General features: G+C 39.4%; 1 protein-coding gene across 10 annotated transcripts; it reads right to left on the bottom strand.

Moving 5' to 3' along the window:
• Positions 1-3,680: 3,680 nt before the first annotated feature.
• GARNL3 (GTPase activating Rap/RanGAP domain like 3) lies at positions 3,681-59,757 on the bottom strand. Of its 10 annotated transcripts, none has more exons than XM_064468396.1 (29): positions 59,497-59,755; positions 45,099-45,168; positions 42,292-42,366; positions 40,761-40,860; positions 40,177-40,295; positions 39,288-39,352; positions 36,798-36,861; positions 36,507-36,533; positions 36,032-36,107; positions 35,308-35,406; positions 34,657-34,760; positions 33,360-33,468; positions 30,807-30,852; positions 26,343-26,449; positions 25,377-25,492; positions 23,917-24,021; positions 21,390-21,464; positions 20,314-20,425; positions 18,707-18,805; positions 13,202-13,318; positions 12,345-12,517; positions 11,882-12,040; positions 9,906-9,972; positions 7,737-7,844; positions 7,182-7,300; positions 6,622-6,757; positions 5,309-5,518; positions 4,885-4,996; positions 3,681-4,139 (listed from the first exon to the last, which is right to left on the bottom strand). In XM_064468396.1, the coding sequence occupies exons 1-29, from the start codon at positions 59,568-59,570 to the stop codon at positions 3,983-3,985; spliced, it is 3,000 nt and encodes a 999-aa protein (XP_064324466.1). In that variant the 5' UTR covers positions 59,571-59,755; the 3' UTR covers positions 3,681-3,982. The 10 variants fall into 10 exon arrangements, with proteins under 10 accessions (XP_064324466.1, XP_064324469.1, XP_064324465.1 ...); XM_064468399.1 differs by having other exon boundaries at positions 25,371-25,492; positions 59,158-59,754; XM_064468395.1 differs by having other exon boundaries at positions 25,371-25,492; positions 59,497-59,754.
• Positions 59,758-60,948: the final 1,191 nt, after the last annotated feature.

Raw genomic sequence — 60,948 nt, 5'->3', positions numbered from 1 at the left:
GAGTCATTCCCTATGCTGGTGAGGATGCAGGAGTACTTTCTAAGTTAACTGCCTGTACAGTCTAGTGCTTGCACCAAAGTAAACAACATTCCTGTAATTTAGTCAGACTTGGAGGCACAGTGCTGAAGTGACAACACTACCATTAGCCAGCAGGGGTTAAGAGCCCCACCTCCTCCAACAAATCCAGCATGTTGGGATCGAAAACACTTCTTGCAGAAAGATCTACGAGTCCGGAATGGGCCTTCAGTTGAGCTTAGTTTGACAGCAAGTGTTCAACTTGGTAACAATTCTTCCTTCACAGAATTTCTACCATCCATCTGTAGCAAGACTTTTCAGTATTCCTCTCTATTAGAACACCACCCGTCTTACACAGCCGCAGACTCAAAGATTATCTTTTCTCTCATCCATGAGACGGTCAGCCAACACCAAGACTGCAGACTAAAGGCAGCTTTAACGTAACATGTGAAAGTAGGGAGGGTTGTGCTTAGGGTGGAAACGGCTACAATTTGTGGCCAAGACTACTTTCTAAGTTTTAATGAGTAGATGCATGTACATGCCAGAAAAGCAGAAGGGAAAGAGTATGTCTAGAAGGCTGGACTAAATGACAATATAGCTGTGTCTATCCCAATAGCCTTCCAACAAGTCTTATCATCTGACACTGGTCTGAAGTAGGAGAGGTGCATAGATGTATAAAAACCTTGCCCTTTATAAATGATGCACAAGAGCTTATGTATCAATACCACCAGTTGGCTTTTGTTTTGATTTTAATTAGCAGTCTGAATGGTATGGATCTAAGATAATATGTTGAGAGAAACAATGGCTAGAAGCTAGTTCACAGGATGTCAATTCATCACACTAAGAGGCATGTAACTCATGGTGGTCTGATGAGAGTGATAAGAGTCCACAGAAGCTATGTCCTTGTACAGTGGGTGTTTGTCCAGTTGTGCCAGCAATTTCACATTATTGTCTGATACATTCTTTTGATACAATAAATGTGATAAAGACCTTCATATAATTTGGTTCTTGTGGCTTGTGTCAAACAGAATCAGAACATTATTACCACGTTCTCTGCTTTCTACCTATACTCCGGGCTGCTCTCATACAGTAAGTAGGTAGTAAACTACATATACATGACCCTAAAGCCTCAGCTACTACTCTAGGTGTCATATAAACCAAATTAATGTTGCCTGATCCCTCCCAACTTCTTTTGCTAGGTCTAATATCATCCCTACATCCCTGCAAGACATGCTGATTGATTACAGAAGCAAAAACTAAAGACGTGGCAGCCTTGTTAAGGCACTTACTGCATACATTAGGAATGAAGACAGGTAATCTCTTTCAAGGGTTCAGATTCTATCCTATATAGGTCTGGTAGCTCCCATTGCGACCTGTGTACCTGACCCATTAAGTCAAGCTATAGCATAAAATTCAGGTGGGAGGTGGTGGTGGGAAGCAGTTGCTTGCCTTCACTTATCAAACTATACCAACATCTTGTTCCAGATAAGTACCATGAAGCTACTGATCTGTTTTTGTCTAGCTTAAGCAATCAAATTTAATCTGTACTCCTTACAGTCCTTTTGCTCTTTGTTAGTATTTGCTAGATGTCATCAATGCTGCGATTACAGGCAGAACTTCAAAGGTTCTCACACGCACTCACACACTCTCTTACTTTACAGCAATACTTCATAGCCACTTCTGTGGTGCTGGTTAAAGAAGTAACTCTTGCTTTATGGCCCCTCTTTCTATAGTCATGTCTTGGTTATGCCACAAATGCCACATCTATATGTATCCTGACCACCATCATAGCCAGTGGTCAAACTTTCTCTCAAGCTTTCCTCATTCTTCTTGATCTCCCTAGTGCCCCATCTCTAAGGCTTCTCTTTCAGAATACCTAAAGATGTGCTTGTTCAGGTTCTTCAAGACAAGTTTTTAAATCTCCATACATTGCTTCAACTGCTCTTTGAGCTATGGTTCAGTCATATTAAATCATGTTAGAATAGCACAAGTGAACATCCACAATATATTTAAACCTGATATCCTAACAGTGCAAAGCAAAGTTTCCAGTTAAAATACTACACTGAGAATCCATTTATGGAAAAAGGTAGTGCTTTTGCTTCCTAAAAATATCTAAGTGCAAGCAGTACTCCCTAAAGTGGATTCAGTCCACAGAAGTGTCTACAACTTCCGGGAGGATAAGCACCACATGATACTTTCAGACTGATTTTTTTCAAACCTTAGCTGCCCAGATAAATAGGACAGGGTAAATTAACACAATCTCTGGAAATAACATTCTCAAAAAGAACTACAAAGACTTAGAGCTGGCACTTCCTTTTAGATGCTTACTAAGGTTCACCCCACACATCTATGGGTGCAAAACCACTAAAATAATAGTAGCCACTGGTTAATACTGTGTCTGCTCCTAGATTAATTACTGTTGAAAATACTGCTTCTTTCCTTGATCAGCCACTCCAGTTGAGAGTAAGAAATGACCCTTTTTAGATAAGGCCTTGCATATTTTCTTAGGTGGACCAATGAAGCCATTCTATACGATAAACTGGGCAAAAAATACTTTGCAAAAACAGTTTTACATTCAGACAGACCAAAGAAAAAAGGCACATATCTCCAGATGGTCATGCTTGGACAGAAAGTGAAATAATGACACATGAATGGCATTACAAAATAAAAATCAAGGATACAGAAGTATTTCTACATATAGAACAAGAAATACTTGCTAATAAAGCAAAAATCTTCATATATAAAAGCCTGGAAGCATCACATGTTCATTAAAAAAAAAACAAACAAAAAACCAAACAACAAAAACAAACAATACCACAAAAAAACCCAAAACCCTTTCAAAATACTTTTAAAAATTTATTTTTGGCATAGAGGAAAGGGTTAAAAAAATAATCAAGCTTCAAAAATGAAACCCTGCCTTTTAACATAACAAAAGATCTAAGATGACTATTTCATCATAGAAAACTAGGTTCTTAGCAGTGAAATTTCAGTCTGGATCCAGTTAGAAAATACGATTATCTGGAATAATGACTTAGACTCTTGGAGCAAGAGCAGACAACAGCTAATGCTGATGCCTACGTAAGAATCTTTGGGTAGTCAGAAAGAAAATCAGGGGTTGGTTCTTCTGTCTGTAATGGGAAAACCTGTAGGTGCACTACAGTAACAGTTTTCCAGTAGATGGAGAAATACAGTTGGTTTTGGGTTTTAGTGGTGGTTTTTTTTGTTGTTGTTTTTAACTTCCAATTCTTACGGAATATTTTGAAAGTTTGTGTTTTCTATAAAAAGTCTCTCTGCTCAAGGATTCTTAATGCCAAAACAGTTTTCAAGTTTCTTTAAAAAATGTGCATGGACAGGCTGGAGCAAAGAAAGCAGCATCTTCATATCTTACCTGATCTTTATAGAACATCCTTGATTCTTCAGTGAGCACACCACAGCTGCATCATTTCAAGGACAGACTGCACTGTTTGGAAAGACCTTGCCTGCAAGCCTTATTGTTGTTATTGTTTTGTTTTGTTTGGTTTTTTAAAGACTGAAAAACCATAGGAGTCTTATGTTATACGGTTACTCTTCCCACATGACATACACTGTTGTAAAACAACTCATTATAGTAGTAATAGTGATTAACTTAGCCGGATGTCATTCAGGTACTTCAAATTATAAGCAACTCCGAACAAGTAACACTTTATTTACTTCAGTTTCAGCCTAAAGCTCTCATTGATTCACTACAGTTAGAATGCCACAAAAAGTAATGGTTCATTAACTGAGAAAAGAAAACATACCTATGTCAAAGATACAAGCATCACCAAATCAGGCTGAGCTAGCCAGAACGACATGGGTTCTATAAAGATTAATCACCAAATACTTCCAGCCACATTTTACCACTAGAAGCAGTGTTTGTGACACTCCCATAGAGCTCACAGAGTTGTAAGAAAACGTGAAGTAAGGAAGAAAGGTTTTAGGACCGTCTTCACTTCAAATCAATGATGTCTTCATCATATAAAGAAATCAGCTGAAATGGATAGCTAGATGGTAAGCTCTCCTCCCTGTTTGCTAAAGTATCGGGATCTGAACTAGTGGAAAGATGACGTCCTTCAGAATAGCTTTCAAAAGAACTTGATATTATCCTGCAAAGAGGGAGACAAGAGTTACTAAAAAATACACAGATCAGGGCAAGTAGGATCAATGGCTATTTCTAGATTAAATCAAGTTATCCTAAAGACAGAGACAGAACATTAAAACTGAGTTTCTCTCCATTTTACTCTACTGAAAATCATCAAAAGGCAATGTTAATGAAGCCCACACCCAAATAATTTCCAAAGAGTGAAATAAATGAAACACAGTTTTGCATCGCAGCAGATTTTTTTGTTCATCTCAGTCTACTGTATCTTGGCTGAATTCTGCCTCTACTCTATACAAACACGGGTTATGAAAACAGTAAAAACAAGATAAATTGGCAGTGGCATCAGGTAAGCAGAGCCAAACAGACAAATGCTACGGTGTTTCTTCACGGAATTTATTCTGAAAATAGCAACACAAAAGCATATGAAGAAAACAGCAAGTGAGCCTGCACAGTGCAGCTCTAGTAGTCCAAATCCTAATGACAGGCTCAACAATGGCAGGTCTCCACAAAATCCTATTTAGTCTTGTTTTGCACATTAACATGTCTTTAGCAAAAAGTATAATCATTTCAGTACTTACAATATTCAGATACTCTAAAAAAACACATGGTTTTGTGCATGAAATGCACATTGGTATACAAAGGTCTCAGCCCCAGGCCAACTGAGATAAGCATGACCAGGTTGAAAAACAACAAATTCTAAAAACATTTACAGTCTAACTTAGTTTCCTTTCTAAAGCCAGTATATTTACCTGTCGCTACTAGTTGATCTTACTGCTCCTTGCTTGGGGTCTGATTGTCTTCGAGGAACCTTTTTTTTCTTCTGTGCACTTTCTGTCTTGGGTATAGGCTCATCCAAGAGGCCTCAATAAAGGAATAAAAGACTTAATACTCTCAACAGAAAATAAAGCATCTATGAAAACATTAAGGTATCTGTCACTGGTTTCCGTTATTACCTAAATAGTTTCTGCCTGGCTTAGAATACGGTCACTTTAAAAGTGATCAGGCGCTGGCTAGACTATTTGCAAATAATGTTTTTTCACAGTTTCATTTGTTTGTTTATCCTACATATTTATGAATACTGGTTGATGTTACAAATCTGACTGTGATGGTCCAAAGATTAGAAATTATATGCTTGGCAATTGATATGTACACTGAAGAATGAGGATAGTTTACCCAGCAATTCTTTTCGTGTTCTGCTTGCAATTTCTTTAATTTCCATACGAGATAAGGACAGTGAGTGAGTAACTGGAAGAGAGGCAATGCCACTGGATATTGTGGTAGTGATGACCTTGGGAGCCAAAGGTGACTTCAGAGGTCGTTCAATGCTTCGCCCAACCAGATTACTGAGAGGAATTTTGTACAGGTTTTTGCATGGAACGTCACCTGAAACACAGAATGTGGTTTATTTCTTCCTCCTCCTAACCTATTTATATTGAAAGATGCTCTGCGTTAAAATGCAGCCAACATAATGAGTATAACTTTTCTGTAAAACTTTTCATTTGGAAGTATTAAGAACTGATTCTATTGTAAAAGCATAACATCCTTTTTCCTTCTGTATTCCTCTCTCTCTAAGAGAGAAAAAGACTGACTGACTCTTGGAGATACGATGAATCCAGCAGTGAAACTGGGAAGTAAATTTACATGCCCTGAGGCTGGTATTCTGATTATTACACCATGATTGTGCACTCTGTCCAATATTCCCTGTGTATTTTAGTATGTTGCATGTATATTGGAGCCTGGATCCCAAGTGGTTTAAATGATGGCTCCTTTTCTTAGGTGACATAAAATACTATGCGTTCTCCTAATTCCTAGAGGAAAAAAACCCAACAATTTACCATCGAATAGCACTGCCTTTTAAAAACTGAAATTGTGATTCCTTTCTCCCTTCCCCTTCTGCCAGCAGTGCAGCAGCAGATTTGAGTGAGGAAGATAAACATACATCTTGCATTGTCTAGTTGATGTTCCCTTGTTTCTCCATTATTGTTCCCCTATAGACTGATTGTTCACAGATCACGTTACACTACACTGACTGGGCAAGCTCTTTCGAGGCTAAAACTTCTTACTTTCGGTTCACAAAAGCAGCTTTAACCATCCAGTGGTAGTTTAGCTTTTTTTAAATTAAATGAACAGTGTATGTGAAATCTCAAGTTTTCCAACCATTTTATACTTCTTTTTGCATTATTAGTCTTGGCCATATCGCCAAAGATTCGTTAAGCTACTGAAGCTTAATTCCTTCCCTCCTGCAGAAATGCTTTCTTCAAGACAGTGCTACCATGCATTCAGAGGAGACACTATGGGGTAAAAGCTCAGCCAAGTGCTTCAGATCTGTGAATAAATAGAAAATCTCTATCTTCCAGACTCTTAGCTAGGAACTCAATGTCTTTTACCTGATCAATTTCATCTTACTGAAGATCAGCTGCACTGAGATGCGACAGCTGTTGGGATGATTAGAGATCATTATTCGAGCTGCCTGGAAACCATGTTACCTTCTAGAGAAGAAAGAGGACATTCTGGCATTTCATAAGCTGTCGGTGTTTGAGGAGAACTCCTTGAACTCATTTCCTTAGAGCTGCTGTCAGATGATCCACTTACTGCAGCAGTAGCTTTAAAATAAATATCTGACTGAAATGACAAACAACTCATCATTAGTAGAGTGAGACTTTCTTAACCATCCTCAAACATTTGTCCCCTATGTTCTGTTGCCACTATTGCTGTATTGCTGCTAAGTCAACTAGGGTTGGTCATGGAAAAGTTATCCCACTGTAAGTGGAGGGAACATCTGTGATATTGAAGATAGCATTTGCCCCATAAACAGTCAAATATCTCAGATCTGCATTACTGTGAGTGACAAAGTACAGTGAGATCAATTCTGATTCTGTTTGCACTTCATATAAACTAGGAGCACGCAGATGAACAGTAACCACAGATCAAGTAGTACATGTTTCAGTTTTGGTTTGTTTCGCTTTTGGCTGCACAGCAACTTTTTATGTGAATTAGATCCCAACCTATCACAGAAATAGTCAAATGTGATTTTCCTGTGTCTTACCCTTGATGCTACAAGTTGAAGCTCAGGCACAACTGCTGTGTGGACTAAGTTCCCGTTCACCACTAATCGGATCTCAATGGAATCAGTAGTGAAGGCAAGGATATAAGGGAAAGCACAGACTGCAGTGAAACAAAAATTATTTGGCAAGGAAAAACGGTTAATGTAAGTGTTTCTTGGATGCTCCATGAAAACTGTTCTTGAGTATCTGACCTCTTCTGACATCTCCCTTTCCTATGAAAAGGCTTGTCTAACATACTAATGGACATTAAGCTACATCAAGCCTCAAGAAGACTTCACTCTCCATACCTGGCAGAATGTAGACTGAATAAAAAATGAAAAACAGAAAAAGAGGAAAAAAAAGCTCAGCAGAGAAAGAACTTGGCACCAAGGCTCCACTTTTAAAAATTACCTTATGAAGAAACTTAGCTAAAGTGTCAACATGAATGTAAACATGCTTACTCCTAGTACCCATACTGTAATTCCACTAACAGCCAAGCAGAAGCCTAAATAGTAAGGAAAAAACCAGCCATCTAGTAAAAAGAGATATTTTCTCACCAACAGCATAAGGAACTTGATTCCAGCTGAAGTGGAAGTCATACGCTGATGGCTGGATCAGTGGAGAACCTCCATTGAAAGGATATACCTTTCTGTATTGGCAAACATCTGCATCAAAAAAAAAGAAAAGAAAAAGCATCCATCACCTTACAAGTGACAAACACCAACTTTATCGCCAGATTTTGCAGAAGTGTAGGCATAATATACATAATCAAACATATATGTAGAAGCCTCTCTGTATCTAAACAGATAAGGGAAATGTGCTTCCTCTGTGAACACAGCATCTGAAAGATCAAAATAAAAAGGCCTACATTTTAATAAGTTGTCGTATTTCACAAAGTAAGTATTACTCTGTTGAAACAGTTACCAGTTCCTTACCTTGTCTATGGTTAGAGGAATAGGCAAGAAAAATTCAGAAAGCAGCGTCAGCAGAACTGTACCTTTGCCCTTCAAGCAGCCATACTTTAGCATAGTTTATGTTCTTTGAAGACTGTTACACACATGGGATATTACAGACACCAAGATTTCATTAATCACGTAACTTGTGAACCTACTTCTTAGCTGCTCTAGTCTACTGATTCTGAAATTATCAGTCTTTCTAAAGAGTCAGACATAAATGCTGGCTTACACAGCTTCTTACTGGCAATGCAATTCTGAATTTTTCATTTCATAGATCTGGACAATGGGGAACTTAACCTTCCACTACCAACAGATTTTTCTTTAAACACATGCACTAGTGCTGATCAAACATCTATTAAAGCTCAGAACTTGAGAAGTCACATCCGCAAATTATAAGAAAGCTTAAAGATGAGATTCAATTGCAATCATCACCTTTTCTTGACAAGCTCATATGAGTGTACCAGGGGCTCCACGTAAACATCTATGACACTCTCAAATACATGCTGCTTCCAGCTCTTTTCTATTTTTTAGGCAAAATTCTGTTGGTTTTTTCTTCCTGTAATTGATGTCCTTAGACTGAATCCAAGTTTATTTCCAGAAATGTATTACAGGTCTTTTTCTAAATACAAACTTAGGACACTGCCAAATCCTGTGTTTTCATATTTGTTCTATGATGATACTTTCAGAATTATAACACTCTCTAAAGAACAAATGTAGGTTTCCCCTGTGACACTGTACTAGAAATAGCAATTCAAGTTTCTGCACGCCTGTGCAGCACCTTTATTGTAACTTTAAGATCAGCTAAGTTTGTTAGCTTTGGCCCAGTGACAGGTCTACTAGAGGGGAACTGACTCTATGTAGAAATATAGGTGGGAATTTACTATGCTCTGCCAGATGGCTTTTTAGTTGTGACACAGTGCTAAATGAACCAGAACCAGGTAGGATCTGGCAAGCTACCAGAACCAGTAAGGTCTCACAAAGCCTAGAAAGAGATAGTTTAGAGATACTTAAAACTTGCTTAGTGGTACCAATCTCATAGCCAGTGCTGGAACATAGGTGTATTCATCCTGTCTCCATCAATGTTCGCTTTGAAAAGGCAAACAGGACACGCGTTCTGCAACAGAGAAAGCCATGCCTTGACCTTCAGCACTGCCTCATACAGGCTGCTTCATGCTAAGAGCTTCTATTTTCATGAGGATTGGAAGAAAAAAGTAGTTGTGTACTGCAGAGAAGAGCACATGTGTGTTATATCCAAGGCCATTTTATAAAAGCAGATTGAGAAAATTACAATGAAATAATGCAACAGTGCCAAGAAGTAGGCATAAGAAAAAGCACAAAGACAGAATGGGACAGCACACAGAGGAAAAAGGGGTGGAATGCTAAATTGTACATGTCTTGAAAACGGTTAAGTTTTCAAGTTGTGACCTCTCAACGGTAAGTTTTTTTTAAGAAGTGTGCAGCTACCTAAAGAATGAGCTAGATCTGAAGAAATAGGACTTTTGTGAATAAGGTGGTAACATCTATAAATATAGAGATACACATCTATATATCTGAAGTTAAAACCTAACAGCTAGTACGTCTAAATTCAACACACCCAGCGATAAAACAATACTTAAATTTCTAGACTCTCTAATACACATTTAAATTCAAAAGCACGTATATTGAAATACATGTTTCCATGAAACACTGAAATTTATTTAGACTCCAGTGAAAAAGAATTACATATGCAGGTTGAAGTATTACCATTTTTGGTCTTCCCTAAATACTTACAGTTATAACACAACAGTAAACCAGCTTCACCATCTTCATATACATCAATAGCTGCAACAAAATTAACCTGCAATGAAAATGAGAAAGAATAATGAACAGGCAGAGGATACTGAGGTTATTACAACCAGGTTTTGACACAGAAGCAATACAATCAGCTGGGGGAGTGCACAACTACAGATAAAAAAAAAACAAAACACAAAAGTAGTAATTTTTCAAATGCAGCTTCTTTCATGACTAATTTTCAGCATGCTCTCAGGATGGCAATCTTTTGTATTCAGTTCAATACCACACCCGCAGTAAGAAGCAATAAAAACTTACATAGCTTCCTTGGCAATACAAATTGTGGGGAATGGGGTGATTTCAGGACAGCTGCAAATCAACATGATATGCTAAAAATAACTATTCTTTTAAAAAAGTTAAATCCAAAGACTCCATTGCACATCAAGACTAGCAGAAAGATCAGATGCACCAATTACTGGTTCAAAACCACTAACACAATAATAGGGGTGTACTTAAGAATTACTGAACATGCTGAATTTAGAAACTCAGAACCAATGCTGGATAAACCACAGTAATTTTACATAGCATAGGCTACATAGATTCTCATATTTCAACTCTGTATTTGCCTTTTACAGTTAGATTAAAAACTGAAAACAACCATAAAAGGTATGGTATCTGTTCAGGAAATGAGACCTTATTAGCGAAATACATAAGATAACATTAGACAAATGCTTCCCAGACCACAACATTTACTGCTTGGGCAGGGAGAGGGATTGGAGACCGATTCCATGAACAGCAGTTCTTTGACCTTCCTTTGTACAATCAGCTAGATGGTCACCTCTTGATTTAAGATTACTGTAGAGGTCAAGAACTGTTAAACAGACCTGGAAGTTTATATATCTATACCAAACTCATTTTGACCCATCCTTTGTAGTGACTGAAAGCCATTTCTGCTCTGCCCGCTTCACAAAAATCACTGGCTCAGCTAATATTAATTGTCTGCTTTTTTTGTGTTCTCAAAGAATGTAAGTATTCCTGGGGAGAAGAGGAGCAGGGGGTGTACTTCTCCATCCCCGTTCTTTACTTGTAGTTCCTCCTCATCCAGATTAAGACAGATTTCCAGTGCTGTACCACCCACGCTAGGAGTACCAAACCTCTTCATCACCAGATCCGAATAAAAATAGAGATACAAATACCTATCAACAAGAACAAACAAATGAAAAGAGTAGTCCCTTATTTCATTATGAGCAAAACAGTCAGTTAACAACAACAAAAAGATTAGACCAAAAAAAAAAAAGAGGAAGATTTTGCACTGTTAAAGCTTTATGTCCACATTCATATTTAGAAACAACTGAAATTATTTGATTTTCAGAGATGCTGAAGATCTGTACCTTCCCAGCAGCAGGAAATACTGGAGGTCTTTTCTGAAAATCAGGACATTTGCTTAAATCCCAACCCTATGTCCTAGTTAGAAAGATTCAACTAATTTATGAGTTGACTGGGCAGCAGTTTCTTGAATAGAACTAAAAGCTACATGTAAATATTTTAGCCTTAGTACATATAAACAAGCAAATCTGAATGAGATACTGGTTGCCAACAACTGAGGTTATTTTGCTGTCATTTCTGAAACAATAAAACGCTGAGACTACAAAGAAAAAGCAAAATGTAAACTATTGACGAAGAAAAGAGAAAAATGAACTTACACTGACAGAAATATTCCAGAGCCTGAAACACAGGCTCTTTCCCAGTGTGTCATGCCTTACAACTATCTCTTTTAGGAGTGATTATTACCAAGTCTCCCAAAAGGAACAAATATCTCAGTGTCCTAAAGCAGAGGTTATAGAAGTGAAAAGTAAGAGACATGAGGATCTCCATAAATTACACTCCTATGAGGTCAGCACAGGGTGCACTGAGTCTGCAAGGAATTATGTTCAGTGTGGTTCTGCAAAAATCTAGTTTCAATGCTGAAAACTTACCTTGTTTGTGTCAACATGATGCAATCTATAGGACTCCCCAGTACTCTCATTAACCAAATCAAACTGATGCCGATACGCTACACAGATCATATTGTCACTGTCTCCAGTAGGTCCATCCACCAGCGTCATAACCACTGGAGGGTCAGAAAGGCATATTTCCTATAATATAAATAATAGAATTATTCTCTTTTTCAAGGTTCTACCGAGGGTGCTGCAGGTACTCCATGAATTTAAAGGGATGTGCTCTAAGCACAGAAACATGATAAAAACAAGGAGAAACTTAACTAAAAAAAATCTGAAAGATTTCTTTGGCATATACACGATGGAACTCCATCAAACAGCTTCTCACTTTTATTTGTCTGGAGGTTCAGGAAGAAGAAAATGCATGCTCTTTGTCTTACCACCACCACTAGATGAGTGCTGCCCAGTCTATTAAGGTAATTAGTGATTAGATTACACGCACCCGGATGTACTGGAACTCCTCTACTGGAGATTCAGATGACGACAGCAGAGAGCTGCTGGTTAAACTGTCGCGTGGATTATACTTCTTTGTGACGAGAAGTAGTTTGTTCCGAATAGCCACAACGATCCTCAGTTCACTGCCGTGGTGAGTATTAATGGCATACAAATGGCAGCCTGAGGAAATAATACTCTAGATTTTAAGTGTTTCGGGTAGGGTTTGCTTTTTTTGTTCTGTATTTGTACGATGATTAGTATTACAGGGCTCAGCAACACAGAATTACAAACCTCCCAATAGGATAACCTTAACTTCTAGAAAAAGACAAAAGGCTACGACTCTCTTGAATTCTATTTTTCCCCTTACTACTTTTGCAAGTAAAGACTAAATACAGGGATTTTCACTATTCTGCAGTTTCCAGCTTTCCAAAGCAGCCTGCTTCTGAAGACCAGAAGATGTTTATGCCTACTAAAATAATCGGCAACACCCAAACTAATCTAAGCACTACTATTTCACGGAGATTTGCTAGTGTTCCTTCACCTTTAAATGCCCTTTATTTCAGTCTCACATCCCTGCATAATTCTTCCCGTACCCCTCAATCCTGAAAGCAACATATCTATTTTCCTCTTGAGCTTTTCATCAGCAGCGATTGCCAAGTAACATTGTATTTTTACAAAGTTCTAAATTGTCATGCTGGACTATACCAGACTTATTTTCACATATAAGCTTAAAGTTTGAATTGACTGTCCAGAGAAAAAACTAAAGGTGAACACCTACAGCTTCCTCAAGGGAGCTAATAAGCCGCTGGCAACTACAGGCATCATACCACAGTGGATGTTTTTAACACAGGATAATAAAATCACCTTTTGTTCTCTCCAGTTTATTTTCTCTGCAGTCGTATTTGCTCCTTATCATTTGCTTTCTTTCTATATCGTTTTGGACAGCACTGAGTCTGAAGACAAGGAGACGAGAGTCTTTCCCTGAAAGATAGAGACCCAAGAAACAAGAAGTTAAAAAAGACAGTGGTAGTTTGAAATTAATACTTCCAAAGAGAAGCGGCACCTAACAAACAAATTAAAAGATAAACAAAGCATACTGCATCTCTGGGGATGAGTCAAAATGTCATACAAGACTGCTTATGAACTCTCTAGGCTTTACAATTCAAGTAACCAACCTCTTCAGTTCAGTACCTTGAGTTTCCCATCAAGTGGTGCTGCAGCAAAAAATCATGTAAGAGCTCTAAAACAGTGACAGGCATGCTATTTCACAAATATACAAAATTTTGCAAGATAGAGAAAATATAATAGATATAAACTACAGCGCAAGAGTAAAAGGGTTAACTTTAAAAGCTGGAACCATCTAGCTGAGCAGCTGATAACTGCATCCTTAAGAGTTTGAATCCCTTTGGGATGCACACTGGTTTTGCTTATCATTTCTTCAAAGGTAGGCTAGTTAGGTTCAAGGCATATTCCACCTGCAAAAATAATACAGTATCTACTTCCATGGCTAAATCTGTTTCCCACAAAGGTAGATATGAGTGGAATCTACAACCCCTAAATTTAAAACAAATAAATAAATGATGCAACTTGCAGTTAGGAAATACACAACTTAAGAGTAGTTTTTTATCTAAGAAACCAAGTTTCTTAAAATGCAAGCAAGGCAAGATCTTCTGACAAAGGTGGACTCTCTTACTAGATTAGCTGGTATGGCTGGAAAAATTAAGCATGCTTTCTTAATATAGAGTTGATGTGGATCCCGCCGTAAAGGCAAAAGCAGAATCACGGTGCTGGCTTCAATTCTGAGAGAACAACATGAATCATGCCATCTGGCCCCTGCATGACCTCCTTCTCCCATAGCAAGCGTAAGAGAAGAGAAGATGCAATGCTTCCTTAAGTCTGCTGCAATTTTAAACATTGAGTAATCCGACTCAGAGAACAAGTTCTTACTGTCAACACTGACAAAAGAAAATAAAATATATGCAATCCCTCTCTTTCCAAGAATGTATGCACACAAGAATCTGTGTTTCCATGAATGAGTTCGTGGAAGAAGAATGGCAAACAACATTCACACACTTTTGGAGAGAAGGCCATAAAACATGAGGTAAGTCAAATGCCCAAGGACAGTGTTACTGCTCCCATCAACTCAGCCTCTCTTTGGAATTACTCCTGCCTTTGGTGTTCAGTTAGTTATTCCAAACATAACAACCTGAAGAATCTGGCATCAGAATCCAGCAAATTCCTCAAACAAGCAAAGATCATAAATACCGTTTTCTGTGGTGGGGACAAATCTTACTAGTCAGACAAACATCAAGGCATAGAAAACGCGCATCTTATGTTTGTAACACCAAACAAGCTGCCAAAAGATAAACTACGCTGTAGATTTACAGCAAATCAACTAGCCCATGCTTTAAGTCCTGGTAATACTAGGCTGCTCTTTTCTAAAGCCTTTCTCTTTTTGCTGAGTAAGGCTGCCTATAAGGTGTTTCTCACTCTATCCAAGAATCTCCTTGACTTTTCTGAAACTATCCTTGCCCATGGCACCTGACCAGCTAACATCTTCCATGCTAGATGCAATCATTTTGGGCCTGACTAGTGATGATAATCTGATAGTGACATGCCAAAGCACAAGCTAGATAGCTGCAGAGGCAACTGGATGGGCCTCTGTAGCAATCTGTAATCAAAATTTTCTCAGTGAACAAGAGTGACTTTTGATAGCATCCCAAAGGATTAGGGAAATCAACACAAAAACACATAGGAGGCTCTGATTTCACTTCACAAGAGGCATAAGGCAGAGTCAGTATTAGAAATACAACACTTCGTGATCATTGTATTATGAGAGTTTTCTGTTAACTGAGTACTAGCCCTGTCATCAACCTTTGCAATGACTGCTTATCATTATGTGATATCTGCTCAGAAACTCTCACGGCTTGTTGCCAACTCTTTGGAAATGCAAATTATAATCCCACACCCAGAACTGGACGGCTGTGTTTGCTGCCTAGCAACTAATTGGTCGTTTTTTGTCAATCTAAAGTCCCCAACAGGTTTGTGGCACCTTTATTTAGGAAAGGAATCAAGAGTGGCTCTCAAATTCATGGAACCTTTTCGTGCTACGAAACAAGAAATATAATCAAGGACTTCCATGTTCACCCACTGTTCTACAACTACTGCACAATTCTTGGACCTGCCTGTGAGTGTTTTCAAACACCATTACATACATAATACTCTACACCTTAAAAAACTCTTCCATTTGTACCAACTTTGATTTTAAGCTAAAGCAGCTATTGACACAAGCTGGAGAAGGCAATCTTTCCTGATCTAGAATCAGCTGTAATTCTTATGACTGCCATCACTTGCACTGAGATGGGTGATGGTTTCTAGTGCAGCTGTTCAAGACTGAAAAAAGTTTATTCTACATTTACTACCATTTTCTCCCAGATTCTACCTCTGATTAAGTAGTTGCTCCTCCAGTGGTAACTGTAGTGTTCAGTCTTCATACCTGAGCTACTATTTCAGCTAGATACTTTACAGACGTTCTTGGTGATGCAGACAATTCCAAAACCAACTGGCTGGAGAGCAGCTCTGTGGGAAGGGACCTGGGAGTCCTGGTGGGCAGGAAGCTCAACATGAGCGAACAGTGGCTGCTGCGGCCAAAAAGACCAACAGGATGCTGGGTTGCATCAAAAAGGGCATCACCAGCAGAGATACAGAAGTCATTATCCCGCTCTACTCAGTGCTTGTCAGGCCACACCTGGAGTACTGTGTGCAGTTCTGGTCCCCGCTGTACAGAAAAGATGTGGACAGGTTGGAAGGGGTCCAGAGAAGGGCCACCAAGATGATCAGAGGACTGGGAAGCCTGCTGTATGATAGGCTGGGAGGGCTGGGTTTGTTCAGCCTTCAGAAAAGGAGGCTCAGACGGGATCTCATCACCATGTACCAGTACTTAAGGGGTAGCTACAAAGAAGATGGAGACTCCCTTTTTGCAAGGAGTCACATGGAGAGGACATGGGGGGATGGACACAAGTTGCTCTTGGGGAGATTCAGATTGGACATGAGAGGGAAATTTTTCACAGTAAGAACAGTCACCATTGGAATAATCACCCCAGGGAAGTGGTTGATGCTGCCACACTGGACTCTTAAGATTCGGCTGGGCAGGGCGCTGGGCCATCTTGTCTAGACTGTGCCCTTCCTAGAAAGGTTGGACTAGATGATCCCTGAGTTCCCTTCCAATATGTGACTCTGTGAACTGTGTACCCAAAACAAAACTCAAGAACTTTTTCTGGCCATTCTGCCCATCTGTATTCTTCAAATCAAGAATTTGTTATGAACAGGCAGACATAGGGGGTGCAAGTATTACCACCTAAATTAAGCACTGTTATTTTTGGAGGTTATGCCAAACTTTAGAAGATCTTTTATGCTTCCATCAAACATATTTACAGTTGTGAAGATGCTACATGTGTGCAGTAAAGAATAACACACATGATAACTTCTTTCCCAGGCAGGCATTTCACTATGAAGGCAGAACAATGACCACTGCCTTCACTGAAATAGGTTTGATATGCTCTTAAAAAGGAATGGGGGTTTAAATCCCCACAGGCCATGAGATGTGCACCCCACGGGTTGACAGTAAGCCTGCCTTTCAGCAGACTAATCTTCACCTTTCCTTGTTGTTTAAAATAGCTCTGGCTCTTTGACTGGTGTGTCCTCTGGGATGCATCACTCCTCTTTCACAATACTAGTTCTTTTGCAGATGTTCCTAACAACCCCACTGTAGCATTAGATTTATCTGTGGCTACCTATAAGATTATCTAGGTTTTTTTAACCTCTTACAGACTTGATTCTTCCAAGCAAAGCAGCAACTCCTCACCACCCCTCACCCTTGTGTCTAGACATTTCAGAAAATGAAGCTGGAGGAAAAAAATTATTTGTTTGGAGGACAAAACAGATCCATTTCTGTGCCTTGTCTCTCATTACTAGGACAAATTTAACCAGCAGATATCCCAGACAACCCCACTGTAGTGTAAGATTTAACTGTGTCTGCATTAGAACAGAGGCCATTGCTACCAAAGCAATTTGTGCTGCTGTCATTGATACCTGCTCTACTGGCACCTTCTTCAACGCCTTCTCTTGGAAGACCTGAATAAACTCTTGCTGATAGTTAAGCTAATAAAATTAACCTTGTAGCATGTAACATTTTATAATGAAAACCTACAAAGTCTTTGATCCCAGTTTATAAGCCCAGTATGAGCATGCTTTTTAGTATGAGCATTATTTTTCTCATTTTTGCTGCTGAGGTGTAGTCTGAAATGAAAGGCAAGTGTGATTTTTACTCCATCCCAGATCTTAATTTCAATATGATATGCAAAAACAAAATAGAAGGCCAGAATTGTAGTGCGTATGAAAGAATTTTCCACTAAATGCTTCAGAAAGCATCCATATCAAGAGTTAAAAATCCCTGCAATTTTTTACTAAGTCCTTAGATTTTACTAAGACTTTTAGATAAAGTCTTTCACTAAGACTATATCAGACTACGTTTGAAGTATCATGAATTGATGCCAGCAACACCTTGTTCTGTTACCTCAAAATGCCTGCTTACATCTCTCTCTTCAGGTTTAACAAAACAGTACAATGTTTTGACAATTAAATATAACCACCTTTTCTAGAAGCTTCACAAATTAAGCTTCAAATACAACCTCCTTTTCCACCCTCCAGGTGTCTTGAGAGACCTGCAAATGGCTCTCAGGTAGTTTGAGCCAGTCAAACTGGCTCAAAGGTTTGAGGGTCCCAGGGTGTGTTTCATCAGGTGCACCCAAACTGGGCAACTCCCAGTGATACAAAAGGAACCATGTTTTACCCTAAGTTTGGCTAAAACCACTGAAAAAGTGCACATTTTATGCATCTTTAATGTTTCCAAATGAGGCTAAAAAAACCCATTGTCAGACCAAATAATATTTAAGTTCTTTTATACCCAAACCTTCAAGAAAATACATTCTATAGCACTAGGATGTGGTGACAGTTAACAGAATAAATACCAATAAAATACATTTGGTAAAACAGTGACAGTGTAACTTCCCCCACATTTTTACGCAACTGAATAAACATACAATGCAGTCAGGGAGATTTCCAAAGCGTGTCGAGTTCCAACAGTGGCTGAAGAAAGACCATATGACCAGTGTCAGGCTTGCCTTGAAGAAAACATGAATGAGCATTTAGAGATTTCCCACCCCACCCAGCCTTTCAGAAAATAACTGCAGTTGCTGTATGTGCTCCTCTAATATACTTGCCACTGATGGACACAATCGCCTCATGAGATACACATACCCAGCACCAGCCACACTCATATGAGAATCAAAGAACAGGGACCTCTCCCACCTTTGTCTGTTCGGGCAATCAAAAGATCCAGAGCTTCTAACACGTGCATCTGCTTTACTTGGAGAGTTTTATCAAACACTTGCACTGACGGTTGACCATCTGAAAAAGAAACACACATTTTATTCAAAATCCTGCTAGAATTTGCTGGTCACTGGTTTTGACCTATTTCTTTCTTGCAATAAAAGCCTTGGGTTTTCCTTTCAAGAATGAAAAAAACCTGCATAAAGCTGCTACATATACCACAGCATCATAGCCAGTTCTTCCTCACACAGAGTTTTATCATTGCCACGGACCAGATTATGCAACTGAAGCCTAAAAGGGACCTTCCTTTGGAAAGTTTGAGAATTATCACCAAGAAATAATTTAATTCCCTCAGTCCCGCTGGCCTTATGTGGCATACAGAAGATAACGGGTCAAGGTAGCCATACAGTTGCAAGGGGAGAAGCAGGCTTTTGTTGTCATATCACAGAATGGCAGGGGTTAGAAGGGACCTCTGGAAACTACTTTGTCCAACCCCCCTGCTTGAGCAGGCACACCCAGAGCAGGGGGCACAAGACTGCATCCAGGCGGGTTTTGAACATTTCCAGGGAAGGGACTCCACAGCTTCTCTGGGCAGCCTGTGCCCCTGCTCTGGCACCCGCACAGCAAGGGAGTTGTTTCTCATATTTAAGCGGAACTTCCCGTGTTCCAGCTTGTGCCCGTTGCCCCTTGGCCTGTCGTTGGGCACCACTGAAAAGAGTCTGGCCCCATCTTCTTGATACCCACCCTTCAGATATTTATAAGCATTGATGAGATCTCCCCTCAGTCTTCTCTTCTCCAGGCTGAACAGACCCAGGTCTCTCAGCCTTTCCTCATAAGGTTGATGCTCCAGTCCCCTGATCATCTTGGCAGCTCTCCGCTGGACCTGCTCAAGCAGTTCCCTGTCCTCCTTAAACTGAGGCCGGGGACGGGGAACATGGACCCAAACTGGACACAGTACTCCAGATGTGGTCTCACTAGGGTAGAGTAGAGGGAGAGGATAACCTCCCTCGCCCTGCTAGCCACGCTCCTTTCCATGCACCCCAGCACACCGTTGACCTTCTTGGCGCCAAGCGCATGGTGCTGGCTCAGGGTCACCTCGCTGCCCCCCAGCACTCCCAGGTCCTTCTCAACAAAGCCACTTTCCAGTTGTTCAGCCCCCAACCTGTACCAGTGCATGGGGTTGTTCCTCCCCAAGTCCAGGACCTTGCACTTGCTCATGTTGAATTTCATGAGCCTTTGGCTTCATGCTCACTACCGTCAAAGGCTAAGAAATCTAGACAAGCCATTTAAGCACTCCTTGAGCTTGGATGTGACTTAATAAATCTTTTCAGATGGTCAAGTAAACAACATCTGAAATTACAAAACATTCAGATATCTGCATTAACATTGGCTCCCCAGTATGGCTTGATTCTGGCGCAGAGAGAATTTTTGCAACTAGGTTACATAAACATAATAAATTCACTTGGATTGGTAACTATCCCTGTAATGAAGACCTACCAACACCTGAACAGAGTTTATGAACATACATTTGAGAAAATGGTCAGATACATAAAAATTGACACAAAAACACTGGATCATTTACTAACCGTCTATTAACAAGATGCCAGCATCTGTAGAAACCAGCAAGGACTGGCCCCAAGAATCTGCACAGACAACCTCATGAGGAAAATTACTGCAGAAAGATTGAGATTCCCAAGGCTATGAAGTAACATAAGGGATGCATATTAAGTACACTAAGAAATACAGATCACACAGACACAGAATGTGATGTACAATGGCAAGTCAAAACATGTAAATGCTTTTGGCAGGATACATTTGAAACTGTATTTTTTGAAACTGAAATAATCAAGATTTATTTGATTTTCTTGCATAGGAAATACTCTCCATATTAACTGGGTTTGGAGACTCAAGTGTAAGGCACACTCCTGAAGCACTGGAATTAACACACATGCAGCTGATACTCAGTGCAACCCCACAAATACTCAATATGTGTTTAAAAAAAAACAACAAGCAAAACAAAAACCAAAAACTATAGACCTAAAACATATGTAGCACCATGCGTATGCAACTTCCTTACATTTTATGGCTCTGTTTGATGTTTAGTCACTTGCATATGGTACATTTAAAACTGCCTTTCTGCCAAATTGTTCTTTTGTCACGTGTTCTCTGTACTTACTTCCCAGAGTCTGTCCCTCCTCCCCCAATTTAAATACTAGCTGAAGTCTCTGAAATTTCAGAAGTGCTTATGAAGCTTTTGCATATAAGATGCATGCAGAAGAGTGTGGTTTGCATTTTTCACTCCCTAATTCCCTTGAATAAAATCTGGTACTACAGGAAACAGAAACACAATTGAATTTTGTTTTAAACTTGATGAAGTTAAAATAAAAGATGACTGCATATGGAAAATGGCTTTTTCATCAAATATTCTCAGGTATAAAAATATCCACACTTGCTTTAACTTCAGAAGTACTTCTGCCTGCAGGCTCAGCCTTTATTAATTTGATATTAGCTGCAGAATCACTGTGACACTATCCATTTCATTTTTGCTGCTACAGCATATAATTACAAAAGTAAATAAACAGTATGCAAAACTGATATACAATGCCATACTCTATAGCGTTTAACTTTTTTCATAACTCCTCAGACAGATGGGTTCACTCACCTCCTTTTTACAAAAGCTTGTGGTTGCCAAGTTAGCTGTGGCATCCCCTTTCACAGTGGTTTTCAATTTCAATGCCTAATACAAACAGATGTTTTATTTAAATTGAGTTTTTGTCAGCAATACCCAAGCTAAAGACTATAAAGTGAAGACAATTGGAGACTACAAAGTAACTCCAGTTTGGAATTTAAACTGAATAGCAAAGAAGCAGAATTCTGTATATCCTGAACAAAAGTCTGCATGAATCACTAGAGGGCTGTTAGATATCTCCTCAGCCAAAACATATGCTGGTTGGGGTGTTTTGCATTTGTTTGTTTGTTTTTTTTAAAATGGAAACTCAAAAATCAGAAAAGAAGTGTCAAATATAATAAACGGAGAACAGCCTCCATCTCAAATCATACAAGCTAGTCATCTACACAACTCATTCGATAAGCTAGCTGGATAGAGGATCCTTTTATCAGTTATATTAAGCTTGCAAGATATACTTGCAAAACTTCATAAAAAACCACTAAGTCAAACTATATATACACATTGCCAGAGGTGCCAAGGACACACGGTCACAGTATCGCAAATTCTTCACTAGAACTAACTAGATGCAAGCTGATTCTGAAACGGCTAAGGACCCTAGAGAAATACTGTATAAACACAGTTTCAGTGAGGCACACAATAAGTCTGTTTAAGGTATCCTAAATACCTTAATTGCTAACCTTTATGGCAGCATTCCTATAAAGTGATGGCACATGGAATTGTCACAGCATTCTTCAGCGCAAAGTTTAGAAATTACCTAAACCGATTTGCCTACCATCATGCATGGTCTCTGTGAAGTGGCAGTAATCAGCTGCATGCATCGTTTGCACATTTGCATTAAGCAGGGCTGTGAGCTTAGAGATGCACAAAATACCTCATTGCATTAACATTTTAATTTCATCCCAGCAGTCAGTAGAGATCACCTTGAAATAAGTAAATGGATTAAATATACTGCTGAGCCAGTCAGTGAGTTTTGTTTACCATCTAAAAACTCAGCTAACTATAATGAAGGGACAGACATGTTCATAGAGTTTGGCAAGAACTATTAGAGCTACTTGGAAGGCATGTTGAAATGTGTTCAAGCTTACAGTTTGTAGCTCAGAGGAAAGTTATTTTTGGAAGAGAAAGATTTAAATGTGAAAAGAACGTCCAAGAAAAACACAAACAAGTATCTATGAGTTTTTCACTCACATATTAGGTTTCCCTTTGAGGAAGACCATGCCAGGGATGGAAGTCTTGTTTAAGAAATGGGTCCCAACTAGATTTGTTACTTGAGTATCTTATCAGCGTTTACCTTGAGGGAGGTGGAGGGGATCAGGCTTATAGATTTCTATGCTTTCAATAACCATGTTTTTCTTTAGCCTCTGTAAACTACCTGGTAAACTTGGGGAATAAATCATTGGTTACTTTTGCCTGAATATTACAAACACATTCATTTTTTTTCTCTCTGCCTCTTTTTTTTTTTTTTTTTTTAAACATCTGCCGACAGTCACTAGTTATTTCAAGGTGTTTGGGGAAAGGGTGGGCAAAGCACAGATTAGACTTTGCAGCCCTGCCAGTGGAAGCTTTAAGAGCCCTAAGATTCTTTTGCACCAGCTCTCAACCACCTGGCTCTGTTTGCTACCTTTACCCGGACCTGGAACTTCTCACACTCTTCTACTCTTTAGCTTACTAGGTAAAAAAAAAAGGGAAGGAAGCTTGGGTTTTGGTGGTGGTGGTCATGGTTTATTGTTTGTTTTGCTTCATTTTTTTCTGTTTTGGTTTCCTGCTCTGTTAACTCCTGCTGAGTTACATCAGCTCAGAAAATAGGTATTCTTAAGATAAGCAGCAGAACCATGTCACCAGTCTGGGATCAAGAAGGGACAGGGGAACTGATGAGCATAGACACTGTCTTTTTTTCTGCTGCAATGAACTGTGAAGTCAAACCAGCCTAAGTCATTAGGAAATTTTACTCCTCACTGAGTCAAAATGTCAGTAAGCCCACAGAAGATTCAAGTCAGCATCTGGTATGTTCAAAAATGTGTGGCAACCTCTGACTTAGCAGAAAGACTGTCAAAACTTCTTCCTGCCTAAGGCAGGGTAAATAATTTCTAAGAAATTTGATCTTAATAAAACATATAGAGGAAATCCATGAAAGATTACGTTTCTCCAAAGCACAGAAAAAGACATAGCGCTCTTCTGCTTGGACGCAGAAAGCATCTGCTGCATGAAGTCAGGAAAGGACTTTTAGGTTTGACCCTAAGGTGTGATTTTTCCAACCTTCCTTTAGCTTATGTATGTTATAAATATTTGTAATTGTGTCATTTACCTCAGGTGTTACAGATAAATACTTCTATTCATATTTTGCCTTAATGTAGCTTAAACTAATGCAATGCTACAAAACTATTTCTGACCAGGGAGAACTGCATTAAGTCCTGACGTAACTCTGCAAGCTAATAAAATTCTAACAAAAGGGGTGACAGTCTTTGTAAATGTAGGTGCATACCTTCTAAATTGATCCTACCTGACCAAGTCTGACAAACTCTGCTTGCCGAGCTTCCTCTTTTTTTCGTGTTGATTTTGGGGACTCTGGTAACACATCACTGAAGGACCTTCTATTGAGCATGTTCTAAAACAGAAAATGTTTGTTTTTTTTTTTAAAGTGAACCAAAAGTTTTCATAATCTTTTAATCTGAGTTAACTTAGTGTGATATCATTTAAATTTTGTTTTGTTTTTTTTTTTTTTTTATTATTTTCCTGTAGTGATGAATCTAACTTTATAGCTTCTCAGAGAACAGAAATTGCTTTACTTTCCAACTTGTCATAGTTTATCAATGTCATGTTCTATACAATCGTAACAAAGACTGCAGACATGAATTTATGGACAAAAAAGGTTACGCAGATCTATTTAGCGAAGAAAAATAAACATTAGGAAACAAATAGCACCTCGCTAACTTTAGAAGTATTGAACTTCTTTTTAGTTAGTTAAGAATCACCTTAAGAATAAAATTTCATTGTAGATGATGAAGACATCTCATTGTTACTCAAGGGTAAAAATTTACACATAATGGAATGAGTAAGTCAAGTTTTTACAGTGATGTCACAGTTCTGGCTGGCATGGAGTTCATCTTCTTCACTGTAGCTGTGTTCTGGATTTAGTATGAGAATAATGTTGCTAACACACTGATGTTTTATTTGTTAATAAGTAGTGCTTATACTAGCCGAGGACTTTTCCAGCTTCCCATGCTCTGCCAGGTGCACAAGAAGCCAGAAGGGGAGGGGGAACAGGCAAGACAGCTGATCAAACTGGCCAAATAGATATTCCATACCATATGATGTTACACTCAATATACTAACTGGGGGGAGTTGCCCGGGGGAAGCAGAGATCATGGCTTGGGGACTGGTGGTGTTGGTCAGTGGGTGGTGAGCGGTTGCATCACTTGTTCTCGCCCCATTGTTTTCCTTTTCATTAGATTATTATTATTGTAGTTATTATTACTACTACTACTACTACTACGTTATTTTAATTATTAAACTGTTCTTTTCTCAACCCACGAGTTTTCTTACTTTTGCTCTTCCAATTCTCTCCCCTGTCCCGCTGGGGTGGGGGAAGTGAGTGAGCGGCTGTATGGTGCTTAATTGCTGACTGGGGCTAAACCATGACAGGTGACGAGGCCAAGACCTGCATTTGCAGAGCCTAGATTTCCTATTCCCTTGCCACAGGTAAGCTTATGCAAAGTATGACATGTCATGCTTCTCCTCACACCTGGTTTAAACAACTGCATGAAGAGTCCTGTATTGAAAGGACTGTCTGTCAGCTTTCATATAACTGCAAAACAAGTTATATGACAACTGGTATTTACCCTAGTGTATGCAATTCAGTGCTCATCAGGATTAGTATTTTTTAAACCAACAGAACATTCAATCTACTAGTGAAAACAGGAAAGCACATGAGGGATGCAGAAACTTCTGACTTACATTTACCTTGTGTAGATCAGGCATCAGGTCTTGGTATAAAGAGCGGATCAGCATGTCTAGAGTACGTTGACGTTTCTGAGAAAACGTTGGTGTTTCCAAGGTGGCTTTTTCCCCATTTATTACTAAAATATTATGGAAAAGAAGATACATTACGTAAATGATCTTTGACAACTTCCACTGACCCTTGTTTGCCTCTGTACAAAAATACCTGTTTTCCCTTTAGTAATTTAGAGTTGCCTCCTTTCTGCACGTTTTTTAGTGAATAGTGATCCCTTAAAGCTTAAAAGAGAAAAATTAGTAATAGTAGAATTTTACAAGGCATCCCAATAACTTCCTAATAGAAAAAAATTAAAGACAAACTGCTAATAAATTTAATTACTAAACCAATTTAGATAAGTTACTAGTCAAGTTCCTGTCAGGTAAGCATCTAACGGTAATCACCATGGCAGGTTCTCAAAGATTTCTTTCTGACTGATTTAGAAGGGCAAGTAAGAGTCAATGAAAACCGGAACTCAACCATTACAGAATTAAAAAATTCTTAAAGGTGCTGACAGGTACCTACCTATGTGGCATACATTCAGAGAAGCTTATATTTTCAGGTTTTCAGAGCTGCTAACCTAACACCATCTATTACTAAATATCAAAGAGGATTATAAATTCTTTCATATCTCCAAGTCCTCCAAGAAAATACAAAGCTAAATATCTCTGCACATTCTGTAAATGTAAAAGTCAGTTTGTATCTAGTACCATGAGAAGCATAATTACATAGAAATCCAGTTTTTTGTTAATCTGACTGGAACAGTTTGATGGAACTGACATCCTACCTACACTACAGATTTGGGGGAAAAAAACAAATCTACACAGAACAGCAGCATACACAAGGAAATGTCTTTATATTTTAAGCATCATGATTTTCAATTTATTACAGCACTTATTAAAAAAGTGTTTCTAGCAAAAGAAAAACTGACTTACATTTCACTAACACAAAATCCCGGAATTCCTGGTGATTTGTAAACACAGGTGGGGATGGAAGGGGAGGCCCAAAGAGGGGAACACTTTCTTCTGAAAATATTTTCAGCCTATTGAAAGAAAAAACCTTTATCTATCTTGAAAGTCACATTCAAAACCCACTGTTTTTATAGACACTGTTCAAAACAGAAGAACTGGAAACTTATCTGGGTATGTCTCAGGTAAGAACTACCATGGGTCTAAAAAAAAAGCCACCCATTCAGTTGGAATTATCCAATAGGGCAAAATTATGCTTCTTCACAGAAACTAACACTGGGACACTAACAATGGCCACAGACCTTTACAGTTCTACTCATTGAACAACGCTTTAAGTAGCACTAGCAAAATCTAGTCCTCTTCAAAAAGGTGTAAAAGAAAAGTTCTTCGCCCTCAAAATACGTTCTTCTTATGTATTTTCACCTTACCTATGCATCCACCACACACATGAAATATTTGATTCTTTCTGAATAACAATGGCTTACTACAGCTGAATCTGTATCTTGGGAATACCAAATTCATTTTCACTGAGGAAGAAAGAGTCACAGTGACTTCCATGACAGCTGGACCTGCTGAGTGCTTTTGATCAATAAGGAATCTGGCATAGCAAGAACGAATGGCAGGTACAAAAACCATGCAAACAACATGCTCAGCAAGCTGTAGCTTCTTTAAGGTAAGTAATCATTCCTTCGTATTTCAAGTGACAGTTTGCACAATTTTCTTCACTGTAAGATAGCAGTCAGACAAAGATCTTCCAAGTGGCATCTGCAGCTGACACAGGTTGCAGCAAGTTAAGCAGTAAAATTATAGATTTAACCCATCTCTACTGTTATACAAACCAGTCAGAATTTGCCTGCTCAGAACACCAGCAGTGATTGGCTAGTATTGAGTCAAATGGATTCTAATGGATTGATCCAGTCTTTTTATGAAAGCTTAGAAACTGTGCATACAATCTGAAATACAGTAATATATCTGCATGAATATTGATCATTCTAATACTGGTTTCACAGATTCGAGACACAATTTCTGAGATGACCTATGTCTATCTTATTCCATCCAGGTAAAAAATAATCATTTACCACTACACAGGGTGTGAAATGTTCCTTGGCTAAAGCAGAATGAGTTAAGATGGGGAAAACCACAACAAAACCTACCAAAAGAATAGACTTCCTGAGTGACATAAGATATAAAGTCATTTTAAGCAGAAATTCAGTGTCAGACTGATCACAGTGGCATTGCATATGAAACAAGAAACCCTGTCTCAAAAGCCTGGAATATCCCATTTATTTTGACTGAAATTTTGGCCACTTGGAAGACCGCCTTCACAACAAAATAACAGAAGGAACAAGAGTCCCATGCAGGCCTAAGGTGAAGTGACAGAAACAAATGTAATTAGGCCAAGCTAAAATATTCAAAAATGTATTGTGTTGGTCATATAGCATAAAAATACTGCATGGTATGCACTATGGGAAGATGTGTTAAGACCGGCAGAATGAAGCAACTAAGGAATAAGACAGACTGATCTAGTATCAGCAGTCAGTTACTCAGAGTGAGAGAGACAAATTTATCTTTCTTACTGCTACTCATTTTCTTCCCAACTAAACAGCAGTGTAAAAGACATTTACCATGGCTAGCCCATCTACCAAATATTATCTTACAATTAGGAAAACATTCACTTCGTAAAGGCTAATGAGGGATGTATGCCCAGGTTTCTGTCCCAAAGCAAGAAGAAAAGGAGGAAAGTAGTAACTGAGCTTTTACTTCACCTTGGAATTATGAACATGTTTTTTGCCTCTCACAAACTTGGGAATGCTGAAGAGCAGAATCTATGAGGACAATCACTTGAAAAAAAAAAATAATGCAAGAAGGTGCTCACAAAATCTTAGAGCAAAATAAAAGAACTCCTTTTTTTAACCACACTACAGACAGTTTCCAAAACAAACCTTAGCTATAAAATAAGGGGGAAGAGCCCCACAGATGCAAACTGAAGTATCATGCTGTTGGGATTCTTCTCTGGAGCTAGATTTAATGGCATGCTGGAGAAACATAGTAATATAGATTCACCTTATTGAGGCAAGATTTAAGTTTCTTAGCTATACTGAAAAACAGTTATTTCTAGTGAAAAATTATTTTGAGATGCTGTGGATATACATGCACCTCAAGCACCCAAGTTTGTAGACATTCATCTTCTGCACCTATTTGGCATATACATGCTTTGCTCATCTCATAATCCACATCAAGAGCAACATGGATGGTGTGAGCCTTCTCCTCCAGCATGCCCCAAAATAAAGACTTCCAAGTGTTAAGGGACTCAAAGAAAAATGTAAGATAGGAGAAAGCATGCATAATTAGCAGCAAGCTCTCTTGAAGAAATCTCGTTAATATTAATTAATTTTCTTCTTGCCTTCACTTTCCTGTGCATTTGCACATTTGCACTGCAGATGATTTTAAGTAATGTTCATAAATGAGTAGGTGGAATTGCAGTTGCACAAAAAGCACCAAACTCTTACTGCTAACAATCAAGTTTCTGAGCTAGGCAAGAAGGCTTAGTAGTCCTCTGTCTTTGAAAAACAAAAAGTTCCAGTAACCTATACTGCAGCAAGAACAACAAATTCTTAGATGACCGTGAAGATTGCTCAGCCTATGAAGTATAAAACACTTCCTAAGCAAGACAGAATTTACATATGCTGGAGTGGTTGGAACTATGTGATTGGATCTGAGCAGCAGCTTCTGAAACCATGACCATGGCTGGTATCAGTGGTCTGTATTTTGCATTGAGAGGCTCAAAAAATGCCTTCTACACTTCTATATTTCTTAGCTGTCAAAGTGACATGGGTTGCTCAGAAAAATGCACTAGTGCCAGGTGATCAGTTCCAGGGATATTGCTGGTCTCTTTTACAATCTGCCTGAGTCCTCAGAGTTATGGAATTGTCAAGGAAGGAGGAAGTAAAACTGATCTACCTAAGGACGCTGTATTCCTGGAAGCCATTTCCAAGTTCAGTTTCTTTCTTTCCACTACAAGCTAACTAGTAGTTCATCTCAAAGGAGCAGGCCCAACGTTGTCAACCTTCAGCTTCAAACGGAAATATGAGGTAGAATGATTTGCAAACAGTTTAAAATTTTGCTAGATAATAACTAATGTCATGCAGGCTCACATAGCCATTAGAAATTTGCATTCAAAGCCTAAAATGTTGACTTCACCCTTCCATCTTGCAAAGTTTTTAGCTTTGAGCGTTGTAGACACATGCACACACATTTCAGTTTGAGGCATAATTTTAGTTTCATGCCCTGAAATTTCATTTCAGGTGCTAGATAAACCAAACATTTTGGTTTCCTAATATAAATTCTTTAGCCATGAAAGACTTCAGCATCTGAGCTGGCAGTGATTTCAAACCTAACCAATCCTCTCCTCAGGCACATATCCAAAAAAAGGAGCGCAATTCTCCCATTTCTTTTCGGCCTCATCTAAGTAGTAAATGACTTAGCATACTTTCAGTAGAAGAGGGATCCCTACAGACATTGCTAGTAGTACTTTGTAGGGAGAAATATCAGCGGTAAGTCTATGTCCCATACCGAGAACTACAGCACACACTGTTAGCTAAAGGCTGGCTCTTTCATTTCTCTTTACTGCTTATTTGGTTCAAGCCTAAGGTGAATTCCTCCCATGGGCTCGGACAATGACACCCCATGGCTACTCTGCTTTTTCAAGACTAACAGATATCTCTGGCGTCTCACCATTAACCTCAAGACAATAGTTGGGATTAACTATTTGGTTAAAGCCACTTTGTTCATTAAAGCCTAGGCACGAGGCTGCAGAAACGCTTGCTTTTCAGATTCTGGTGAGACCTAACAGACTCGGACTTGGACAGCATATATGACTCCAACTGTGAGGGTCCCAAGGCTAACTGAAAAACAGATGAAGAACACATTATTTACCAGCAAAATTCCACTAAGCTTTAAGTATGTGATATCCAACTTTACAGGTACTCTACTAAGAACCCTAAAAATGAACTGGTTCGCTTCACTACAGCCAAAGGCAGACTTGTAAGGATCCGCAGTCCACGGCTACAACATCACATCTAATTAACTATCATCATACATGTAGGTCACTATGTCACTGATCTCATCAGGTCAGAATGTTCCAGGCATATCTTCCCTCATTTTGCTACATTTAATCTAAAAAGTGGTTTTGTTTTGCCTCCTTAGCTTATGCCTGTTCCAGAATGTCATTTTTTTTCTGATGGTTAGAAACATGCAACTTATTCACAGCCAGTTTACAGCCATCTGCATCCAGGTCCATACTGCTCTTCAATTTCATAAGTTCATTTGGCTTCCTGGCATACAGACAGGTGGACAATACAAAATGTTTTCCTGTTATCTCTAAACCATCAGAAATTCAGTGTGAAACTATTTGTTACAATCAGCACCTACCTGTAACTATCATTCTGCTTATTATATCTCACTAAGGCAAAAATATCTGCCATGCAGTTAAGGAAGTTAATCCAGTACTAATGAAGCTCACATGTATTTTAATACACTTTTTTTTCCTGCAGCAGATCACAGATTTAATAAAGGTAAAATATATTAATCAATATAAATGTATAAAATATTCTAGACTATACACATTTTATTGTTTATAAAGGAGGGCCCATACGAAATTTTATTGTGTTTGATCAACAGTTCTAAAAATTGAGTTAGTACCACAAATACAGATTTCCTGCCATTATATGAAGTATAAAACCTGCTATTTAGTTTTGCGTGCGCTTGATAGACTTGTGATTAAAAATTCTTTCAGTTGATAAAAAAGTACTGATTCTGAACTTCATGTATACCAAAACTTCCACTGAAGATTCCCATGAAATAATTTAGCTACCAAAATTATAAGAAAATAGACAGAAAGATTTAAAGGGCAAGTACACAAAAGTTATTACCAGTCTTGATTCATAACTTTGGGCAAATCTGGGCAAAACAAACAAACAAAATCAGAGAAATCCTTATGGTTGCCTTACAAGATATTTTTATGGAATCAGTTAGAGGCTTCTTGCTTTGATAGATTTCCTTAACACCATCTCTAAGTGTTCAGTCCTTATAAATAGTGTCAAAGAAAGTGTAAGTCTGAATAACTTCATTGACTGTATGGGTTTGTTCCACATAGAATAACGAGACCTTTGCCAATAGCTGTGATCAGCACTACTGGAGACTGCACAATAAAAAAAAGACTTATGACAGGATTCAATTATTTCAACATAAGTATCCAGTGCTATTTAAGATGCTTGAAAGTATATTGCCTAGTCTCCAGCTGCTATTCCAAACGGGGCATAGATCTCCTGTAGGTCCTGAGTCATATCTGTCACACTGGGACAGATATTTGAGATATGTTGGATCATCTGAACTGGTGCTGGATGCCTTTATTTGGGTAACTCAATCCTACCTCACAGAGGACACATGGCAAACCCTTAGAGCAGCTGTCATTGCTGTATAGGACAGGACAGCACAGTGGGATATACATATGCTGATTTTTCCCATTGTAGAAGTAACAGAGGAGAGGTACGTAAGAAAGCGAGTACGAAGCACTAGTACAGGTTCAGTGAGCTTTGAGATTTACCACATCTGTCAGCCCACAGTTTTCTGGCGGACACCTTTATCCCTGGCTACTGTCAACTGAAAACAATCAGGAAGCTGATAGGACTCCATCAGCCAGCTGTGGATTACTTAAAATAACCTAAAGGATAACACGTCCTTACGGATTCGGGGCACATCTGCCCCTCCAACTCATTATGACACCAAGGACAGTTAAACCTCAAAATGTTTGTCAAAAATCCAAGAGTGGGGTGTATCAATTAGATCATAACAAGTCCTCCCAACAATAACGGAATAATTACTCCTTTTTTACTAATGCTCACACTCTGATGAAGAGCTACACTGACTTGGTAAACATTTCTTATTAACAATATTTAGGTTCCTCTGATATCTGAAGATTTATTTTTTAAAAAAACATGGAATTCTTTTTGTTCTAGTAAATTCTTCCATTTAGAATAAAAGAGGTTAGTATTAAGAGCTGAAATCTAAAAAGTAATACCAGCCATGGATGAAACTAACAAGAAAGTTCTAACAACAGTTAGTCAGCCCGAGAACTAGGTTTAGATGTCATAAGCTTTGCAATCATTTTTTTAAAACTCAGCAACAGAGCATGGATAGAAATAAGAGTTTTCTTCTTTCCATCCATTTTTCTTCATTCCATTCCATCTAGCCTAAAAGATGCCAGATTGGGATCTATGGACCACTAGTGTGACCCCATGATAATCCCAAGCAATTGGCAGCTGGTTTTTTGAATCATATTGTCTTCACAATATTTTCAACTAAAAGTTTGAAAAACACAGGCTGCCAAAAATCTGGACAATGTGTGGTTTATGGTTTGAAAGATTTGAAAAACACTGATCTAAAATACACAAATACCTAAAATAAACAGCATCTAAACATTCAAAGGCAATATTCAGTAGTTAATGCCAAATTAATTCATAAGACTAACAGAAATATTTTAATGAATTTTTATTTTATGAAAATGTATGAAATTTCATTTGCAAAGTGTTCCAAATAAATGCCTTCAATAAAAACACACTTTAAAAGTCACATTCTTGCTTTTACCTTATCTTCTACATGGTTCAACATAATTGTTTTACAAAGCAGACTTAGAGAGCTTGACTCCTAGTCAAGCATTTCAAGGTAAAGAATGCAAGAATGCCACTGTCTAAAATAGTTCTCACTTCCATAAACAGCATGCAGGAAGGACTTAGCGTAGAATTAAAAGTAATATTTATCTTAGGAAAAAACAAAAACAAAACCCCCAAAAAACCCACACCAAAACCAAACAAAAAAAACCCACAAAAACAAGCAAACAAAACCACCAAAACCGAAGAAAACACCCAACCAAACCAAACACAACCAAAAAAAAAACCACACTAGAAAATATAAGGAAAAAGATACGTGTAAAATGAGAGCGAATCATGGATGGCTTGAATGCTGTAGAAGACTCTTCGCCTTCCTGAAATACGATAGTGACTATGTCATTTCCAATATGTCGTTTCCTTTCTACCTGGAAAAAAAAAAGGGAAATACAGACACAATGACTTAAAAAGACATAAATAAATACATTAACAATTCTGTGAGAGAATGGTAAAACAACATTCCTAAACTGCAAACAGAAGAATTATGGTCAATATGATTGAAGCCAATATAAAATTATTACTTAGCTATAAGTAAATCTAGCAATTCCATAGTGCACACACAAGGCAACCGCTAAAACAGCAGCTACTGCATATTTTTAAGTTAGCAAAGTGTTAATAATTTCCATAATTAATAGTCACAAATTGGGAATGGAACACCTAGCATTCCAAAAAAAAAGGCAATTCCACCACTTGGGGAGAAAAAAAAAAGGGGGGGGGAACCCTGATGCTGAGTTATTCTTTAAAAACAACAAGTGTCCTGATTGTCCTCTGTTTTCTGCTGTGATCTTGTCATCAATCCAAGGCAAAAGCATGAGAAAAGTGACATGGAAATAAAAAAAAGGACAGTATAATTACAGAATCTAATTATATTATTATAATAATACATATCATATAATTATTGCTTAAATAAGGAAATAGTAAGACAAGTAATTTGCAAGTAACTTTGGGTAGATATATGTGATGTATAGGTAAATGCATGTAATTATATTTTTTTCATCATATAATACATGGAAAGGTTCAAGCAATGGATGACAGCACATTTGGATAAGTACCCAAGAACCCACCTAGTCATTCTGTGGCAGGACAACAGCAGTGCTTTATAGCAGATGCACAAAGCTTGCCATTAACATGCTCACAAGGAGCATTTCTTTCAAGCTACATGAATTGCTACCTGAGTATGAGTTGTGTTACATATGGGAGTGTTCTGACAATTCACACAGAAGTCTAATTTCCAGCCTTCCTAAATTCTTTGAGGTAATGATAATTGCAGCAGTGAAGCTCTACACGTCATCTGAATAATAGATTTTCAATCACTTCTCAGTCAATTTTGACCTTCACAAGTGTCTTTTATACCTTAGAGATGATATGATGCATTACCTTGTAACAAACATCATGAAAATTTCAGCTTTAGGTATAATACCAAGGAAAAAAATATAGCAAGTCTGAAGACTTACATTTCTAAAATATTAACAGGCAAGAAATCCCTTATTTTGAAGTTCTGGAGTTAGCGATTTAATACATAAATGGGGGGGAGAGAGGGGGAGAGAGACATGTACCTGCTGCTTGTTCTCTCTAGAATATGGTAGCATTGTTGAAACATGGAACATAATCTCATGCCCTTGAAAAACCGTATAGATGGAACAGGTTCCTGTTGTATCATCTGTAAGGGAAGACAACACTCTTAACAGGGATTTGTCCTTTAAGTTTTCTAAAGATCAAAAGATATTTCAGATCCTTCTACCAAACCTTCTTTAGTCATCCTTTTTTCTGATCCATTTCAGGAAATATTCACACTGCATGTTTTACATGGGCCCAAACCTGAGTTTGCAACGTAATCTGCATATTCACACACTTAAAACCTATGACGTCCTCTACCTAGCCTCCTGAAAACACACATGGTTCTTGATGCCATGATGCCCTACTATCAGGAAGCAAGTAACATATATTCTTCACCCCATTCCAATATGAAACGAAGCCGTTCACCTTGAAAATACAGTTCATATAAATACTTTTCTTCAACTGCACTCCATACCAGTGATTTAAGCTAACCTGACTTCTTCCTGGTGAAGCAGAGCATTTAGCATGCACATGAGGAAGTTTGTTTTGGGATTGTATTATTCCTACAATATATACAATATGCACATGCAATAAGCAAAAACATTTGTATTGCAGCCGCCCCACTTTTTTTGCTTCAGATGAGTTCTTACTTTTAGTGTCCAGTCCTCCTCTGTAGCCTGTCCAGCCTTTCAAAGTAACTGTGTCACCCAAGAGAGACAAAAATCTTTGAAAGCTTTCACTTCCAGTTTCTACATGTGGAAGGGAGAAATATTACAACAGAAAAGCACGTGTAGTAATAGAACACCTGTAATAAAATAATCAAAATACAGGAACGGGTCCTGCTTCCAGGACATGAACACCAAAGTTTCAGCTGAATTAGTTTCTCCTCATGTCATCCAAGCCTTCTACCTTTACTGAAACAGCACCCCAGCCTTGCAGAATAGGCATCATCATGTGACATTAAACAGTGACTTCTTTTGCTAACTCCAAGACACTGTTCAAGTGCATAGAAGAATGTGATCATGCTGCAAAAACATAAGAGTGAAAGAACTAAAAACAATAGTGACTTTTTGCAGGTAACATGAGTCACCTCCTTCAACTGCTTCCTTTTTTCTAAATCTTATGCTGCATGTTCTATTTCTAGAAAAGAAATTTCAAAATCTTCCAAGTTGTAAAAGTACGTTCCCTACAGCAACCTTTTGTAGAAACAGAAGATTCTATGCTGCAATTTTTCACCCAACGCAAACATGAAAACCTAACAAAACTACTGTTCACATAACCATCACCTTCCTTCTGGCTTCCATGTGTAGGCACTATCCTACATTTTTTTTATTCGGACAAAAAAAACAATTAACAAAGAGGTGAAAAACCCACCATTGCTGAACATTTCATCATCTGTAAGCTGCCCATCCTTAGCATAAAGGACTCCAAATTTAAAATTCACAGATCCCTGAGAAATAAACCCAAATATTACATAATAAACAGGCAATCAAAAGACCTAAAATAATTCTTTCTCTAAAGACTTTTATATATGTACCTTTGTATATATCTTACACATGAACTATACATTTCGTACCACCTCCATTACATGCTCAAGTAGCAGATACCTGGATACCTAATAATTTACCTTTGATCACAGATTATGATTTTTATTATATACTAAGTTGGTGATCTATTAACATGACAAGTTGGTGCTTAAAATTATTTTGATCTCATATGTTGCAAAAAAATAGTATTTCTTTTTACTGCAATAAGCAGTTGTCACAAGCATGTTAGTGCAAATATTTCAAATACGAGGCTGTATTCGTTGACCAAGTCTGTGAGCTGGGAGTGGTAAGTTTATATTTACCTCTTGCTCTTCAAGAACCAATAAATCCTGTAAACAAAACAATATCTTTAGCACACTGGTATTAAAGATAACACATATAAAACTGTAACATCCTTGTATATTTAAGTTTTGTTTTTAAGTGGGCAGTTCAACTGATAAACACAGCTTACTTTGTAGTATCATGTAACCCTACTCATCATTATTATCCTGCTACTGAAAGAAATAAGCAAGTAGCATTTACACTTAATTACTTATTTTTCCAGAAAGTAATAACGAAAAGCAAGTAAACAAAAAAAAGAAGTCACCTCCTACCTTTTGTATCTCAGGATGAAAAATTTCCCTTGGGCTTTTCTCAAATTTGTCAAGATTCATAGCACTGAAATGCAAATTAAATACTGCTTTATGGAAGGGCAAGTATACATTTCAACATTGAACCACTAACCGGTTGCAGTTAGAACTGGTTACAAAAGGAATTGTTCGAAGAGACTCTCTTATGTGGAAAATTTTCTTTCCCACAATATGACCCTTAAAGGCTTCCTAAACTTCTTTTGGATTTTAAAACCAGAAATTAGTAAGACCCTGTATGGAGATCAGGTTTAGATTTTCTGTATGGTGTTCCATCACTCTTCACTTCAGCTTTATACATAATAATTGTGAGCATTTTAGGAGTACTCAATAACCTATTCTATTTTGTAAGCTTTTCTTCTCTCTATTCTAAAATAACTCAAAGGAAGTCAAATGAAAAATGAGCAGTTCAGCAGCAAATTGACATGACAAAAATCCACAAACAGAAAAAAGTCAGTCAGCAGCAAGATCAACTGCCTCAATAAACAGAAATATCTAATTTATAGCATTTTTTCCTAACTCGTGTTTCTGCATTTACTATTATTTTTGCCCAGCTTTTTCCCCTAGCACTAATTTATAGAACTGTGCCGCATGTCACGGAGTGCCAAATGCAGTCTGTCTGGGGCACAGTGAAGCAACAGGGAGGTCAAATCTTATGCACCTTTCCATCATTGCTTATGCTAGATCACAATGCAGACAGGATTTGCTTTAGTTCCTTTTGAAAGGGATTAAAATATTCCAATCAATTTAAAAAAAACAAGTTTGTAAATGTAAGCAAAATTCTTTAAGACAGGCTGTACCTAGACTCACACTGGCTGTGAACAGGGTGAAATGTCAAAGGAGTATCAATCAGGCTCAAGGAGGGAAGGCTCAAGGACTGTAAAAGCAAAAGAAAAGTCAGGGAAGAGATTTTAGTCCAAGCCCAAGGAAGCAAAAGCAGATGACATTTATCCAGCTGATCACAGGTGACACAGACCCTGGGAGAAGTGGGGAACAAGGTCTGAAACAAGCCTGCATTTTCCTCTGTAAAATACTGGAGCATCACAGGATGGAACATGATGGTATTTTAGCAAGAGAGTTATGACCCTAGCTAACAGAAGACAAAGTTTCTCCACTCTGGGATGCCTGACCAAAAAGGTAAATGTGGGTAAGAGTGGAAGGAGAGGCTGGGTTAGAAAGGGATGTTAGGACGACATATTTCAGTGACTGGTAGGCAGGCATGGGGGGAGAGAAGATGCTAATGCAGGTACAGCATGCAGTACTGGCAACTAGGAATTCTATTCAAGCCAGCGCTGTAGGAGTTAGAAGATGGGACTTTAGCCCATCTTGATGAATAAGATGAAAGAGATCTCAAGGGTTTTCAACTTACCATCTTGACATGGCAAACCAGAGCCACAGCCCAGGAAATCAGAATTAAGAAGTGAGGCTCAATGCCTCTCTGAAATTCAGTGGTCTGGGACCTCTGACAAATCTTGTACAGTTGTAGGAAAATCCAGATCTGGTGGTACTGACTTCCCATCACAACACATGCCCTGTTCCCAGAATTCTCTTCTCACATCGGAACTGGCAGTGTTATCCAGCGGACCAGCTTCAACCAAGCAAGAGACAGTCACTCATACTGTATACAGATCAAAGGTTCTGAAGATCTGCAGATTGCCTATTTATCTGGTACACACTACCTGCTCAGTAAATGAAGGCACTTTCTGTGGGTTTCTAGAAGAGGAAAAAATCCTTACAGAAGATGCGTTTGAAGACGACGTCAGTGAGGGATGTGAGAAAACACACCACACTATTAGATCGTAAAAACTGCAGATTAAATTTGAATTAACACTTTGCAAACAGGTGCTCTGACATTTCAGCTGATTATAATGTTGAAGGAAATAGAAATGATGTTGGGCTTGCTCACTTTATATTTTCCCCTGTCACAAAAGAGGCAGGACAGAGTATGAGCAAGCCCATACAGACTCTGGCTGGGGGAAGGAATTTTCTTGGCTTCACTGGCAGTGTGTGTAACACACCCATAGTGAGACTTACATGGAGACAATCAAGTGAATAAATAATTCTTGGTTTCTTCCCTGTTTGCTTTCTCCTGCTAGGACCACGTAACAACCACCCCTCTAGTCAAAATCTGTTGTTCCTTAGGTCTGTATACTGTCTATCTAATAGAAAAAGATATTTATTCTCACCCACTGCAGTTCCACTTAGCACCTGTTTTCCAATTAACTTGAAAATAATCCCTCTGCAGAAGAAAAAGTGCTAAGAATTTTTCTCCATTTTAAGTTGTCACTTTGTCTATTCCAGAACAGGCTTTAAAACCACGTTTTGCTGCCTTCATTGATTAAGGTTTGTAAACCTGTTTTATAAATCTATCATGAAAACCATGCAACACAAATTCTGAATTACAGGAAAAGACATAGAGACAAATATCTTAACTGATAACTTATTTTAAATACGTACCTTAATATAGATTTCACTGATAATGTTTTTGTGGGACTATAAGGGAGACATATTTTCTGAGTACCCTAAAAAGAAAAAAAGCTAGGAGATATTACAGGACATAGTGACTTTTTTCTGTATATACAAATAGGTATATGAATAAAAACAGTTAAGTTAAAAAAACAAAGAACAAAACCACACTAGTTTTACTTAGCCATATTTAATACTGGTTGGGGGATGGGGGGAAGAAGAAAAGCTGAAAAAAGTCATGGATGGTGCAAAATTATTTTTTTTACTTAAGTTTTGACTACCTTGGCAAGTGGTATGAGGGCTGCTGAAACTAGCAGACATTACAAACTATTTCTTTTAAAAAAAAAAACCAACCAAAACAAAAAAAACACACCACAAAATAAACAACAACAAAAAAACCCCATGCATCATTACAGGAGAGTTTTAAATCAATTGGGTGGATAAAAGGCTTTTATGGAACATTAAGTGAAAAAAATAATTCATTAAACAATATTAGTGAAACCAGTATCACACCTGCCTATTTTCTTAATGTTGTATAAGCAAATCCTAAAAGCAGTATGAAGTCGTTGCCTAAATTCATCGGAGGACGTAATTAAGAACAATGTAGGCAATATTTCTAAAAATAACAGAGTTGCAGGTAAGAACAATTACAAATATCTGCCATCACAGATTTCTGTCAAAGTTTAGTATAATGTTATCTACAAAGCTAGCTTCGTTTTATCTACTATGGTAGAATTATATGTTCTTATTTTATACAGTTAATATATGTATTAAATACTGAAATCCTGAAGAAAGCAAAAAGGTGTATGATAAATATATCCAAAGCAAACAAGCAAACAAAAAAAAAAGTCAGAGAAGCAATTAAGTGTGTGTTTCTTACTGTTTTTCTCCAGAGTATTGAATGGTATTGAGGAACACGCTGATTATTTTGGTCAGACAGTACAACAGACAGAAAGAAAGGGTTCTTCTCTGCATCTGTACCTACATAATTTTGATGAACTGTAAGGGAAAACCAAGAAGCATTATCAACCGTAAAGAATGCACAAACACGCATTTGCATGTGGACACACACAGACACAGATGTGTATAAATATATAAATATATGTATGCATATGTAAAAATATATACTTATATACATAAACGACTATGTATTTATACACAGATGTGTTAAAAAAAAAACCAAAAAACAAACCAATAACCCAAGAGACAGGTACAGCCTTCAAGGCCAAGAAGGGTTTCAAAACATCCCTTTTCGGTAGCAGGGGTTCCACCACTTAGAGGAACCAATCCTCTGTCTTCAGGTTAAAATACATGAAATGAGAACTTGTTTCCCATAAAGGAGAGAAAATGTATTAATACACCAAATTAATACCATAGTTTTTCCATATTTAAATAATAGCAATTGAAAGCTACATTGCATTTTCCTTGATCAAAACTTCAATCTATTTGCAAAAAGGTAATTACCTTTCCCTAAAAAATATTTGAAATACCATCTTGTATGATACTCTGGGTTTTCCAAATGCACGTCTGTTCTGTGCCACGTACCCGGAGTGTAGTCTGTATTCTGAAATAGAATTGGGAGCTGTTAGATCAAATGCCAAGTGAAAGAGGAAAAAAAAAAAAGGGGAGAACATAATATAGACAAAAGCCAGTCAAGAGTGGCTGATTCGCCAGAAGTTTTAGTTGTATACTGTTTTTTAAAAAGCAAAGAATGATTCTGAAGTCAGTTGTTGTGCAGCTGAAACTAAACTTTCTCCCTCTCCTTTCTTTTCCCCCCTCTTTTCTTTCCAAGTAACTACAGTCTTTTCCTATTGTACCACCGTTACAGGTAATAGCTTAGTATTCCACTGAAAAGAAAATATTTCCACGTGGAATTTGAAGACCAGTGCTTATAAAACTTAAAAATTAATAAATTAATAAACAGAATTCTGCCTCCAGGTTTCATTTTCTCAGTTCTTCCCAAAATAATCATCAATGACTCCTCACTAGACCACAGCACGCTCTGGAAGTTCTTCAGTGTTGTTTACGGATTGGCCAGTTAAGGTAAATTCCCAAGCATCCCTCAAGTCCTTTTCCACTAAGAACTAACTTATGCAGAGAAAAAGCCACTCTCCATATCCATCCACCATGTGTCAATTCATCACTCAGAGAATCTTTCTGTGATACAAGCTAATCAGTTTTTGAACTGCATGAAACTGAACTAAAAAGACTGTGTACAGAACATGACCCCACAGAGAAGCAATGCAGAATAGTTAGATTGCTTTAAACTCTGCACCCAGTGCTGATGTAAATAGATGATCAGTAATAGTTTAATGTTAATATTAGCTCAATACAGGTCTTCTGTCCTTCAATATTAAGATATTTACAGCTGAAAAAGTTTTGCAAAGGAAGATAAAAATTGAAGATAAGTAGAAACCTAAGTGTCACTGGAATTGTTGCAGGAACACAGTGCGGGTTTAACAGCACAGGAATCTGCAGGGAATTATGCTCTCAGGCTCCACTTGGCTTCTTTATCTCTTATTTAAAAATAAGCACAGCTGCTAAAAGACAACTAAGGGGGGGGGGGGGGGGAATGAAGCTATAACCTCATCACACCAAAACTTAAAATCACAAAAGTTAGCTCAAACATAGTAGTATCATCAGGACACCAATATAAAGTAACGAACTAGAGACTGCAAAGTGTTATTCAGAGGATAAGTATTTTTCTTCTAATGTGATCAGGTGAGAAAAATGTTACCAAAGCTAAACAAAATACCAGCTCTTCCCTTGAAAAATAAAATTGTTGAGATTGCATACTCTTGAAAGAAGAGCTAAGCTAGACTTTGGGGAGAAAAACCCGACCATCTCCCTCCTCTCAGATTCTTACATTCTCGTATTTTTAGCAATTTTCAAGTCCTCCTTCTTAGTAATTGACTGCAACTACATCTTTCAGTGGTAAGAATAACTGAAGCTGAATTATTTTTTCAGCTTTCTATGAGTATCTTTAGCCACTTACCTCACCAGAGGAGCCATTTTCCACACGGAACCGTCCAGCTCTTTGAATGGCTCCATCAGCATCACTAGATATAAGCTATAAGAGAGTTTAAGATAGAAGTTCTATTTCTAAAAATAGCCATATGATCAGCAATCAAAGCTTACTACAGTTTCTTCTCCCAGGCATCATATGACTACCCACAGAGAAGGGATCAGCACAGCTATTACTAATTTGACTACAGATTTGGAATGACCCAACTATAACTCTAAGGAGGCATAAACAGGAGAGGAGTTCACCCTTTTGGTAGATCCCAATACTAATCAGAAATTCTCCTGTCTCAGATTTTAGCTGCACCAACACACAGAATGCCTAGAGAGGAACTTGTCCTGTTTCCAGAAATTGACATCGAAGCTTGCTCCTTTCAAAACAATGGGTTTACAGGCATGACGATTCTTCTCTTCTCAGCTTTGCTAAGCCTAAAACTCTACCTGTTGGCAGTATCACTGGGACTAGCAGTCTTTTACTGCATTTTATTTGTTTCCAGAGACAGAGAGCAGCAAGAATCTCCAAACATAATACTCAGTGACAATACTGAACAATGTAAGGTAGAGGAGATGTCCTGGTCTGCTTCCAGCATTAACATCAGAAAATATGGTTTGTTTCCAGTTGAAGACTTCAACAGTTTTGTGAGTACTCTGGGAAGACTGCCTGGTCTTTTTATAGGGGAATCCAGGGATTCCCAGAACACCGAAACTATCTTTGTTGTTAAAACAGCTCTTGAGAAGTCAGTAAAACATAGGATAACATGACAATTCTGGCATGTTCAGCAACACTGCTTAGGATGCCTACAAGAGAAGAGGAGGAGAATATTGACAATGATATTGCATGTTACTCTTCTCAAAACTGTAAAAAATGAGATTGTGACATATCATACCAAACTTATGAAATGGGATCTGAACAACAATAATGCAAAGGTATATCATTCCTTGCTTCCCTCTAGCAATCCATGTTATTCCAGGATAATACTTTCTCCATTTACTTGGTGGAAGAGTTATGACAACATTTTGAAGTTCTCTCTGCTTCTTGCTTTGAAGTGATCTGAGGTCATGTCAGAATAAACTAACATGGCAAAAACTCCAACACATCCTGGTGCCTTGTATAAACTGTAAGAGAAATTATGTGGACAACTGGTCTTATTACACCAGTGGGAAACACATAGGAAAAAGTGTTTAGGGCAGAGACAAAGTAATTGTGTTGTGATAAATAAAAGGTGGAAATAATTGAGCAATTGAGATGCTGCTGTGGAAGGTTCAATATTAAATATTTAGAAATTTAGAAGAGTAACACACACCATTACATATTTGTACACCAAAATACAAAAAACCCCATGCTTTCATAAAATACTAGCAGAATTATAAGAAAACCAATCAAAAGTCAAGACCATTTGTGTGACCTTACTGTAAATTTAAAATCACCAATAAATTTTTCTTTTCCAGCAAAAGAATCTGAGTATTAGTAATGACAGAGCCTCTTAGCAGAAAGCAGTTCACTTGGGTTTTCGATTAAAACACCTCATCCAATAGGTGGAATGTATGGAAAGGAAAAAAAAAACCCCAAACCAACCTGGTGTTCTTGCAATGCAACTTCCAGCAACTAAGCCATCAATTTACACCAATTTTACACACATATTACTAAATATACTATCCAAGAACTTTAAATTATAACTATAGCTAGTAGAAAATTAGGGATTTCTTCCCACAGTAAGGTAGTTGGAGTTCAGTTTCTTTACCCCTCCCTACTTCTGTTTTCCTATGGTTAATTTTTGTAATTTAATTATGGTCCTGTACACAGAGTGATGTTACTTTAACTGCTGGCATGATGTTATTTTCACAGTGGAGAATAAATTTATGTATGAGAAAAACAAAGCACCAACTTAACCTTTGAATTTGAAGCAAATGCAGAATAACTGAAAGATTTTAGGGAACTGAGGGGGGATTGAAGACTGAGGGGGGATTTCATCAATATTTATAAATATCTGAAGGGCGGATGTCAGGACGATGGGACTGGACTCTTTCCAGTGGTGCCCAACGCCAGGCCAAGGGGCCACGGGCACAAGCTGGAACACGGGAAGTTCCCCCTGAACATGAGGACAAACCCCTTCCCTGTGCGGGTGCCAGAGCAGGGGCACAGGCTGCCCAGGGAGGCTGTGGAGACCCTTCCCTGGAGACATTCACCCCCCGCCTGGACGCAGTCCTGTGCCCCCTGCTCTGGGGGTGCCTGCTCAAGCAGGGGGTGGGACAGGGAGATCTTCAGAGGGCCCTTCCAACCCCCACCAGTCTGTGATTCTGTGAACAGTTTTCAATATCCTTATTCTGGCTAGTTCTTTTACTTTTAAAACATCTCCCACTACTCTGAGGCATGCACACACAAAATCAGATACACACATATATATGTACACACATGAGTACGCACACAGTTTTTAATTCATATAATTGCAAGTACCTCATCAAATACTACCCTAATATTTTGCAGTCTTCAGCTTACAAGAGGGAAAAAGACTCAATTTCCATCAGGGGATTAAACACAATATTTATATAACGCTTCCTGTCCCATTATGATGAAGTATTCATAAATAAGGCAGTAAAAAGATTTCCTAGCACAGGTCTAACATATCTATTCTGAAGCCTCTTTTATTACCCTATAACTTGCAAGTCCAGCTTAGAAACCACATTTTCCAAACTAGTTCCAATTTTTCACCTGGAAATGAAAATTATTTGAGCTCTGCATTATAAGCTGCTAAAATTAAAGGACAGGCTATGTAAACTTACAAGCTCCACAGATCCATAATGCTTTCTGCTAAACTCTCCACGTCTGCAACCCAGATCTTCAGAGACAGAGCTGGAATAGAAACGCTTCATCAGTGTACACAAGTCAACTAGCCTTAGTTCTCCTGCAACGCTATTCCCTGCCATAATCAAATATCATTCCTGCTTAACAAGGTTTGCAGTGCATAAACTCGTTACTGCAGGGAACAGTCCCTACAACGTGCACAATCTGTAGCAGCCATTGCAGTCTGGCTTTCATATTACCCCCAAAGGAAAAGAAATGTCTGTGTCCTGACTGGAAGCAAAAGCTATGATTAAATTAAATATTTGGTCATGACGTGATCAGAGTTCCAAAGTGGTGGTGGCTTACACCACATTTTAAATTTGCATTTAATCTAAGGGAAGAAAAACCTACAGTAAATTTAATGCCTCGAACAGGATGACTGCACTATGCTCATTAAGCTCGTGCTTAGTACCTTGCTACTGTTTTTTTCGGAGTCTTTTTTTTTACCCTACACACAAAGAGAAACTAAACAATTACTTTATTTCATAAGTGTAAGGAAAGAACAGAATTTCATAGGTTTCCCCCCACCAACCTTAACAAAGATAAAATTGTCAAGCAAGCAAAAGTAATCCTGCAACATGAAGTTCAAACTCTACGTGCATTATCACATATAATCTCATACCGTCACAACACATTAAGCACATCACCGTGTGCTTCATAAGGTCAAGACAGATAGCAAACACCTTTTCTACCTATAAACACTAAGCCTCCTGCCTTTGCAATAGGGATATACATGTTAAAAATACATGCTTAATAAAGATTTAGATGCAAATTTAACATAATCTTTGACTACCCAGTCTGTACCAGGGCTAGCAGCTCAATCCCTCCATCATATTCCAAACTTACAGTTCACCCTTCAGTCAGGAGTAATGAAAATAATTTAATTTTATGGAAAACCACCAAACAAAAGAAAACAACAAGAAACCCTCTGTCTGGCAATAACAAATTTTCTGAGAATTCTCAGTACTGTAAATTGCAATGTTACATCGATAAACAGGAAATATCTAAATTTTAATGCAACAGCCTCATACACACTTCCTGACTGTAGGAGATACTGCAACACTGGACTCAAACATTTTAATTTTTAGACAGCTTTCTATCTGGATTTGTATTTATAAGTACTTAGCATTTATTAAACATGATTCTTATTTCTGAGTTCTGTCCACTTGGATTTCGTGTCATTACTCAAGGAGAAGGAATATAAACAAGAGGTATCTAATAAAAAACTCACCAAAATAATCCTAGTATTCTCTTCCAGTACGTAAATTATGCAGGAAGGATAAGAACATGACAATAACAGTAATTTTAAATGACACAAACACTGAAGCAGGAACGTTAGCTGCTGCAACAACAAAGCTGTGTTTCTAATTTCATGTGAATAAAACCTCCAGATGACACTACTGCTTCAGGTAACCTATAGCATGTACTTTCTCGGTCAGCTGCCTTTCAGCAAGATCCCTTGTCACACAAACACATCTATACTGCTTCCTAAGCAAAAATGACCATATGCAGGCAGTTTGACCCCTGAAGGAAAGTGAAGCCATAGTCTGCGTTCCAACACCTATGGGGGCACATACATGCCACAGCAGCAGTAATATGAGTGACTTGAGGAAAACTGCCTACAAAAAATGAGGCTAATCCACATTAGATGCAATTTTTACAAGCTCCAAATAATCATTCAGTTGGAAGTGTTCTGTCCTAAACACAAATACAATGACTTACGCTTTCAGCTTGTGGTTGCTGGCACCACTAACTTATGTTTGACTGAGGACAGTTATTACTCTTAACTTTCCAGAGAATCGGCATGAACTACCTTCCAGGAAAACAGTAAGTTCCCGTATCAGGAATCTGCACAGCAGAAATGGAAAAAGTCTGTGATACAAGAGGAAGTTGGGCTTGGGTTCTGATCTAAGAGCTCTTGTCATCAAAGCAGCTACAATTTGATCTTTCTTATGATGTGTTGTTTGTAGACATAAGTATTTCAGAGCCTTAACATACTTGGGGTGAAAAAAACAAATGTTAAAGCCTGTTGTTCACACAGCTTGTACTCTAATTGAAGTAACAACAGTAACTCCTCCTTTTTCTCCACAGCAAGACAGAAAGCAGTTGGAGGAAAAATGAGAAGAGAAACAGTATTAAAACCTTAGAGACACAAATTACAAGTGAGCCACAGTAAGAGTCAATTCCAGTGAGTAAGGCTACTTCAGGCTGCTACCTTAGAAAAGCATGCCCGGAAGACGGAATTTTCAAAGTTTGCAGCAGCACATCCCTACCTATCTTTTCACATTTGTGACACTGAGATTTTTCAGAGCCTTATCAACTGGAAAAAGATGAAACAATCTTAATGGAGACTAACAGAAGAAACTGTTCTTAAGTCAGTAAGTCTGAGCATCCAGAAGTAGGTTCAAATCTTAAGCAATCACACACCACGAGGACTTCATGTCCAATACTTTTATACACCTACCACCACGGCTGTTGGACCTTTGAGTGAACCTTGCCATGCAATACGGCCACGTTGTTGCACAGAAGTTGTAGCGCACCACACTTACAGCTGCTCCTTCTGAGGCCGCAACACAGACAAGATGGCCCAGAGTAGTGAAAAGACCGAGTGTACCTGTGACCTGCACATCTCAACGCATCTTCTGTTACAGTCACCTTCTACTTCATGTGGTTCTGTAGCATTAATCGACACACTCACTTGAAGTGTATCTGGACAGCCTCTTCTCATCCTACTCTTACATGCCATTTACAAGAAATCATGCATGTTTTAGATTTTATTGCAAATGCATCATCTTCCATCTTTGCATCATCTGAGGAGAAGTATTAAAAAAACCCCAAACTTTACTTCAGTATGGTTTGCAGCAAAGAAAACTTTTGAAGCTATTACTTGTGAGTTCTCATCTTTTCTTTCAGAAGGAAACACATAAATCTGGCTAACAAATTTTCTCTGCAGTTACTAAGAGTGAGAAACGTAAAAGTATTTCAAGATTAGCATCTATACAGATGAAAAGAAAGACATCGGATTTTCTTTTCTCTTCCAGCTAGAACAAAGAGTTCTGAAGTTTTGTTTTGTACAGGCTGAAAGTGATCCTTTGCCATTTCACACATCTTGGAGAGATTTTAGGAAGCTCAGATAAAACCTAGGAAATAATAATACATCGAATGCAATTTTTAGAGTTCCTGCATTTTGAGATACACATTAAATTTGGCAGTGGTTCACAGAACAAATGGAATGCCTCATTTGCAATATATTTTAAGGCATTGTGGGTCTTTTTCTTTTTTCTTTTTCACTTTTACAGAAAAATCAGGTAATGCTAGCATTTTCTTTGTGTGCTACTTTTGTTCTACAATATTCATTTTTGTGGCTAGTGTGCTAGTTGCCTTAGAAACCACTGTAAAAGCAACTCCGATCAATGAGCACTTGTCACCATCAGTACTGGTGGCAGAATGTTATGGAAACAGCAGTCAAGAGAAATTTTGCTGTTGCTGAGCTCTGAAATTCAGTCTTTGATCAAAAGAAATGTATGTAAGACAACAATTCAATGAGCGGGTTAAAAAAAAAATCCAACCACAGTCAGTAGTACAATAAATCTTTTCAAGCCTTGGGAAAGCCAGGTCACTGTTTATCTGTCTGACATCTGGACAACCCCAAACATAAATATAATACAAATTAGAAAGTCACTGCAAAGAGCATCTGGCCTACTGTGCTTTGAATGGAACCATCTCTGCCTGGATAATTTTTAGAGACTTTCATCAGTCATGTGATAGCGCCACAAAGCAGAAGAAAAAGCAAGCTGAGGTTTATAAAGCTACTTTTCTGCCTCGTGGCAAAGCTAACCTCAAAATGCATGAAACCAGAGGAAAATGTCATCTCCTGAATTACCTGCATAATAAACCCAGGGAGTTATGCGGGCATTTTAGAACTATCTGCATACATACAAACTAAGTCCTATACCTTAATTTGGTGATATTTCAGCTGAGTGAAAGTCAAACTCTATCAGGGAAAGCATGCTGAGATCTGAGCACATTAATGTAGCAGAGATAACAAAATCAGAAGCTAACAAAAAAGCTTTAAAAAAGTAAAGTATGAAAAGAGGATTCAAAACCAAACATTGTATAACTAAGAAACGGATATAGGTGTACAACACATTAATGCACTAATGTAACAAAATACGGGTTATCGAGCTAAAGGAGGACACAGTGTGAAAGCCATTAATTTAGAAATACAAAAAGTCAAAGTGTATATTAAGATATATGCCTGGCAGCCCAGGTAAAGAGCCTACAAAGCAGCGTCCAAAACATAGTGGCAAAATTAAGAGCAGACCAAATACACTGCATTGAAGAGGCAGGCTGAGGTACAAGACTAAGATTATTAAGATACATCCCAACAATAACTACGGCAGTAACATTTCTCAACCAGTGTCTCACAACAAAACAAAAGATAAAGTGAGGTGCAGAGTTAAGTTTGGGTTCCACCATATTTTTTTTTTTTCCCTCAAGTTGGAAAAGATGATTGTCCTCCACACTCTATCAGGTATACTCAGTATTGCTTCTGGCAAAGTTCTGGAGGCCGATTAGCCCAAAGAAAGGTTCTCCATAAAGACTCCCTGATGTCCGTGAGAGAAAGAGTACTGAAGGAGACCCTCTGATCCATAAACTTATGGTTTACCTGCACTTGCAAACACAAAGCTCTTCACAACGGGTGTGAAGTCTACAAAACTATGTTTCTATCACATGCATGTGTCCTCTATTTCAGATTCTCAAAAAAATTCTTGATCTAAACAATCCCAGTGGGCTTATTAGACTTTTTGACTTTTTTTTTTTTTGCATTTCCATGACGACAAGCCATAAAATAGCTGCCTTTAGGAGGCACTCCAGCATACTCCAACATTCCACATTTCACCAGCTTTGCTGGCCACAGAATGACAGGGAGGAAGGCTGGTTTAGAGTTCTGCCATTGCACGATAGACACAATAATAAGCATGCAGACAGTAGCCATCAGCAGTATGCATAAAATAAGGAGACAGCACTGTCACATTCTGCAAGGAAAGTGGCAGAGGCTTCACACCACTGTTCATCAGGTCTTAAGAAGAGTTAACGCAATACCACAGCCAGCCTTCAGAGCAATCCCACTGTCACAGACACCTATGGCGACACAGGTGAAAGAGAAAGACGTGATATCCACCCATGCCTTGTAAGGCGAACCCACAGGACTCCATTCCAGCCCAATTACCTAAGGTCTATCCCTGCTGAGGGTACAGAGATTCACAGATGCAGTGAGATAGGGTATATTCATCAAATGATGCAGAGAAGAACACCAAGAGCAAGCAAGTCTCATGGGAGAAATAATCTATTTTTGTAGACCATGCGATATAGATGGAAAATGCAGACAAGATCAGGAAAAGCATAAAGAACAGTTTGTGCACCTGAAATGTTTATGCTCCTGTCCTCTCCACAAACTACATTCCAATAATTTCAGGAAATACATCATCTCACCACAAACCACACCCTTTGGTATAAAAAGCATTTTTCTGACACCGCTTTTGCTATTTCAACAACAGGAGTGTATCTGAGGAAAATGCCGATGAAAAAAACAGTGTGTTAATATTAATATTCTTATCCATTTGCATCCCAATTCGAAGTACCTAAAACACACCTAACTTTCAAACGCGCTAGCAGTCCTTTTAAAAATCAGAATTATACCCAATAGGTAATCTCTGCTTCTTCTCAACCTAACTACTTCATATCACATTTCTACTTCACATTATACTTGTCATCTGCTTCGTATCAAGTACTTAAAACAGAATCTCACACCGGCATAAATGCTACACAGACATGTGAATGTTAAGCATCTTAGGCCCAATTTATGTATAGGGAAGATTTACATTATCATTCTATTTGCATAAGCACACATATTCCCCTATGAATTCTAGCCTCCATAGCTCTTTGGCTCTCCATTTTTGGTTACTACCAAGACTTGTACAGATCAACTCTCTGACATACCACATTATTAAAAAAATATGTTGTGATTAAATTAGCTTTTCTTATTAATTTTCTTTATTGGATTACATCCTTCCTCAGTCCTGACCTGATCTACACCAGAAAAACACTGCTGCTCCAGTTATGCCAGTTTTAAAATAGTTTTCATCCTATTAAGATAAACTGCCAGCATTTAAACACTTAGGTTAGTTTACCAGTGGCTCAGACCAGTTGGGCTTAATTATTTAAAATTTACTAATATTGCCAAGTGTTTTAATACAGATGAGCCTTCCTTCCCATCCATTAAAAAAAAACACAAACCAAACAGGTTTTACCCATTTGTACCGCACTTAGACTATACTCTGCCTCCCTCTCCCATTTGTTTGGGAACGCGGGTGCTGTTCTGTAAATGTACAGCAATGAGGAAGAGGAAAGAGGAAAGAGGAGCAGCTTCCTCCCAGTTCAACAGAAGCTCCTACAAAATTTAACAGTCCTGAAAGTCGAACAACAAAGCAAGTTTAAATATATTTGCTAATCTAAACTCGGGCGTGTATTTTTAGGATCCTAATGTCAAATCACAAGTTTTATGTGTTAGGAGTTTGACACTGGAAAACGTTTTACCTGGGGGGCGGGGGGGGTAGTGGCAGAAGGGGGTGAGTTTGCAGGTTGCACTTGTGTGATCACAACGACATAGCCTGCATGCCTTCTGGGCTCTCCCTTCTCCTGACCACCTAGAGCTTTACTGGCCACTATCGGCTAAAGTACTTGCACTGAAGAGGCAGGCTGGGGTACAAGCGCACTCTGCAACCAGGCACTCGCAGCTGCCACCCCAGCGGCATCTGCCCGCAGGAGCGTAACGCGGAACAAGCTGCCAAATCGACCCTGAAGGCGCTCGCCTGGCTCCGCCCACGCCACCCGCAGCAACCCGAGGGATGGGGCTGCAGCCCCAGCGCTCCCGCCGCACCTCCGCGCGGGAGCCGCCGGCGCCGCCCGGCCCGGCCCGGCCCGGCTCCGGCGGCCCCTCCAGCCCGCCCCGGCCGGTGGAAGCGCAGCACCGCCCCTCCGCCATCGACAGCGCGAGCCCGCATCGCGCCGCGCCCGAGCTCAGCCCCCGCCTCCAGTACCGCTGAGTGAGGCCGAGGAACCGGGTGGAGGCCGCCTCTGCACTGCTCAGCTCCATGCGGGCGGCCAGCCGGAGGCCTCACCCCTCCAGCGTCGCTCCCGCGGCTCCGTCCCGCGCCGGAGAGGCGACGGGAGCTCCGCGCACACATCCCGCTACCCGGCGCACGGCCGCCGCGCGCCCGCCCCGCCAGCCACTCAGACGCCGCGCCCGCCGCCGCCAGGGCCCGCCGGGAGCTGTAGTCCCGGGTTGCGAGCCAGCGGCCCGTCCTCCGCAGCCAGGAGCTGCGCGCTGCGAAGCGAGCGACGGGGTCTGCGCCCCACGCAGCGAGGGGCTTTATCCGGCACCGCCCTGAGGGGCCGGGCCCGGGGCAGCACCCCCGCGAACGCCGGCTTGGTAAACGCGGGGAGGTGGGGAAGCTGGCTCCCGCGGAGTCGTGATGTCGGAGCTGGTTGCTATTCAACAGGAAGGCGCAAAAACTCTTCGCCAGCTCCCCATCCACCTGTGGTCTCTGATGCATTCCAGGAATCAGGCTTAATGCTACTACCGTTGCCTCAGTAAAGGCACATAAAACGTTTTCTCAACCTGCTCACCTACAGCTCAGAATCTTTACAAGTGCAGTCCTCTCACACACCGACATTCTCTGTCACGTTCAATCGCAACCAGCCAGCCAGCAGGGTGAAACCTTACCAGGCAAGTCGAAAAGTGAGACTGCACGTGGGCAGTCTTTGGCTTGCCAGCCAGCACCAGCCCACTTCGTCGCAATTGAGCCTTAAACCATCTCCACCTGTGTGACTTCAAAAGTCTAACACATAACAAAATAAAAGCGCTGTCCATTGTGTGAGGCTTCTCCCCATTTCCTACTGTTACACAGACATACACTATCGTTCTCTACCTTTTCAGGAAGTAAATATAGCTTGCGCTTGTCATATGACATAAACCTTCGAGGTCTGAACCCCCACGTTGGGTATCAAAGCATGGCAAGGTGACCAAAAGTAGTGTGACCGTGTAAGAACTTATTTTAAAACATTTCAGTAGGAATTGAAACCAGTATTACCATCAACTATTACAACTAAAGATGAAACAATATTTTGCTAGAGTAACAACTTGTATCATGGGTAATCATAACTTGGATTAATGTATTCTGTTCAGACAGATTTCTTCAGTAATTTCAATCGCTTGTATGTTTTGTAATGAACTGCACTGCATTACTGTGCATTATTAAATACTGCAGCCATCCATGTAGTAACTGTAATGAATTACTCCATTATGTGATTGTGTATATATTCTTATCTTTCTTTACAACAATTATTACAAAATAGCAGCTTCAGGTAATATACTAAAACTCTACTTTGAGGTTTGAATTTAATGAAAAGCTTCCCTAGTGTTGAAAGACAGTTCAATTTCCAGAACTCATGTAATTCTGGGCCTCTCTGCTTATTCTGTCAGCCACTAGAAAATGAAGAGTGATACAAGAGGGCAAAGGTACCCATTATGCAGAAGAAGCCACTAAAGACCAACTTCTAATAAATGCTGATCCGCGCTGGACTCAAGTTGGTGATGTACCACTGAGGAATTCTGTCAAGCATTATCCTTGCTTTAAAAAATTCAGACGATGTAGAATTATTAGAGCTTATTAGAGTTCTAAATTAGAATTATGTAGAGCTTATTAGAGTTAAGACCCATTTGGATCTTCTGTAAGTGAAATTTCCGACATATTGACACCTGGGGGTAGCTTCATAATGGAGCATCTGGCAGCAATTCTGACTGAGTCTGCACCCTCCGCCAGTTCTTACTTCTCCTTCTATGTCACAGCGTCAGCCTTTGCTGTCAATTCTGCCATTGTGTTTCAGGAGTCACACTACCAGCTGCTCAGTAAAATAACTTGGGGTTAAAAAAAAAAAAAGTATTTTAAAAATGGTAGGGAGAGACTTTTTGGCTAAGCAGGGACTTAACGCGATACAGCTGGATTGTGAGTTTAATGATAGATTGATTTGAGCAAAGTGCAAGCATGAATAAAGTGATCAAACGCATTTGGAACCCAGCATACTATTATTCAGAACCTCATGTCATCATGTAGGACTACCTACAAGTTACATGTCCCACAGCTGCTCAGTTTGGCAAACGGCGCCTCAGGTCCAAATCAAACAAATTATAGCCATATGCCCAGCCTCTCACCAAAAACCTGCAGTTATTTCTAGAGAAACGTATCTCTGTCCCCAGACAGCTGATGGTTGCATCTAAGTCTGTAACACAACATTCAATAAGCAAAACTTAAATATGCTTTTCCCCCCCCAAGTTTTTACCCCCAGCGCTAAAATACAGTGAGAACTCCATGCATGGGGCACTCCTGGAGCAACATCTCTTCCTGCTTTCTCCTGCACACTGCCTTTTTCCTCATACAGATTAACTGTGGCCTTTCATAGTTCTTCCAGCTAGAAATAATGCCATCAAATTTAAATCAGAAACATTTAACAATTTTTTTAATAATCTTTGTTCATTAACTACATTATTGTGCTTTTACTCAATGTTAAATGTATGGACATGGGTTAACCCTCTACAGTCTGTCCCCTGACTACACCTTTGTTTTTAAAAATTAAATCTAAAAACCCCTATGTCTACAGGCAAGAAACTCCAAGAAGATAACTGGTTAATTACAGCAAACAGTGCCTTGTACTAGTTAACTGTATCACTAAATATTGTTTGTCATTTTGAAGGGTTATCTCCCATGCATGGAAAAGATCTTCCAGTTTTGGAAATCAATGGAAATAATGGATTTTAGCCCAGTAGAATAACACACTGTAAAGGATATCTTATTTGTTTGTAGACTACCTTTATAGAGCTCATTACATCATAACTTAAATGTCCAAACACAAAAATCTGACCATGTGCCAGTTGAAAGAAAATTTCAGCTAAACTCAAAGCTCAGTGCTTATATACCAAGAAATACCCTAACGAACATAAGTATGCATACCCAGTAAGAGAACTTAAAAGGAACTTCCATACTAAAGAAAAAAAAAAAGTATTTAAAGACATACCAACAATAACCCCTACTCAGTATTTTGCACTCACCACAACTTTCCTTCTCTCTAATATCTGGATTGCTTTACAAGATTGCCAAAAATGAGGCTTAATTTCTCTTGTTCCTTCAGAAGAACCTACTTCTGTGGAAATAATGAAACAGAAAGAACCTTCCACTTAAAGTACTTAATTTCCACTTTAATGCAGTTGTATTTACCCCATTCCTCTTCCCTTCTGTGTGGTAGGTATAAAACAGAGTTAATATGAATACATGCACTCACTTAAACCTAAGTATGCGCTCTGCGGTGCCTCTCCGTCATTCTGAAGAATACCAATTTTTAAAACACAACCACTCTTTCAAACAGCAAAGAAACATACCCTGCTTCTGCACAGATCTTAGCAATTGCAACAACAGCTTTTTCTCCATCAATGTCTGTCTCCTGAAATGGAAAGACTGAAAAAGTTCCAGGCCTGTCTTATGCCATACTGAAGTTTAACAGCACGCTAAAATTCCAGCCAGGGTAGAATGCAAACACAAAAGCCTCTGCATGAAAAAGAGCCACAAAAATTAAAGTTTGCAGTTTGGGGTTTTTTACGCATTTGCAAAACCCAAGCATTTCTGTAGTATGCTGTGATTTCAATGCTGCAATAAATCTTGAACATGACAAAAAAACCACAATATTTTTTACACAAAGGGCTGCCTCCCTTACACCATGCTGTCTCCCTTACACCATGCTGTCAACAATTATTTGGCCATTTTCTCAAAGAACAAGCACACAAAGATGGAAATGAGAAAGGTAGAAGCAAATTAAGAAAACAGTGTCTAAAGAGGTATGCTGCAAATACATTGGCTTGGTGCTGTCTAGCTAAAATTTGGGATTCCTGTTGGCAGCTTTTCGCAATGATAAATGTTTCTAGTATTCTGTTGCAGGGTGCAGCATGTCTCTGCAGTAGGAGGCTGGCAGACACACAAATAGCAGAACTGCCTTAGCTTTATTTGCACCTACTGCTGATTCTGTGTCAAGTTCCATACTTCCCCCAAAAGAAAAGAAAAACAACACAATACATAAAAATTTATTTTATAAGCATATGAACTGAGAAACAGAGAGAGAATATTTAAAGCAAGGGACGGAAAAAAAGCCCACAGCCTACAAACCATAAAGAAGAAAGTGTGAGAAATAGAATTATGGGAATATTAAGGAAAATAAGTTAATCACTGGAAAAGATACAGGATGGTAAAAACCTGAAGGTTCATCAAAATAAACCTTTACTTTCTTTGTTTGATTTCGAGAATTACATCTCCCTTCATCTGCTTCCACCTGTGTAACAGTATGGGTCATTCAAATCCATTTTGTACGGATTATATAAAGACCAATGAAGAGCTCAATTCACCAGACTAGTGGTATCTGTACTGTCAGTGATTTCAAACAGGGCTATTCTCCTCTCAAAACAAAGACTCTTCATCATTACTTTTATTAAGGCATTGTAAAACAAATTTACTTTCTAACAAACTTAAAGACAGATGAGATCCTTAGCACCTTGCTGACAAGGAATATGCTTTGAAAATGATTGCAGACTCTTAGACAGCAATACAGCTGATCTATTTGAGCCTGACAAGTAACACTACGATTAAGATTTCAAAATAACTCTATCAATCCATTTTATCTCCTTGACTTTCCCAAAAGACCACAAACTCACTTTCTGTGACACTTTAAAAGGATGAACTTTCCTTTTATAGCAAAACCATTTCATAACTCTCCACCAGTGATGTATCTCTCATGTTCTTCAGGGGCACACAGTACAAACTACTTACATAAGATACAACGATCCAAAAAGAGAATGTATGTTTGATTTCCTTTTATTAGAGAAAATCAAAACCACTCAGCTTTTTCACAACTGGATAGCTACAAAAAAAAAAAAAAAAAAAAAAGACAAGTCTAGAAGCAAAGTTCTCAGAAGCAGGCTAAGCCACAAAAATCGAAGTTTGAAGTTTGGGGATTTTTAAATGTTTGCAAAAGATGTGATGAGGTCATGAAAACCCTGAGTACATACAGGGCTAGAGTAAGATGGCTTAAGTTCTATTTAAGTCCACATAGCCTGCATTTTCTATCATCTCATTGGTTTTGGTCCTTTGAATATATTTAGCTAGTTAGGGACTTAGGTAGAATTCAGACCACTTGAATCTCAACCAGAAGGTCTGCATGACCGTCCACCCAGACGTCAACATTTCTAGTGCACAGCCAAACTTTACTCACTGTTACTACTTCCCAGCTTTCCCATTCACACTGTGCATTCAATGGGCCTGTGCAGACCTGAAGAGGTATGGGTTGGCCACTACCTGCGCAAGCCTGAGAATCAACATTCAGTGTAGCATACTTGCCATCCCTGAAGGCTTTCGCAAGGCCTAAGTTCAGCCTGCTTGCAAAACAACCACACAGAATGAGAGACAAAGTACTTCATATAAGCTCTTAAACTAAATAGATAGATAGATAGATAATTGGCTTGGTGACAAAATGGATGAAGACCTTAAAAATTACAGTGGTTGGTGGAGAGGAAGTAGGAAAGTAGTTTAGGCTTAGTGAAACAGATCTTCAGAAAAACCTACAATACTAGCAAGGCAAGGGACCCAGAAGGAGCAGACCCTCAGCTGCTTCTTACTACCCTGCTGTGCACCGATCATTTAATGGATTGTAAAGCACAACATAATTTCAGCCATCTGCAGAGAGTTTTGTGTGGAAAGTTCAGTATGCCTGCAAGCAGCAGAAACTAGTCAGTTCAAAGACAGCCAAGCAGATAGGTCAGATTTGCTGTGGAATGCTGCTCTCAAATCAAGATGCCACACCAGAATGACTTCCATTCACAATATGCAACTAAAATAGTGGGCTCACTTGGTGACTTGCCTGCCAGATGAAAAGCAATGGAATTCAAGACGCATCTAGACAGCATTGTACTGAATACTGAGGAAAAGCCAGTTATCACAATTTGTGCACAGATGAAATACTAAAATAAAAATTTTACTTAGAAGTAAGAAACTAGAAGTGTCACAAATAACATTCTCTGAAGTGTAGTCTGCATCGCACCTGACACCAAGCAGACAGGCAGAATCTCAGTGTGCAGTGGAGAATTTGGTACATGAATGACAGTTTTGCCTTACTAGAAATGAGGGAAGGCTTCTTGCAATGACACAGTTGATGCAAAGAGGGGTGAGAATCTGACTAAAATCCAATAAATACCAAACCAGAATGCTAGCTGTTAGGAAAAAAACCAACAACCAAGGGCAACTCCAACATGGGGACAAAACTTCAGTAAGTATTTTTAAGAAGACTAATGCACTAAATATGTAACTTACAGAGGAAAAAACCATGACCATTATACTGTATTTCTCCTGGGGGTTTGGGGGAGGGGGAAGGTGTATTACATAGCTAAAACCAAATTAATTATCTTCTAAACAGCACCGGAAACTTCACAGGATTGACTGAACTCCAGCTATTTTTGCAGGTAACTGGCTGAGCCAGTCATTTTCATAAAAACAATTATTCTCGGTAATTAAAATGTTTTAAATACCTCAGTAAAGCAGTGGATCAAGAAAAAAATAGATACCAGTTTTTAAGAAAACGATAGAATGCCTTGCTTTTTAAAAAATTATAAATTTCCCAAGTAGAACAATTAATCTGTACAGTTTTCAGTTATTTTTAAGGCAAAGTTAAAGGACAAGAATTTCTTTTCCCACAGGCAAGACTTTCTTAGGTCTCTGAGAATACGTGCGCATGCCTATCTGTACACATATGCAAAAATGTAAGTACAATTGAATATATATAGAACACAGATGTCAACAAAAGAAAATGTAGCCTTATCAAGGGTTGAAGGTTCATCCAGACCTCATCCAGAAGAGTTCTTCAGAGACTTTCTGTTTGTTGGTTTATTTAAGACAAATCTCTGAAGTCGTTTTCTCTCTTTTCTCATGTTTCAGGGTCACCATCAGGTCGGGCAGGCCGCCGCCGAAGGACGAGGAGTGCACCTCGTCTCCCCCTCCCAGGCCGGCGGCTTCGCCACCAGCCGGCCTTGCTGCCCCTCCGGAAGCCCAGCGGAGGGGCCGCCCGGCACCGCCGCGGCCGCGGCCCGCCCGCCGCCCGCGCTCCCGGAGCGGCGGTGGTTCCGAGCGCACCCCGCCGGCCGAGCGCCCGCTTCTCTCGGCGGCTCCCGAGCCAGGTAGTTACCAGAGGACTCTCAGAGGCGCCGGGCACCAGCAGCAGCTGGCGGTGAAGCTGCCCGGCACACCTGAGAAGGGCATCAGGACGCCCTCCCGCCGCGGCGCCCCCACGCTCCCGTCGATTTCGGCGCTCCCCTGCTGACGCGGACCAGGCGAGCACACGGTGGCCGGGGGTGCGCTGCGACTCTCCCGCCCCCTCGCCCCCTGCGCTGCAGCACGGCGCCTCGGCAGCCCGGGGGCCCTCGGCAGCGGACCAGGGCGCAGGCCGCGGTGCCCCGGGCCGCGCCGGTCGCCGGGTCCTAGAGCCCGCGGGTCCGTGGCGCCGGCGGCGGAGAGGGCGCAGCGCTGCCTGTTAGGCAGCTCGAGAGCGGGAGGTGAAGCCATGCCCTGTCACTGTCACTGTCCTGGCCAGGGTCAGTTTCCCGATAGCTCAGTCCCTCCAGTGTATGGACTTTTTAAGAGGCCATGATTTCTATCCTGTCTTGGCTAGACACAGCTTTCTGAGCAGTCAGAAGGTCTGACTGCAAATACCAGGTGCTGTGGCAGTTACGTGCCAGCATTCGCTATGGAGGAAGGGCTAGGGCTCCACGTAGTGCACAACTGTAAGTGGAGTAGGGGTCACAGAGAGCTGGGGAAGTGGCGCTGGGTGGCTGGTCTTCCTAGCTCTCAGATAGATGAGAGGCATGCGTCTGGTGACAGTGTGCTGAATGGGCAGCGCCCGGGCACAGTGGCAGATGGTACCCTGGCTTTCCTTCTCCTGTGGCAAGTGAGAGGGTGGCAGGTGAGAGATGACTGTTCGTTCCTCCTTTCTGTGTTGGGTGCGTGCATTTCATGCCAAGAGAAACACTTCGAGCATTGTGGTCTCAGTCTGTGCTGCAGTTTCTCCGAGTACCACCATCTACTGAAGGCTGGAGTTAACTGGGTACCTAAGTGAGCCTGACCGTCCTTGGGGGCTATGTGACATCCTGGTAATGAAGTGGAGCTGGAGGAGGTGAAAAAAGCAGTGTAGAGCCAATCTTAATTGTGAGAACAATTACAGGCCTTGGAGTAGGGATTGGTTCTGGGAAGGCTGTGCAATTGCCTGGCTGCTCGGTAACTTCTTGCCTTTTGCAGGTGCTAATGTATAGCCTGGAAGTTGAAGGAGCATCACCATTGGGAGCTCTGTAGAGATCTGTGGCCAGCCACAAAAGACAAGCTCAGAGTTGCACCTTGGCCACAGCTAAGTCCTGCAGCTGTGTTGCACACGAGGGAGGCTGGACGGGTGGAATTTGAAGGGTTTGAGACCAAAGCTGAGTGCAGGTACTGAGCAGGACACATATTTGCCAAGCAGTGGCAATTTGAGTGATGTGCCAAGTGGTTAAGCAGCTTGAACTACAAATGTTCAAAATGTGGGTAACAGGCTTAAAAAAAATACGATTTTACATCATAAGAAGTACTTCCCCAGCTGCAGTGTTTTATC

The sequence above is a fragment of the Phalacrocorax carbo genome, chromosome 18, assembly GCF_963921805.1.
Source record: "Phalacrocorax carbo chromosome 18, bPhaCar2.1, whole genome shotgun sequence".
NCBI classification, from domain to species: domain Eukaryota; kingdom Metazoa; phylum Chordata; class Aves; order Suliformes; family Phalacrocoracidae; genus Phalacrocorax; species Phalacrocorax carbo.
Note: the sequence above shows the minus strand (reverse complement) of the source record. Positions and strands in the feature narration are given on the sequence as shown.

Excerpts from the sequence above, each read along its gene's own strand:
- GARNL3 (XM_064468395.1), bottom strand. The coding sequence starts at position 59,570 with ATGCCCTTCTCAGGTGTGCCGGGCAGCTTCACCGCCAGCTGCTGCTGG. Across the intron at positions 42,367-45,098 it reads ATTATGGATCTGTGGAGCTT|CTTATATCTAGTGATGCTGA; the intron begins GTAAGTTTACAT and ends ACTCTCTTATAG. Across the intron at positions 26,450-30,806 it reads AAGCAGAATGATAGTTACAG|GCTGAAAATATTTTCAGAAG; the intron begins GTAGGTGCTGAT and ends TTCTTTCAATAG.